Here is a 60,948-nt window from a genome sequence, read left to right as displayed (position 1 = left end):
ACATAGAATTAAAAGACATGCCCTCCTTAAAAGTGGGTAAGGAGGATGGAGCTGACGATTCCTTCCTGGAGAATGGTCATGGCATTAGCTGGAACAGGGATGCAGCAGGAGAAGCAGATCAGGGGCAGGTTGCAGTCAAGCTCCCCTATAAACTATTTGCCTTGTGATATCGGGCAAGTCACTTAACCTCCAGGAGTCACGGCCAAAGAGGTAACAAAATGGGCACTGCGGTGAGATAAAGATGGGAAGTGAAGCCTCGGGGGCTTCCCTGGGCTTGTCAAGGTGACTGGTAAGGTGACTTGCTGAGTGTCTTTTCTGAGGGCTCACTGGGTTACAAAAGCAGAGGGCGAGGTATCGTGAGAGCTGCAGGAACAGGAGCGAGCTAAATTTTATGTGTTAAAGAAACAGCCACTTTCTACCAGGTCTTCTTATCTCCTCCTGATCTGAGATTTAGCTTATGCGCATAGAACAGAAGAGAACTGACTTCAGGGACTGCTAGGAATTCAGTTCTGTTGAACTGTCTTCCTAAGAAAAAGTTACTATTTTTCATTTTTATTTAGAATAAACTCGATACCCTTATCCACAGATGAATTATGACCTCCAAGAGTCACTCCCTGTGTGTGGTCCTGCAAGAGATATACCATCTAGTGTTTCCTCAATGGGCTTCTGCCTTTTTTTAAATAAACCCATTCTATCATCCTTTCTATCATCCCACTCACCCTGATTCCTACTGATGGTTGTGTTCTCCAATCAGTTTTCAACTCACAATGAAATTTTCATCAGCTGAGCCATTGCAGTGGAATGGAGATAGTCGTGGCTCCAGGAAGTGGACCAGATGACCTTCATTTCCATCTCCACTGATAGCATGAATACAATGCAGCAGGCAGAGTGCCCAGCACTATGAAAGAACTGAACTTTTATATCTTCAGAATAATCAGTGCTCATTAGAAGCAGAATAGTGTAAATTAGTGACCCTATCACTGGAAGTTAGAACATGAACATTTTATTCCTAGCTTTATTACTGATTTACCACGAGACCTGAACTGACATGCTGCATTTCCCTTGGTCTTATTTTCTGTAGTTGGAGAGTCTGATACCACTTTCATTCTGAGCTTCTGATTATCGGTGCTATCAGAAATGAATGGGAGTACAGATAATCAAAAGTCATTTTCATTTGTGTTGAGAATTACTAATCTATGTTTGTGAAACTGACTTCTGGGGAAGTCACAGTTCTTGAAATCAGAAAACAAAGCCACACTGTAAAAACTGATTTAAGAAAAATTGGAAAAAAAAAAAAAACACATATATACACACACACACATTTTGTATCTTTTTAAAAAATATTTCATCTCCCTCCCTTCCTTCCTTCACTGTCCAAAGTAAATTTGTCCTTCCTCTTTCTTTCCAAACAAGCATTCTAAATCTCACCTTGTCTAGAGGCTGGAAAACAAAGGAGTTAGTTTTTAAGAAGGGAAGTTGAAATCTCTTGGACTTTAAACATTTATGTCTATAATACCTGTTGCCAAGTAAGACAGCCTGTAAAACAAACTAGAGCAGATTACAAGTAGCAAGGTCCAAGGTCAGAAAACCCATGTACACTGATTTCAGTGGCTTCCTGCTTTGAAGGCCTTCAGGTAAGGAGCCAGAATGGCTTTCCACGACTGCCTGGTCCCAGGCTTTCAACCAGAAATCCCTGAAAAGTCAGAGTGAAAAACACGGCCATATGGCCACATGCTGTGTGCCCTGTGACCTTCCTTGCCTTGAACCTCCCTTGATAGGGTAATCTGTCAAACTGTTAATGGTTTAGCAATTAGGGAAAGCTCTTCACAGTGTCCTTTGGTCATCACTAACCTCAAAGAAAGTTTTTAATGTGATGTTACTGAGGCTATCAGGTATTTTTTTCAGGAGCAGTGTACTTTATGCTGTGTCTTTACTTGCCTATCATAATTAATAAAGATTTGTCAGCATTAATACATATCAGGGAACATCAAAAGCCTTGCCCTTCCTAACTTTAAGAAGTCTTTGCTCTAGCTTTTCCAGAATCCTGCCAAAAATCATTATGTCATCTAAATAGATAAATGCCTCTAGGTAATTTATATCCCTCAATTACCTCCTCCATTAAACACTGAAAACTGGCAGAGGACCTGGAAACACTTTTGGGCACCCTTTCAAATTAATACTCTATTCCCATTCGACACACAGGGCAGATGAAGTAGGTTTTTTTCTTGTTCCTCCTTAGACCAAATCGGTACTTGATCTTTCTGACTTTTCAAGTGCAGGTATGACCTCCAGTATCTCCCCAGCAGACAGTACAAGGCGGCTCAAACTCCAGGAACAGGACGTTAGTTTATTTTAGTCCACAATTCCTCAGAAAGCCACAGTCCATGGAATCACACTTCGTCAGGTTGCTTCACGCCACCACGCTGGACCATACCTAAGGCTCCAGGACTCGGATGTAGTCCTACTGATGAATAACTCCTTGGTATGTTTACATATCCTGGAGAAGGGCATAGCAATCCACTCCAGTGTTCTTACCTAGAGAAGTCCATGGACAGAGGAGCCTGGCAAGCTACAGTCCATGGGGTCACAAAGAGTTGGACGTGACAAACACACACACATGCTCACATATGTGTTTAATTTTAGACCTTGAAATCTATTTGGCATGCTTCAGAAAAGTGAGTGGGTCAGTTTTATTCTATTATTGTTGTCTCTCTGAACATATTTCTCATTCTTAAAAGAAGAAAAAATTGCTGGTGTCTTAAAAAGTTTCCTTCTTGGTCTCTTGCTCCTTCATTAAGAACTGAAATATCTTTAAAATCCCAAAATTTTAACTTTAATTTGGAAAAAGACTACAAGTGCAACTCTAACTAGAAAAGCAAGGGTTTTATGGCATATATCTGTTTGATCAATATGCCTATTCTCTCTCTTTTTGAGGCAGCAGCAAGAAAAATGAGGAGAAAAGCACATCTAAATATGAAGGTCTACCTTGCTGATGCTGCTGAGCTCAGAACACTGGAATTCATTCTTGTAAGTAATGACACACTCCACAAGTCTCCCAAATTGGTGCATATAAAGCTAGATTATCTACCTGCTAAATGATCCCAAAGTCACTGAAATTCTAGCCTAAAATTAAAAATAAACAGAAAAAAGATAAGCACAATTGTCTGAATGTAAAACACGCAGGCTCAAAGCCATCTACCTCTGCATTGTGGGATGGCATCAGTATCCCCATTAGGGCTGGATCCAGGCTTTTAGGGTCTTCAAATTTCAGATCTCTCTTTAACAGAAAGAATACAAAATTATCTATACAAGATTTCATACAAGGATGTTGGCCAGGGAGCACAAAGATGAATATTTTACAACATGTTCTTCCTACCCTTGAGCATCAAACAGGAAGTAACTCATCTTCTCTAAGAATTTTACTCCTTCAGTTATCCCTCCTTGCTTCGACAATCAACTAACCTTTCCTCCCTGCTGGATCATTCCTCTTATGCAAAGATGTGCTGTTATCATCCATCCTTAAAAGTGCCACCATAAAAGTCTATTAACAATTCCCAGGGCCTAAGTATAGAATCTGGAAGATAAAATGAAGTCTAACCTTTTCTTGGTTTTAGTCCAGTTTCACTTGTTCACAGGGTATGCGTGCAGAGGCCTTGCACCCAGCAATTTAGACCAGCGTTTCTGATGCAAAATGGTGCAACTGACACTTCACCTCATCAGGTTGTGTGCAGAGATGGTACGTCTGGCACTTCAACCTGGAGTGTCGGGAGCAGCAGAGCTGTGCCCCGTCTGGAGAACTCCGCCTCCCTCCCCTCCCTGCAGACAGGAACTCTATGAAGCAGCCGTGTTCCCCATGGCCTTTCAGGGAGAACACGTACTCCAGAGTGTGAGCCCACACCACTCGATTCTTTGATCAAAGAATGAAGCTTTCCTTTGCCTCTGAACTGATTTGGCATTGTTCTACTGGTCTGAATGACACCAGGCAGAAGCAGCCTTGCTGGGTGACTGCAGGAGGTTCGTAACAAACTTTGCTGACCACAAAGGGACAGACCATGGCCTTTTGGCTTCACCTACCCACTAGGCTCGCCAACCTGCAGGCTCAGCAGTGGCATTCTCCATAGTAAAGTTTTGGTTTGGTTAAGAAAAGCTGCCAGCCCTGTGAGCCAAGAGGCAAGACCAGGAAACAACCCAGTTTACTAAGGACCGCCAGACAAATCAGAACAAAGATGTTTAATCTGAGTTCGAGAAAAGGCACTGAGGATGCCTGAGTGTCAAGGTAGGTACCAGGCAGTGGCTGAACCTCTTCCGTCGGTGCTAGATTTTCCTAAGTGGGCAGGGGAGCCCTCGCCAAGACCGGGCGCCCGCTTACTGAGAGTCCTGTGAGCTGCTGGGGCTTCCCCGGTGGCTCAGTGACAAACAATACACCTCCCAGTGCAGGAAGTTTGGGTTTGATCCCCGGGTCGGGAAGATCTCCTGGGAGAGGAAATACCCCCAGTATTCTCGCCTGGGACAGAGCAGCCTGGTGGGCTCCAGTCCACGGGGCCACAAAAGAGCTGAACAGCAGGCTGGCAGGGACAGGAGGGAGCCCCGGCCACCTCTCCTCTCCTCTCTGCTGCGCGGGACCGTGGGTTATTCTTTACCAACCGAGGTGCTGCAGGCTCCCCCCAGCATCAGCACAGAATTCCAGCTACGTCTGCAGTCTGGGGACTATCCTGTGGGAACCCCACGTACTCTTGGCTCTCATCCAGCAAGAGGTCTGCAAACCCCTCCTTTTCTGCAGAAAGGAAGAAGGAAAAGGCCGTCACCTCAGACAACCGCGCCAGTCCCTAACGGACCAGTCTTTCGGAAACTAGCATGGCTAAGCTGCTGTTGCCAGAGGCAGTCCCGTCTAAACTCCGGCGGGACATTCTGACCGAGGAGGGGCTAACTACAGATTCAAGGGGACCACCAGCTATATCAGGGTCCACACCATTTGGATGCCTTCTATTTCGGTCTTTTGAGGAATCCATTAACAGTTTGGGGCTGGTTCCAAATTTCCTGAACTGGAAATCTTATTTGGGTCAAATCTTGCAGTATTTGCACGACTAATTATCAGCCAGGGTCTAAGCAACACAGGAGAAGTACTCCTTTTGAAGCAGATCCCAATGGAGACGAAGGGCACAGCCAGGGTACACATTCCATTTACCACTTCTGATCTGTATAACTGGAAATGTCAGAGTGAAGGGTTGAGGGAAAACCCAGAGGGGCTCCGGAATACAATTAGGGGGACCTTTCAGACACATGACCCCATGACACTAAGAACCTCCTCAAAGTACTCCCAATGAGGGAATAAGACCAGACAAAGAGGACAGAAGCAGGGTAAATCATGCCATTTTCACACTAGGAAAAAAGTGGTCTCAGATACCAAACCCACCAGGTCCATCAAGTCAGTGGAGAAGGGGATGGAATACGGAGGCTGGTCCATTAAAAAAGTACAATCCTAAAGGGAATCCAAGGAGTCAGACAGAAGCAACTGGTATATGATAAAGGAAATCGATCAGGAGCCTACAGAAAACCCTCCAAGATTCCTAGAGCACCTCAGGGAATGCCTTCAAATCTACTTCCACTGACCCTGAGTCACTGGAAGGGAATGCAATCCTGAGGTCATATTTTATTTCCCAAAGTGCACCTGACACTGGGCATAAACTTCAGAAAATGGAAACAGACAAAATGCCACTACCTGTTGCCTGGTCAAAGTTGCCTACTGAAGGTTGAGGGTGTTTAGTAATTGAGATATAGAGGGGGAAAAAACAGAGGATAGATAGGCCCAGAGGCAAGTTGTTGGCCTCCAATGTCAACTGATGGGAAGGGAATCTGAACTAACTGCCTTGGAGACACCCAACTCCAGTGAGTGGCACCCACCCCACCGAGGGATAGCAAGCCAAAACCTGGGACCTGATCAATGCACCATATTCGCAAACAAGAAAAGCACCGAAAAGGCCGATGCTCTCATCAACCACAAAGAGGAATGCAAGTGCCAGATTCTGGCCACGACCCTCCAAGGCAGATGGTCCAAACAGGTGAAGAACGGTGGGACCAGAGGACTAAGCCAGCACTCCAACTGATCCCCAAGGAGCCCCAGTTGACACTGGACATACAGATTAGACTGTCAAATTCTTAGTTGACACCAGTGCCACTTACTCAGTTCTGAATGGCAGGTCAAGTAAACTCAGTCGTAAGAGGTGCAAAATGATGGGGGTACAAGGGAAGGCCAAGAACAGGCGTTTATAGAGCCATTAGAACATAAATTGGAGGAACACTTGCTCATCCACTCCTTTCTATATGTCCCTGAATACTCTGTATTTCTGTTAGGAAGAGATATCTTACATAAAGTGGAGGCTACTATCCACCTAATGGGAGAAAAACTGAAGACAGGTGTCCCCTGAGACAAGGGCACAAGATGATAATGTGAATGGCTGAGGAAAAAACCTTCCTAGGCAGAGCAAGCCGATCTCCCTGGAGTAAACACCGAGCGTATCAGAACAGGTGGACTGCAGGTGCCATCCTGTGATAGTTTATCTAAAGTTTGGACATCCATGACCCAAGAGAAGACAGCATCCTCTCCACAGGAGGCCTTTTTGGGCGTGGCTGCCATTTTACAGAGCCTGATTGACAGGCCCTACTGGACGTTGCCAGTCAGCCTGCAGTACCCGTTCTCCCTGTAAAGAGGAGAATTCCCAGTGAGGAATGCCAGATGCAGGTCCTCAGGATACTCAGTGAGGCCATCCAGGGTGTACATCCCGTCGTCCCTAATCTTCCACCCTGTTGGTCACTCTACCAGCCACCAGACTCGGCATTGTGTGTTAGATTTAATAATGCCTTATTCTATATTCCATCAGCCCCAGAGTCTCAAGAAATGTTTGCTTTTGAATGACAGGACCCAAACATGCAACAAAACAAAGCAAAACACTGCTGAATTCTCCTTCCCCAAGGGGTCAGAAATTTCCCCATCATCTTTGGGGAAACTTTGACCCAAAAGATCTGCATCTGGAGGAGGGAGCAAGATGGAATCAGAATATAAATGACATTATGATTACCAGCCCAACTATGGAAGCCTCTACAAAAATACTGTAACCACTCTGAAATACCTAGTCCATAAAGGATATAAGCTGTTCAAGAAAAAGGCTCAAATATTATAAACTAGGGTGACTTACGTAGGCTTCTTTCTTCTGGAAGGCCAGAGAAGCCTATTCTAGGACAGGAGAAAAGCCACTTGCTGCCTCATCCCTTCTAAAACCTGAGGGTGGCCAGGTTTTGCTCACCTGGATCCTTAACTATAGTCTAATAGCTAGACTTCTATACAAAAAGCTGAAAAGAAGGGATAATGATCCTTTTGAGTGGAATTTAGAATATGAAAAGGTGTCTTCTTGAAGACAAAGCTACTGGGGGAGAATGGATGCATGCTGAAGATTAGCTGTATGGCTGAGTCCCTTTGCTCTTCATCTGAAACTGTCACATTTTTCATCGGCTATATGTGCATGCTAAATCGCTTCAGTCGTGTCCGACTCTTTGTGACCCCATGGACTATAGTCCACCAGGCTCCTCTCTGTCCATGGAATTCTCCAGGCAAGAATACTGGAGTGGGTTGCCATTTCCTTCTCCAGGAGATCTTCCTGACCCAGGGATTGAACCCAGGTCTCCTGAATTGTAGGCAGAGGCTTGGACTCAGATCGTAAAGCATCTGCCTACAATTCGGGAGACCTGGGTTCAATCCCTGGGTTGGGAAGATCCCCTGGAGAAGGAAATGGCAACCCACTCCAGTACTCTTGCTTGGAAAATCCCATGGACGGAGGAACCTGATAGGTTAAAGTCCACAGGGTTGCAAAGGGTCAGACATGACTGAGCGACTTCGCTTCACTTACCATCTGAGCCACCAGGGAAGTCTAGCCACCCCAGTGTTCTTGCCTGGAGAATTCCATAGACAGAGGAGCCAGGCGGGCTACAGTCTTTGGGGTTGCAAAGTGTCAGACAAGACTGAGCAACCAACACTTTTCACTTTGACCTTTATGTTCATGAGAGAAAGGGAACTACCCTTGGGATAATAGCTCAAAAACTAGGAGCCCTTATTCCAGTGGTTGCTCATTTCTCTAACCAATTAGATCAAACTGCTAAGGAATGGTCCTCCTGCCTACAGGTAATAACAGCTACTCCAACCCCACTAAAGGAGGCTGAAAGTTAACGTTTGGTCAGCCAGTCACTGTATGGACTCCACACCACATTCAGGCTTTAGTCAGTTCTAAGGGAACAGAATGGATGTTCCCAGGAAGGTCAATTCAAGTCCAACCTATGCTTCCATGCAACACAGGGGCTACCATAAAAGCCCACCACACTCTAGGCCCTGCCACCTTGCTTCCCACAGGAACAGGCCCCTGGAGCATGACTCTATAGACACTGTATGAACGTGGTGAGCCACTCAGTTGTGATCGACTCTTTGTAATCCCGTGACTGTAGCTTGTCTGGCTCCTCTGCCCACGGGGATTCTCCAGGCAAGAATACTGGAGTGGGTTGCCATGCCCTCCTCCAGGGGATCTTCCCAACTCAGGGACTGAACCCAGGTCTCCCGCATTGCAGGAGGATTCTTTACTGTCTGAGCCAACAGGGAAGCCCAAGAATACTGGAGTGGGTTGCCATGCCCTTCTCCAGGGGATCTTCCCGACCCAGGGATCGAACCGGGGTCTCCTGCATTGCAGGAGGATTCTTCACCAGCTGAGCTACCAGGCAAGCTCACAGAGACCACAGACACAATCGACTCCAGTTGCCCCAACCTATTTAAATGATCCTTTCCCAAATGTCAATGAGGAATGAATCACAGATGGGAACAGGTTTATGACAGATGGGAAAAGGCTAGCGGGGTATTCAATGACCTCCTAGACCCAAGTCAAAGAAGCACAAAGCCTATCTCTATGGACTTCTGTCCCAAAGATAAAACTGACAGTCCTCACCTGAGCCTTATAGCTCGGGACAGAGAGGATCTTAAATGTTTATACAAGTTCCTGGTATGAATATGCCATCTTACCTGTACGTGGGATATCTGGAAGGAAAGGGGCATGCTTGCTGCAGACAATAAACAAGCGAAACATGGCTTAAGCACATTGAAGCTCCTAGAAGCAGTACAGCTTCCAAAAGAGGTGTCAGGGATTCCTTGTAGGTGTCACCAAAAGGAGACTGCAGAGGTAACAAAGGAAAACAAGGCCGATGCAACTGCCAAAGCGGTGGCCCTAGAACCAGGTAATTGGCAACTGCTCCTCACACCTCGGAGCCCAGAACCAGACAATTATCTCCCAATCTACAAAAAGGAAAAATTAGACAAAGCCCCCAAACAGGGCTTCAGTAGAGATCTAGGAGGCCATGAGAGGTTCAGTTCAGTTCCGTCACTCAGTCGTGTCCGACTCTTTGCAATCCCATGAACTGCAGCACGCCAGGCCTCCCTGTCCATCACCAATTCCCGGAGTCCACCCAAACCTTAATGGATGAAAATGAGTCACTTTTCATCAACAACACTTCTTTCCCCCAACTGCAGCTTGTCAAGCCATCAGAGAGGCTTATCAAGGACCTACTGTGGGAGAGAAGCCTTGTATAATCAGTTGAGGTCATGGTAACTCCTGGTATGAAAAGTATAATCGGCAGAATATTTGAGACATGTCCCACCTATACCATGAGCAACTCCAGCGCCATATTCCCAGAGGCCCCCAGATAAGGCTCGTTCAGACCAGAGGGACATACCCTGGAGAAGACTGGTGGACTGATTTCACTGTCAGCCCCAGAGTACCAGGCAATTTCAGGTATCTCTTCGTATCAGTAGACATTTTCTGGTCAGATAGAAGCATCCCCCACTAGTCCCAGTTTTGGGGCAAGTCCCCTTCTATCATTCCTCACTTAGTTGAAGTGACTAGGGCATTATTAAAGAAATAATGCTCAGATTTGGCCGCCCAGGATTCCTACAAAGCAATAATGGTCCAGCATTTTGTCACTAGTAAAGAAGGGGATAACGTGAGCCTTGGACATAAAATGTATCTTGTGCTTAGCCCAGAGACATCATTGAGGAAAGTAGAGAAGTTCAATCAGACTTTGACAAGGGCCTTAGCCAATGGATGTCAGGAAACTCAAGAAAATTGGATTAAGTTGCTTCTGATTGCCCTGCTCTGCATGTGCTTAGCTCTAGGGGGTAAGTTAAAGTTAAGTGCATTTGAACTTATATGTGGTAGACTCATTTCCAAACCCAAGAAAAGGGACACTTTAACCCCCTTGAGATAGAACAACTCAAGTGTGCCCTCCAGGTAGGAGAAACCATGACAGCACCCATGGAATGTGGTAACCGGGTGCTGTCTGTACCCACTGATCTAGCCCTGTACCTCTTCCAGCCAGGAGACTGGATGAACCTAAAGTATGGAAAGCTGGAAGACAAGAAAATCAATTCAATCGTAAGTGGAAAGATGCCACTTGGTGATCCTAACCACCCATTCTGCCCTGAAGTTGCGGGGGTCACTCCATGAGTATACCACACTCGAGTGAAGGAGGCTACAGAGACCAAACCTTCCAGAGACAACCTGGGTAATGGACTCCTCTGACTACTAGGGTGACCCACTCTCTGCCTTGAGGCAGCCCCACCCACAGCCTGTTGGGAAGAGCACTAGATCACATCTCTCCGTCCTCTGATTCAAGAACAAAGCTTTTCTTTTGTTTCTGAGAAACTCAGTCTTATCCTATTGACTCAAATGGGCAAAAGGACCCTTGTTGAGGATCTACTCAGAAGGGTTGGTTAAAAAGGCAAAACCAAATAAAACATCCTTGACCTTACAATTTCCTCCAGTTACTGTAACAATTCTTTTTTCTCCCTTACAGTAAAACATTAAAGAAGCTCTCTACACAATCATTTCTGCTTCTTCACCTTCCATTGCCTTCTCAATCTACTTCACTCTCAATAATAACCTAAAAATCCTTCACGCTAAGGTTACCAAAAACACCCAGTCCTCTGATATCATCTTGACCATGCGGAAGCACTGACACCGTCGCATACTGTCTCATTCTTGAACGGCTCTGCTTTCAGCTTCCCTGACATCATCTTTCAGTCTGGCTACTTTACTTCAGTCTCTTCTGCCTGCTCCTCATCTAAATGTTACAAATTCACCTGTATCATGTTTCTCCCTACGCATTTGCTTCGGGTGATCTATTTCCACAGCTTTTAAAACCATCTATGCTGACAACTCCCAAATTTATGTCTCTGTCTCACGCCCTGACCCCCACAGTTGTACATCCATCTACCTACTTCACATCTCTTAGCAATTTTACACGCATTTCAATATGCCAGAATAAAACTCATGATTTTTCCCGGGGCTTGGTAATTGAATGAGAAACTAAACTTGCAAACAAAGCACGAACAAAATATGGGAACTCCCCAATTTTTTAAGGAACAAAATTAATGTTTAATATGTTAAAATAAAACTATACAGGTAGTCATCAGGGTTGAGGCTTGATTAGACAACTTTCATTTATGTAATAACTTAGTGTTATTTTTGTTTTGTATTATGCTTAAAGAAGCAATTCATTATTTTTTAAATATGAGACCTCTAAAGATCCTTACCTGCCCCCATCCATGCCCAGTTTTCCACCTATCAGTAAATGCATCGGCATTGTCATTCATTTGGTTTCAAAGTCAGAAACCTGGATTTCATCCTTGATAACTTCCCTCATTTCCCACACTCAAGCCAGAAACAAGTCCTGGATTGAAGTCCTGGGTTGAGCTCCCCAAATAACTCAACCCTTGCTCTGTTCTTTACCTCTGCCACTATTATCTACCTTAGCCCTGTCAGCCCAACTATTACGAGAAAACGTCTCACTGTGTGTTTCACATGATGCTTACTCCCTTCTAATACATTCTCCACTCAACAGGCAGAATGTCCTTCAAAAAAACAAAATGTTACTCCCTTGATGGTTTCTCACTGCTCTTCAAATACAATTTCAATCCCATTGTCATAGGTTTTTGGGCCCTGCCCGATCCGGTCACTATATATTTTGCAACCACACCTTGACATCGGATCACAATCCAGCCGTGGCTTGATCCTTCCCATCAGCTGGTCTCAGCAGTCTTCAACAACATCCTCTCAAAGAGATCATGTAATTAGCATCTTCTCTCTGGTTTTCTATCACTTTGCCCTGTTTGTTATCACAGTTTGTAATTTTGTAGTTTGTTCGCATCCTTTCTGACTATCTTAGTTAGACTGTAAAGTGAGTGAGAACAGAAGCATGTTTTCTTTACTCTGGATTCTCCTATGTCTGACAGACAGTAGAAGGATCAAAAAATTAGCGGTGAATTACGGGTTCCACCCTTAAGTGGAATGAAAGGTCAGCCTAATTCAGTGACAGTAGACCCAGTGCTTCTTTCACTCTCTCTCCCACTGAAAGAAACAACTCTGAAATTTTGGACACTTCTCTGAGCCACGGCTTACTCTCTTTCGATCATGGGATCTAACAGTCAAGGCTGTAGACCGTTTTGAGTGAATGACAATGGAATGGATGAATGCACAAAGTGAACCTGGTCTTTTGCTTCCCAATAAATAAAATGAGGGCAATAATACTTAAGTTCCTTCAAGTTCTAAATTTCAAGACCCATGAAAGTCTCATCAGACAAACTAGTCACAAGTCTGAACGCTACTTCTGGAAGCATCCTATCAAGTTTAGTACTTAAAGTGCTATTGAGGAAAAAAAAAAAAGTGCTATTGAGGGATTATCAGGCATTCAGTACAATGCCATCTTCCTGTCTTCATTCTGTTTGGAAAAACTGAGTAATATTTCATTGTCTACTTTGTAAGAAAATGGGGGTGCTTGATCTCAATATGAAATTCACCAGTACTTTATATAGACTGATAAGACTGAAAGGTATTTACAGGTCATACTATGATCCACATGAATACTTATTACAAAGTAAGTTTTCAATAAGTGACAGTATATATAAATTTTCTAAACATATTGACACATACACAAAATTCACATGGTCTAAGACACAGGAGAGCTTTCCAACACTAAAATAGGAAAATCTGGTATTTTAAATCTTCTGACCCAATTCTGTCTGAAGAAGAAACATCATGACAGCTTTAAAAAAATAACTTGAAAGCACAGATTTGGCCTTCCTAAGTATGTACACTTTCTGTTTCGCTACTCTGAGAAAGGCATATTAAGGAGGGTAGGCAAGTTGACAAAATTCAGTAAGACATTTAACAGCTTCTGATGCATTCTGACCCACGGTTTCTCCAAATTAATATTCTAGCATCCATGGGATTTTGTATTAGGCTTTAGTAAATATATTTGACATGTTAAAATTGAATCACACACTAAATGCAGTATGGCGCTGAGACTGTTAATTTCAGTGCCTCTTTAAATAGTGGGTATTATTTCAAATAACCTATCATATTGAACAAAATTGTTTTCTAAGACTTTAATTTTTAAAGATTCTCACTAGTGTTTACTGTATTAGTGGTCAAGTGTTAAGCCATAAAAATCATCCATGAGAGGCTAGGAAACATACAACCCAAGGTGGAATAAACTTGGTAATCATTTTGACAAGGGTGAAATTGCAGTGAGAGGCCTTGCTTAATCCACAGCACACAATGTGAGGGAGCAGGACAAAGCCACTGTCCTTCAGCGCGGGCTCCACCAGACACGCGTGTCCGGGCTTGCGGAAGCGGAGCCACCAGCAGCACCCTCACCACACGTGAGATCTGGGGTCCGCTAGGCTTTGAGCAAGCTGGCACCGAGTCCCTACTTGGGCACGGGCACGCAATCTAAAATCTGCTCTGACGCACAGATGCACTGGCACAAAACCCGTCCCTAGGCCCAGAAACGGGGAGCGTTGGCTGTAGTTACATAACGCGCCATTCCAGCAAAGTGACTGAAGCTGCATGGGGTGCGCAGATTTGGTCAAATGGAGCGGGCGGAGCCGGAAGAATTCAGGCATTGTTGGCGACAGATCTAGGGTTTTAGGGAGGAAAAAAATACTTTGTGTGGAAAATTTCTGGAAGAATGTATGCCAAACTAGTAACAGGAGCTATCTCTTAGAGAAAGGATTATTAGAAAAATTTAAAGTGTTTATTTCTATAATTCGGGTGGAGAGGGAGGTGGGATGGGGGACCAGGATGGGGAATACGTGTAACTCTATGGCTGATTCATATCAATGTATGACAAAACCCACTGAAAAATAAAAAAATAAAAAAAAATACAGGGAAATAATACAAATAATTGGAAAATAATAAAAAATGCCACACCCATAATACATTCATCAGCAATCATTTCCCAGATTTTTACTTTCAGATCACTGGAAAGGAAATTTGAGGTTTCTTCCTTTTGACTTTTCACAATGGATAGTCTATCATTTCCTTCACTAATGTTAAAGGATTCCTTTTTTCTCTTATGGAGTAAATGTCCCACAAAGTAGATTTGTCTGGCATTCATTGTGAGGCTGAATCATGCATATAAAATAAAAGACTTTTAGTTCATCTTCAATAAAACAGAACGTTCTTTAAACCAATAGTGCTAAGAGGAAAAATGATTTCATTAACTGAAATGTTTGGCCAAGAAACTGGATGGTGCTTTTCACCTGCCACAGCAATTAAGGCGTCTCTAATAAAATACCATCGAGATAAATTACAGCCCTTTACTCAGAGCTCATCAGAGAAGACCTAATTCATAGCATTGACTATAACATGTTAAAAAGTCTCTATTTGAAAGCTAATTCCATGATAAATTTTAATCATGTGGATAGAACTAGCTTCAAAGCTGTATTAATTATACATTTAAGCTCTACATGCAAACTAGTACATTACGTACAGCCAGAATATGTAAAATATAGTCTGAACCGACTTAAAATACGCCAATTTCCTCTGCAGTTACTTGCTTTTGATATACTGTGGCTCTCTCAGCCCACTCTTTATAAACATTAAATTACTGCTGTGCTTTCTTAGCCATTTTGCTCCCCTAGAAAGAACTCCAGGCTCTGGTTAACTTCAAGGCATGATTTTCTACTTTCGCAGAGTACAAAGGAGATATCCATCTAAGATAAATACCTTAATAAAAGGGGTGAAAGTTGCTAGCAAGTTTTCCTTCCTTATCACAAAGTCTGCCCACCCTGCTCACTGTAATTCCTAGTCTCACCCTTCTATTTCTCTCTCTCTGGGTTTTCATCTCTGGCTCAAAACATAGGTCAAGTCACCAAAGCCCTGTTAAGTACAGGCGTGCATCCCTTTCTTCAAAAAGAGACTAGAGCAGTAGCCAGTCAGCAAACGCAGTCTTTGACAAGAGGCCTGTTCCATATGTAAACTGAACATTTCATTCTCTATCTAGAAAGTCTTAGCACCTAGAAAATATCAAGGGAATTGAAGAATGTGCTTAGCGTTGTCACTATTACATGCATGCAATACCTCACACAGCAAAAATGAAAATTTGTAGATTAAAAACTTACCCTATTTCATCTTTCCTGCCCTTTAGTTTCCTAGCTTCATTCCCCGGAGGTAAACTGGTCACTTCACAGGTATACAATGTGTATGAGAACATAGAAGTATAAAACAACAACAACAAAAATGTGCTATATACTGTGTTCTTCACTTTAATCTTTTAACATATATATATATATATATTATATACTGGAAATTGTCCAAAATAAATACAAATAAATAGCTACATTCTTTAAAAGGTTGCATAGAATCCCATGCCATACAGGCACATAATTTACTTAACCTGTGTCCTAACAGATACTTACGCTGCTTCCAATCTTTTTGTTATTTCAAACAACCCTATGAGGAATATTCTTCTATGTTTGTCACTTAAGATGTGACAAGCATATCTGTGCATAAATTCTGAGTAGTACTGCAGGATCAAAGAATATATGCATTTGCAATCTTGATAAGATATTGTTAAAGAGTTTTTAGAGAGTTTATACCAAATTCCATACCTAATAGTAGTGTATTAAATACCTATTTTCTCACACCCTTTTCAATATAGTATGCTATCAAAATTCTTTTATCTTCGCCAAATTAACAAAGGAAAATGGCATTTCATTGTAGTTTTAATTTTTAAATTAATGTTTAAGTTATGTATTAAATGAATAAATTTTCATATTTTAAGACCCATTTACATTTCCTTTGATACCAACCATATTATCCTTTATCCATTTCTTGTAGGATTATTGGCCTTTTTCTTATATATTTATTTACATATGCTAAGAAACATAGCCTTTGGTCTATGTCATCAGTTGCAGAGAAAATATTTTTCCCTGGTTTGTCATTTGCATTTTTCAATGGATTTTAATGACAAGATAATCTAATTTTAGTTTTATATGGTCAACTTAATCTATCTTTTAACTTAGTATTTCTTAGTTTTGGATCAACCCTAGGAATGTCTTCTGAACCTTGAAACATCTTACACACGCACACACACACACACACACACACACACCTGTGTGTATACACACAAAGTATTTCCATAGTATACTTACATTTTTCTATTTAAATATTTGAAATATTTGGAACCTGGGGATAAGAAATGAGGTCAGAGCCCCAAAATACTTTTATTTTCCAGATTACTATCCAGTTATTCCAATGTTGTTGTTGTTCAGTCACCCAGTCGTGTCCAACTCTTTGCGACTCCATGGACTGCAGCACACCAGACCTCCCTGTCCCTCACCATCTCCCGAAGTTTGCCCAAGTTCATGTCCACTGCATTGGTGATGCCATCCACCATCTCATGCTCTGACACCCTCTTCTTCTGCCCTTAATCTTTCCCAGCATCAGGGACTTTTCCAACGAGTCAGCCGTTCGCATCAGATGACCAAAATACTGGGTACCAGCTTTAGTATCAGTCCTTCCAACAAGTATTCAGGGTTGATTTCCCTTCATTTTGACTGGCTGGATCTCCTTGCTGTCCAAGGGACTCGTAGGAGTCTTCTCCAGCACCACAGTTCACAGGCATCGATTCTTCTGTGCTCTGCCTTCTTTATGGTCCAGCCCCTACAACTTTACGTGACCACTGGGAAGACCGTAGCCTTGAGTATACGGACCTTTGTTGGCAGAGTAATGTCACTGCTTTTTAACACACTGTCTAGGTTTGTCATAGCTTTCCTGCCGAGACGCAAACATCTTCTGATTAGATGGCTGCAGTCACCATCTGCAGTGATTTTAGAACCCAAGAAGCAGAAATCCGTCACTACTTCCACCTTTTCCCCTCTAATTGCCATGAAGTAATGGGGCCAGATGCCATGATCTTAGTTTTTTCAATATTTAGTTTTAAGCTGGCTCTTTCACTCTCCTCCTTCATCCTCATGAAGAGGCTCTTCAGCTCCTCTTCGCTTTCTGCCATTAGGGTGGTATCATCCACATATCTGAGGTTGTTGATGTTTCTCCCATCTATCTTGATTGCAACTTGTAACTCAACCAGCCCAGCATTTCTCATGATGTGCTCAGTGTACAGATTGAACAAACAGTGACAGCAGACAGCCCTTGTTGTAATCCTTTCTCAATCCTGAAACAATCAGTTGTTCCATACACGGTTCTAACTGTTGCTTCTTAAATAATTCATCACTTACCTACTGATTCGTTATGTCACTCTTGTCATACACTAATATCCAACACATATTTGGGTCATGTAACAGACTTTCTAGTCTGTGCTGTTTATCTGCAGGTCTAGTCATACATTGTTATTACATTACTGTAACTCTATTTGCTTGGTCCTCATTGCTGAGTCCAGGCAACTCAATATTTTAAAATATGGGAGAGACTGTAACTTGTTACTCTTCTTAGACCAGAATTTTCTTGAATGTTTTTCCTATTTTCCATGTGAATCAGTCTTTCCAGTTCAAAAAACGAACAAATAAGTAACACTCTACTCTAGTTGTTGATATAGAATTAAGTTTATGGCTTACATTAGGAAGAGCCGACATCTTTATGATATTGAATTTTCATATTAAAGAAAATGTATGTTTTCCTAATTTGTACTGATTTTGCATATTTCTTGTCAAATTTATTTATTTTTCTATTGTAAATATGATTTTTTGTTTCATTATAACTTCCAATTGGTTATTTTCTGTACTTACAAAAGTTGTTTGCTCTTTACTATTATACTCAGCCATCTAAAAATTCTTTTGTGTATTCATGTAAGCATGTATAAAATTTATAAATATTACAATCTTTTTCATATATGTGTGTGTATATATATGTGTGTGTATACATATATATATAAGCCTAATAATCTCTCTAACTGTACTGGCATGTACCTTCAGAACCATTTTAAAAAATCAGTAGTGAGGGCTTGCGTGGGCAACACATCTGCTAAAACTGGAGCAGTACCAAGAGGATTAGCATGGCCTCTGAGTAAGGATGGCACAGAAATCTGTGATACATTCTGTATTTTATCTTCTTGGGCATGGGACACAAAAGCAAAAATAAACAAATGGGACTATATCAACTAAACAGCTTCGCATAGCAAAGGAAACTACCAAGAAAACAAAGGTCAGCCTACTGAATGAGTGAAGATATTTGCAATACCAGATATATGCAATGAGCTTGATATCTAAAATACATAAAGAACTCATGCAACTCAATATCACAAAAACAACCTCAATTAAAAAATGGGCAGAGGCACTGAATAGAAATTTTTGTACAGATGGCCAACTGACCCCTGAAAAAATGCCCAACATCACTTATCATCAGGGAAATGCAAGTCAAAACTATAGTAAGCTATCACATCACACCTATGAGAATGGCAATTATCAAAAAAACAAGAAACAAGTGTTGGCGAGGATGTGGAAAAGAGGGGACCCTTGTTTGTGGGATCATAAATTGGTGGAAAACAGTATGGAGTTCCTCAAAAAATTAAAAATAGAACTGCCATATAATCTATCAACTTCACATCTGGGTATTTACCCAAAGAAAACAAAATCAGTAATTTAAAAATATATGTTCATCCTATTGTTCACTGTAGTATTAAGTAGACAAGACATGGAAACAATCTAAATGTCCATCAATAGCTGAATGAATAAAGAAAACGTGGCATGCATATATATATATATATACACACACACACACACAATGGAATATTATTCTGTCACAAAAAACAATGAAATTTGCCATTTGTGACAACATTAATGGATCTAAAGAATATTATGTTAAGTGAAATAAGTCAGATAGAAAAAGACAGACACTGGATGACTTGACTTACATATGGAAGCTAAAACACAAAACAAAACAAATAAAATAAAAACAGACCCAGAGCAAACTCATGGTTGTTAGGAGGTGGGAGACAAAGTAAGTAAAAGAGATTAATAGGCACAAACCTCCATTTACAAAATAAATAACCCATGAGGATGTAATATACATCATAAAGAATATGGTCAATAATTTCTTAATTATTTTGTATAGGAACAGATGGTTACTAGATCTGTCATGATGATCATTTCATAACGTATGCAAATGTCAGATCACAATGCAGCACACCTGGAACTAAAATATTACTCTCCATCAACTACGTTTCAATTGTTGCTGTTCAGTCGCTCAGTCGTGTCCAACTCTTTGTGGCCCCATGGACTGCAGCACGCCAGGACTCCCTGTCCTTCACCATCTCCCAGAGCTTGCTCACACTCATGTCCGCTGAGTCGGTGATGCCATCCAACCACCTCGTCCTCTGTCACCCCCTTATCCTCCTTTCTTCAATGTTCCCCAGCATCAGGGCCTTTTCCAGTGAGTTGGCTCTTCATATCAGGTGGCCAAAGTACTGGAGTTTCAGCCTCAGCACTACTCCCTCCAATGAATATTCCGGACTGATTTCCTTCAGGATTGACCGGTTTGATCTCCTTGCAGTCCAAGGGACTCTCAAGAGTCTTCTCCAACACCACAGATCAAAAGCATCAATTCTTCAGCACTCAGCTTCCTTTATGGCCCAACTCTCACATCCATACATGACCACTGGAGAAACCATAGCTTTGACTGGATGGACCTATTGACAAAGTGATGTCTCTGCTTTTTAATACGCTGTCTAGGTTTGTCATAGCTTTTCTTCCAAGGAGCAAGTGTCCTTGCTTGAAATGAAAAACTTGGAGCAAGTTTTTCAAGTAAAAAAGTAGTGATGCTCTGGCTTTATTCTTGACATTATGGGGATTTTCTCATTGTGTCTTCATTAACACATCATACTAACTTTTAGATGGTAATTGCTAGTTTAAAACATTACCATATAGTTCCTAGTTTATTGAGTTTTTTCCCCCAACCCTTGATTGGTATGATTATGTTATTTCTTTTATTTGTTTTCCTCTAGGTGAATTACATTAACAGAGTTGCTAATGTTGAATTATTTTTCCATTTCTGGAATAAGCCAGTATTATGATCCCTACCATGCTCAATCAGTGTCTGAGTACAATCAAGGGGAAGGAAGAATGGCTTGGTATGAATACCATGGGGGTTTTATAGGGTTTGGAAGCTGGAGTCTGTCATCAACTAAGGTCCTCACTGCAGATTCTCTTGAAGGAAATTTGAGCAACACATTTCCACAACCATCACGTGAGTCAGTAGAAGACTGGAAGTCAGAAAGCTTGAGCTCCGGAACCATCACTGCCAACCAGTTATCAGTGTTATCCTAGGTAATGTACTCGCTGAGCCTCACCTTTTCCTTGCTTGATAAAGACAGACATAATAACAGCACATGCATTTAAAGTGCTTGAAGGAGATTCTAGCACATAGGGTGCAGTAAATATTAGCTGTGATTATTGTTAGTACCAAAAATCCCTTCAGGGCGGAGCCCCAGAACCTGGATAGTAGCAAGGTGCTCAGTCGCTCAGTCATGTCTGACTCTTTGTGACTCCATGGACGGTAGCCCACCAGGTTTCTCTGTCCCTGGGATTTTCCAGGCAGGAATACTGCGGTGGGTTGTCATTTCCTACTCTCGGGGATCTTCCCAATCCAGGGATCAAAGCCAAGTCTCCTGCATCTCCTGCATTGGCAGGCGGAATCCTCACCACTGCACAATAGCTGCCATTTATTGAGCACTTATTACACGCCAGTCAGTGTTGACAAAGACAGAGGCTCAGAAGGAAATAAAGAAAAGGAAGGAATCGTGGCACTAGTCGATGTTACCACCTTGAACAACCTATACTACAGGAAGAGGCTCTCTGGCATTTAGAATTTTCTAGAACAAAAAGAAAGACATAAGGAAGAAGAAAAGTGAGCCTAAAAATTCCTTTCTGGATGTGCTAAGTTTACTGAGAAGGAAAGATAGAATCAGCAATAGCTTCCCAGGTGGCTCAGTGGTAAAGAATCCGCCTGCCAATGCAGGAGACCTGGGTTCAATTCCTGGGTCAGAAACATCCCCTGGAGTAGGAAATGGCAACTCACTCCAGTATTCTCGTTTGGAAAAAGTTCACGGACAGAGGAGCCTGGTGGGCTGCACCTTGGGGTCTCAAAGAGTTGGACTGACTGAGTAAACACACACGACGTTCAGAATAGAGTAGGCCCTTGGCTGGAGCCTTCATTCGGCTCTCTGTCATCTGGGTCCCCCTGGTGGCAGGACGAGTGAAGGAAAATGAACAATGTCAACAGATACAGAGCAAGAATTCAGCCCATGCAATCGGGCTTCTGATCCTGCATCTCCCACTGACCAAATCTGAACAAAATCTTAACTTTCTGGTCCTCATCCTTAAAAGGGACTGCTCTGAAGAATAAATGAGACAATAATATAGAATTTATGTAAAACCCTTGACATAGAATAGTTGTCTAATAAGTGTGGCTATTATTATTAACGGAGAAGGCGATGGCAGCCCACTCCAGTGCTCTTGCCTGGAAAATCCCATGGACGGAGGAGCCCAGTAGGCTGCAGTCCATGGGGTCGCTAAGAGTCGGACATGACTGAGTGACTTCACTTTCACTTTTCACTTTCATTCATTGGAGAAGGCAATGGCACCCCACTCCAGTGCTCTTGCCTGGAAAATCCCATGGGCGGAGGAGCCAGGTGGGCTGCAGTCCATGGGGTCACTAAGAGTCGGACATGACTGAGCAACTTCACTTTCACTTTTCACTTTCATGCATTGGAGAAGGAAATGGCAGCCCACTCCAGTGTTCTTGCCTGGGGCAACCCAGGGACGGGGGAGCCTGGTGGGCTTCCGTCTATGGGGTTGCACAGAGTTGGACACGACTGAAGCGACTTAGCAGCAGCATTATTATTAAAGCATAACTCATATGTTTTATAATGACCTAAGTTTTACTTATAAAACTACTCTCAAAAATGATGTTAATTTGGGAATTCCTAGGCAATCCAGTGATTAGGACTCCACTCTTTCCCCTGCAGACAGCACAGGTTCAATTCCTGATCAGGGAATAAGAATCCCACATGCCACATGGTGGGCCCAAAAATAAAAATATATGCTAACCTTTAACAAATATTGACTGCCACCAAGAATAATTTTCATGAATTTTAATCTTAGAACTTTCAGGAAAAACCACATCAGCTACAATGATTTTCAATAATGACACTGATGTTCTAATTGCAGTTTTGACCTTGCACTGAAAAAAATTTAAAGGAACTTTTTTTTTTAGTAAAATCATCTCTAATGGACAAACTACCTGAAAGGATCCTTTTAAAATAAATATTATCCAAAAGCTACTCACTATCCAACTCCTAAGTTACATGTATTAATAACAGTTAAAAACATGAGAATCCTGGAATGTGAAGTCAGGTGGGCCTTAGGAAACATCACTATGAACAAAGCTAGTGGAGGTGATGGAATTCCAGTTGAGTTATTTCAAATCCTAAAAGATGATGCTGTGAAAGTGCTGCACTCAATATGCCAGCAAATTTGGAAAACTCAGCAGTGGCCACAGGACTGGAAAAGGTCAGTTTTCATTCCAACCCCAAAGAAAGGCAATACCAGATAAGGTCCAACTACCACAAAACTGCATTCATCTCACATGCTAGTAAAGTAATGCTCAAAATTCTCCAAGCCAGGCTTCAGCAATACGTGAACCATGAACTTCCAGATGTTCAAGCTGGTTTTAGAAAAGGCAGAGGAAACAGAGATCAAATTGTCAACACCCACTGAATCATTGAAAACACAAGAGTTCCAGAAAAACATCTATTTCTGCTTTATTGACTACGCCAAAGCCTTTGACTGTGTGGATCACAATAAATTGTGGAAAATTCTGAAAGAGATGGGAATACAAGACCACCTGACCTGCCTCTTGAGAAATCTATATGCAGGTCAGGAAGCAACAGTTAGAACTGGACATGGAACAACAGACTGGTTCCAAATAGGAAAAGGAGTACGTCAAGGCTGTATATTGTCACCCTGCTTATTTAACTTATATGCAGAGTACATCATGAGAAATGCTGGGCTGGAGGAAGCACAAGCTGGAATCAAGATTGCAGGGAGAAATATTAATAACCTCAGATATGCAGATGACAGCACCCTTATGGCAGAAATTGAAGAACTAAAGAGCCTCTTGATGAAAGTGAAAGAGGAGAGTGAAAAAGTTGGCTTAAAGCTCAACATTCAGAAAACTAAGATCAGATCATGGCATCTGGTCCCATCACTGCATGGGAAATAGATGGGGAGACAGTGGAAACAGTGGCTGACTTTATATTTTTGGACTACAAAATCACTGCAGATGGTGACTGCAGCCATGAAATTAAAAGATGCTTACTCCTTGGAAGGAAAGTTATGACCAACATAGACAGCATATTAAAAAGCAGAGACATTACTTTGCCAACAAAGATCCGTCTAGTCAAAGCTATGGTTTTTCCAGTGGTCATGTATGGATGTGAAAGTTGGGCTATAAAGAAAGCTGAGTGCCGAAGAATTGATGCTTTTGAACTGTGGTGTTGGAGAAGACTCTTGAGAGTCCCTTGGACGGCAAGGAGATCCAGCCAGCCCATCCTAGAGATCAGTCCTGGTGTTCATTGGAAGGATTGATGCTGAAGCTGAAACTCCAATACTTTGGCCACCTGGTGCGGAGAGCTGACTCATTTGAAAAGACCCTGATGCTGGGAGGGATTGGGGGCAGGAGGAGAAGGGGACGACAGTGGGTGAGATGGTTGGATGGCATCACCAACTCGATGGACATGAGTTTGGGTGGACTCTGGGAGTTGGTGATGGACAGGGAGGCCTGGCGTGCTGCGGTTCATGGGGTCGCAAAGAGTCGGACATGACTGAGCGACTGAACTGAACTGAAGCCATAAAAACCCAGTCATCATATTAAGATGGTCTTTTATGTCAACATGAATCAACACATGCCAGACAGACTTTAATAGTCAATTTTGAGATATGGAAGTTCTTGCTTCAATGGATGAAATATGCATGTTTTTGAAAAATTCAAATGTGAACATTTTTTATCTAATAGATTTCTTCTGATCTGAAAGGATAGCAAAAACCGGCTTAAAAGTTTGCATGAAAACTTTAAAATGCAAAAGATCATGTCGAGAGAGAACGCATTTATTGTACGGCCTTGAAATTGTTTCCATTCACATGGAACAACCCCAGCTGTTTTCAAAAGTCAACAGATGATAAGCAGAAGGAAGGTGGGACGAGACCACAGCATTTTTGCTATATCCAACTGATAAACACTGGGCTGCATATATATTATGCTAAGCATAATTAAGCACAGAATTAACATCATTTCACTGCATTTGTAATACAGAGAAATAAGGCAGTTGAGACAAACGGAAAAAAAAGTCTCCAAAACATAGCTTTGAGGATCTAAATTGGCACTATCAAGTTATATATTTACAAAAAATACAAACAAAAAGGTCAAATAATTAATTTTTTCTGGATGTACGTGCATAGGCTATGGCTGTTATTCACGTAGTTTGATAAACCTTAACCTTCCATGAACCACGTCTCTCACAGCGTATCTAATTACCTAGAATGGATCCAAAAGCAGTCCTAATCCTGCATCTTAGTAAAGCATCACAAACAAAAGACAAATCTTTTCCTTGATAAAAAGCGTTGGAGATGCAAATTTACAAGAGAAGTCAAGAACGAAATATTTTAAGCGCCAAGCAAGCCCCTGAAACATGTCGTCCATTCGTTTAACATTTGCTGAGCTCACGCTCTTTGGTGAGTAGGTTCTCTACTTACGTGCTGAAGACATAAAGGTTATGAGGCTATCACCGTCTAGTGGCAAGTGACAGGTACATGTAGATTCAATTTCAATACAAGAAGAAGTGCAATGATAGTAGAGGGTCCTGGTGTAGAGTGGGGGTGGGGAATGCCCGGAGACAAGGTAATTTTACCTTACCTTATGGGAGAAGAGAGGCAAGAAAACTCTTCAGAGGAGGACTGGCACCTCAGAGATGAAGACTGGCTGATTTTCAGAATAATCTCTAATAACCCTCATATGTAGGTAATATAATTATTCCCATTTTATAGACGAGGAAACAGACGTATTCTGACTCAGAGATAATAACTGGTAGGACCAAGTCTACCTGATCCCAGTATCACACATTTTCCATTGCCTTTGAGGGCCAAGAAAAATACTCTGTATGTCTCTCCAAGTCAAAAACTTTTTTCACCATTGCTTATCCCATTTAGGGATTCCAACATAACATTCCCTTCTTGCATTTACATTCTCTCTTTCTCTCTCTTTAGTTTCTAAGTCATGTCCGACTCTTGCGACCACATGGACTGTAGCCTGCCAGGCTCCTCTGTCCATGGGATTCTCCAGGCAAGAATATCGGAGAGGGTTGCCATTTCCTTCTCCAGGGGATCTTCCCAACCCAGGAATCGAACCCTAGTCTCCTGTATTTCAGGCAGATTCTTTACCGACTGAGCTATGAGGGAAGCCCTATGCTTCTTAATTCGCATTGTGCTGAACTAAAAGAATATGTAGTAATTGCAGGCTTGTATTTCTGCCATATACTGTTAGAAATTCTCATGAAAACCCAAAATATTACTGTCATCACAGAGAAGAATAGATATAAAAATCTAAAACTGTCACTGGGGAAAATGGAAGCCCTATTAAAACTTTATAATAAACATCTGGTAACATTTCCTTTAATTGATCAAATAGTCTCAGATTCAATCAGAGGGAGGCAGTAGTCTTAAGATCATCTAGAAAAAGGAGTTGACTCAGCTCTCCTCATGATGGGACACACTAAAATTTTCTTGATCTTTTGCCTACCTTTATAAAAGGGCACAGTTTTATTTTCAGCCTACTGTCATCACCAGTTGAAAGACACTATGTAAGGGCTGTAGGAATTCAAGAGCCTTCCCGAGCCGGGAAAACTCACCCTCCTGGGAGTCTCCCCTCTGCCACTTACACAGAACACGTCCCTTCTAAGGCTGCCGGTCACTAAACGTGTGGGAATTGTTCCCATACCAAGCGGTTCTGTGACACCGGCGGGGTGTCCTCCAACTTAACTCGCCTCTCACACTATGCGCCCTGAGGACTCAGTAGACACATAGCTTCAGCAGTGCTCTGCCCCGCCAGACTGCTCCCCAGCCTAACTTCAACAGCAAGTCCAGTTTGTCAGTGTTTCTGGGCCATTAGCTACAAATCAGAGATTCCCAAAACCCTCACCTTGGGTTCAGTTAATTTGCTAGAGCAGCCCACAGAATTAAGGAAAGCAGAATACTTGCTGATGACTTGTCTACTGTAAAAGGATATGATAAAAGATACAGATGGACATTCAGATGAACGAGACGTGTAGGGAAGTGGCACAGAGCTTCCATGCTCTCCCCCAGAGCACTAGAGTCCTAGCTCCTCTAAGCAACCACCAGCCCAGAAGCCCTTCAGACTCACTTCAGGGGTTTGTATGGAAGCACCATCACCTAGGCATGACGGATCATTAACTTCATTTCCAGCTCCTCTCCTTTCTCTGGAGAATGCGGAGTAGGGTTGAAAATTCCAAGTTTCTAATCATGGCTTCACCTTTCTGGTGAGCAGCAGCCATCCAGGAGCCCGCCAAGAGTTACCTCATTAGAACACACACACACACACACACACACACACACACACACACACACACACACGTATTTTGTTATCTCACACTTTCTAATCACTGATGTACTATGTGCTAGGCAATGTGCTATACACTAAGTAATTACAGTTGAGCCAGCCACACTGCCTGACCTTAGGAGCTTGCCAACCATGGTGGGAGACAGTCAGGCAAGAATATAAAAGCATTTGCTCCAGCCAACTCATTTTACACATGTTGAAAAAAGGATAAGAAAATAAGCAGTTTGTCAAACTCTGATTATGCACTGTTGATGGGAGTGGAAACTGCTACAACCTTTTTTGGAAGACGATTTGGGAATGCCTTTTAAATTTGCAAATGCTCTTATTCTAAAACACAGATATTCTAAACAGAAATTTATCCTTCAGATGTACTTGCAGAAATTCCAAACATAAGTATTTGAGAAAATCTATGCAGTTTCAATCATATTAAAGAAACACTGGAAACAATCTAAATCTCTATCAATAATTGACTGACTGAATGAACTCTAGAACACTGAGTAGTGTAGCAATTTAAAAGATGATATAGATTCAACATAATGTAAACTCAAGAGGTTATTCAAGAGCTATCGATATATGAAAAAACTGCATGGATAATGACATTCTATTTTTGTTTAAAAAGGAAAAAATCACCACGAGTAAATGTTTAGAAAAATAAATATCAGGGAAATGTATACTAAACTATAAACAGTGGTTAATACAATGCCTACAGATAATTTCTATCTTTTATGTTATCATTTTGTAATGCTGGATGATTTTTTCTACATAAAAAGTGTGTTTGACTAAATTGATGTGATTTATAAACACTGTATCTTGCAAAAAAATTGATATTCCTAGGTTTATATTTATTAAAGTTCCTTGAAAACTGTAAAAGCTTAAATAAATTATGGGATTATTTATTTATATACTAAATAATAATAGACATTATTTTGAGGCACTCTAAAAGAGAATGTATTTACACAGAAAAAAAAGATTTTAAAACCATTAAAAATACCATTAAAAATTAGGATAATAGCATAGTTTCCTAGTTTCTCTCAAGCATTCTTGAACTTTAATCCAGGTCTCTGGAGTCTTGGTCTAGTTCTTTTTCTATGCAGTTATCTCTAGCCTATGGGTAATCTCTTAAAAGCTTTTCCTCAAAGGCAAAAATTCTTCTAAGCAACACTAATTCTCATTACAGAAAATGCAAATATTAGAGTGTCTCTATGAATGGAAAAGAAAGCTGCTATTATTGCTAATAAGCATTTGTGATGAGATACTGTGGAAACAGTAAACTCTACAGTACAAGAAAGTAAAACCACCACTGACTTAGCCTGTCAACATGGAGGCCTCACAAATATCTAAAATTCATAGTCACCAACGCATCCATGAGTTACGTTTGTACAAAGTAATCATAACCTTATTCAAATAAAATATTTATATTTGGTTGGAAGAAGACGTAATATGAGGGCCCCCTCTTACCCAAATAGAAAACTATCAAACTGAGATCAGAAACTCAATGTGTAAGGTGTGGAATGACTGAGCAATTGAAGTTCCCATGCCTCTGGGCAAACTGCAGCGAGGCTCTGAGCTCAATTAAAGAAGAAAAGTTTGCCTGATTAGCAAAATCAAGTGTAAAACCATCTAACAGGGACTCTAATGTACGCTGGGTATTTTCTTTCCAGCTCATAAAATTCACACCATAAACTGAAGAAGGTAAAATTTAAGAGAATGTAAAATTTATCAATCTTCAAATTTTGTTATTTCAATGTATAGAACTGAAAAGTGAAGATACAATTTTATTCAACCCAAGCTTTGAATATATAAGGGAATGTTAAGGTAAAATTTTCTGTTGAGACTTTAAGACAAGTGACATGATACACAAAAACAGGTGTGAAACAAGCCAGCGTCTAGAATTTGGAATAAAGTCTGTATATATATACATTCCCAAACCTTCTCACATAAAAGGTAAAAACTGGTACTCAGGTAGGAATACATGAATGGTAAGAGAAACAGCCTTATTGCTGATGCAGAGAAAATGTTAGTGGTCTGCATGGAAGATCAAACCAGCCATAACATTCTCTTGTTCAATCCACATTAAAGAGGGAGACAATTTAGAGGGGAAAAAAAAAAGTAATGATTACAACACCATGTGTCAAGAGCTATAGAAAGAGAGAGTGGTATGGTGAAAAGAACATTTACCACAGAGCAGGCAGTGAAAGTGAAAGCCTTAGTCACGCGGTCATGGCCGACTCTTTGCGACCCCATGGACTATAGCCTACCAGGCTCCTCTGTCCATGAGACTCTCCAGTCAAGAATGCTGGAGTGGGTTGTCATTCCCTTCTCTAGGGCATCTTCCTGACCCAGGAATCAAACTCTGGGTCTCCCGCATTGCAAGCAGATTCTTTACCATCTTAGCCACCAGACTTGGGTTCCAATCTTGGCTCTAATCTTAGGAAAGTGGCCTTGAGTCATTTCACCATCTCTGCCCCCACTTACATCTCCTGTAAGCATAACATTCCTCATTTAGTTTTGACCTATATGGTACTCGCTTGTTCTAGACTGCCTCAGGAATAGTTTTATATTTTTTAAGAGAAGAATGGATTTTTTATTATTCTACTGAGCAGTTAAAATATATATTTTTCTCGTGACCCATCAACCAACACATAGAGTAAGCAATATCATATGCTCCCAGTCAATTTGTTTACTCTGATATGATCTTTTTTCTTTCATTATTTCATGTTTTGTAGATCAGTGTGACCTCTTAATGGTTGATGAATAGCAAACAAATTGATAGTGTTGGAGATGTTGCAAGACGCCGTGGCAGAGTTCACAACAGATGTGGAAATGCATAGTTTATGATAAATGAGCACTGTCAAAAAACTGATGGAAGGAACTAAGGAATGGGAGAGTCCAGAAGTCAGCCAGGGATCGACGGAGGCCCTTTGACACATGAAGGTCAGTTTAAATAGCTTGGGGGAAGTGAGCAACAGTTGTTTGTCTAGTAGTTTGCAGAAAGAATGAGTGAGTATATGTTACAATTTCTGATTTGAAAAGAAGCACATGGTGATTGCCAGCAGATGAGATAAGGAAAAACATTCCTATGGCCCTTTGCTGTACATCCCTCATATAGTCCAGATTCAGTTATCCTTCCATGAAACGGAATAGCTCTCTACTAGATGGAATCTGTCTGCAATAATTCTTACAGCGCAGGTTGTGTGGAGTAAATGAGACTGATCTAAAACCTCAAAGCAAACACGGGAAAACCACTGTTTGCTTAGGACAAGTCTTGCTATGCCTGGAGAGAATAGTTTGTATTTTCCTTTTCTATGCCTACCAAGTAGAGAAACTGGATGACTGCATTCAGTGTGGAGAGAGAGCTGCTTGAGCTAAGGGTAGAATGTGAGAATACTGGATATTCTCACGAATGTGTCAGCACATTCGCGTGGCTAGACAGAGTGATGGAATAGGATACGAGACAAGGAAAACAGACTGAATCAGAACATAAGGAGCAATGGGCCTTATTCAGGAATGATGGGGAAAGATGGTAAGTAGGAAAGATCAGCTCCATGTTATGCACTGGCTATAGCACGCAAACCGTATTGAAGTCATCCCTAACAAAACAGATGTTCTATTGACAGAGGAGGAGGGCAATGGAATTATATCCAAGTAGACATTCCACTGATAGAATTGGGAGTAATGTCTACTTGGGTATAATTCCTGTGCACAGTTCTCTAACTGTCCCAGTCTCTGTGGCAGAAAGGTCATTTGCCCATCTGAAGCCTCTGCCTCCTCCCGTTAACAGAACATCTGTCTTGTTAGGGTTGATGATGCCTCCAGTCACATGTGGTCAGCTGTGACTGATGGAAGGCAATAGTCCTGGTCTCATTGCATTTTTTCATATGCTTTTGCAAGTTCTCATGAAGCAAGCAGTGGCCATGTGACTTTTTCCCAGCAATTAAATGTAAAGCAAAACTCACAAGGAGGCTTTTAAGAAAAATTTTCTTCCTGTAATAGTTTGGGCTGCCATAACAAAACCCACAGACTAGGTGACTTGAACAACAAAAATTTATTTTCTCAGAGTTTTGCTGGCCAATTTGATTTCTGGTGTTAATGTCCAGATGCTTCCTTGCCCGCGGCTTTCTCCTCACTGGAAACTCCCTACCTGCAGACTGCTGATTATGTAAGATTGTAGATTGCTGATTACAAAAGATGGTAGCTGGCTAAGCCACTCTGTGTTCTGATATTTTTAAGTGAAAACACTCTTAAATGATATGGGTGCCTAAATCTTGTCTCCAACCTTGAAGGCAAGAATCATGTGCTTGACCTCATTCAATCTGGGACTTCAACAAACTCATTAACTGACTCCTATTTCCTGCTTCCCATGTACATTTCTCTAAATTTACCTTTAGAGAACTGCGTGGAAAACTCCATTCTAGGATGAGCCCTGAACACATCCTAAGGCAGAAATTGGCACCTTGCTAGAGGGAGCATGGGACTTTATTCAGCTTTGATAACATCAATTCCTTTCTTCCCTGAAGGTCGTTTAAGATTGTGTCTTTCATCCTTTATAGGATTTAATATACCTAAAGCCAGGGGCTAACATCTGACTCAACCTCTTGATCTCCCATAGTGTCTGGTTCATCTTAGGTCCAAGGTAAATATTAGTTGAATGACATTGATCTTCCTATGACTTTAGACTTCCAGTGCCTTTGCTGCAACTTCCTTGAGATTTGGCTTTTTCCTTGGATGAAGTCTTCTAACAGACATCTGTTAAATTGATAAACCTGTTAAGTTGGGAGAGAAGGTTAAGAAAATATAAAGTATTTTTGCAGCAAATATATTTAGAAAAATGTTGCCAATCGATTGACGACACAAACTCTCTCCTGAAGAGAACTGGATTGGGGGGCAACAAGAAGGCAGACCCAGCTGGGTGAGGGCTCTGTGGAAAAGTCGTGTCGGAACAGCTGTGCCTCTTTTTCTTAGACTACTGTAAGAAATTATCACAGACTGGGTGTCTAAAATAACAGATTTTTTTTTCACAGTTCAGGAAGGCTGAAGTCTGAAATCAATGTCTCAGCGGGGCTCATTCCTTCTGGAAGCACTTGGGAGAACCGGGTCGTGACCCTCCTCTAGCTTCCGGCGGTTGCTGGCAATCTCGGCTTCTTGGCTTGCATGTGCATTGATAGCTCCAGTTGCTGCCTCTGTCTTCACATGACCTCCCCTCGGTGTCTCCTCCCCCTCTCTTCTCTTCTAAGGACGCTCATCATTGAACGTAAGGCCCACTCAAACCCAAGATGATCTCGTCTCAAGTTCCTTAACTAAGTTACATCTCCGAAGATGCTTCCCCCCGCCCCCCAAATAAGGTCACATTGACAGGTCCCAAGTGGACATATCTTTCAGAGGTACATGATTCAACCCACCACAACTTCTTTTGTTGCTTTCCCTCCCCACAAGAAAGAACTAATAAGACTGGCTGGGAAGCAAGGGCTTTTCTTAAAAAATGTTTTAACAGAGAACAAACTTACAGCTGTAGGGGCGGAAGGGACACTTAGGGATGGACATGTACACCCTGCCATACTTAAAACAGATAACCAATGAGGGCCTGCTCTATAGCACATGGGAGTCTGCTCAATGCTATGTGGTGACCTGGATGGGAGGGGAGTTTAGCGGTGGGGGAATGGATACGGATGATACATATACAGGTATGGCTGAGCCCCTTTGGTGCTCACCTGAGACTATCACAACATTGCCACTTGCCTATACCCCGACACAAAATTAAAAGTTTAAACTTCTCTTTTAAAAAAATCATGTTTTCAGGCTCTTAAGGGGAAAAGTAGAAGGCTCCTAGGATGTGACAAAGAAATAGAACCGTTTCGGGAAAGGATGCCCTAGTCCCTCTCAGGTTCTTTTCTGCAGAAACTCAACCAGGCAGGATTCTCTACTCCACAGAATAACTTCCAAATTTATTTCACCTCCACAGCTAAGCCCCACAGACATAAATGGGCTATAAGAAAATTATCCTCTGCCCAAGTGCAAACTGTCTGATGTCATTCTTTCATCTTTTAACAGAAAGAATTTTTTACACTAAAGTTCTCAAACCTGAATCTGGGGGCAATTGCTTAAACCTAAGTCTGTGGGCTGATAGTCTTGGATCTGCGTTACTATCATCCTGTGACAACACTTCTGTAATATCACCAGACACAGTCTTCTAGGTATGTTATAACTTTATTTAATAGGTCACCTCTGCTGTGTGACTTTTCTGTTCCTTATTAAAATTAAATTCCGTAACTTAAAAGCTATGAAACTACAGAGTTCTTCAGAGAAAGAATGATTTTCCTCAAAAGGCTTTTTGTAGAACAGAAAACATTTTCCTACAAGCCTGACTATAACCCACAATGCATATTTATTAGGAAGAAGACTGATCAAGAATCTGATCTCTGGGGAATTCCCTGGCAGTCCAGTGGTTAGGACTGGGCGCTTTTATGCCAGGACCAGGTTCAATCCCTGGTCAGGAAACTAAGATCGTACAAGCCATGCTGGGCCACCAAAAACAAAAAAAGAATGTAGTCACTGACTGGTCTCTGAGTTTACCACCATGACACAGCTGCAAATAGCCCTGAAAGCTATAATATTTACCAGCTGCATTTTCTCATGGCCCAGGTAACATATTCTTCAAGTGAGGTCTGCCTACAGTCACATAAACATCCTCTGAGACTACATCAACTGACAGACACTTATTTTTATAAAGATTAATTAAATACAAAACTCTCAAACTTTTCACCAATTCTTTTGAAAGCTTTCCCACATTGAAGCAAGGGTTTTTTGCATCAACACTGAGAAACCGGTGTTGAGGACTAAATTGTTTATTTTACTGACATTGTTTAACCTCTCTTCTGCCTAATTTTTTTTATGTACATTCTGATTCCAAATACTTCTATACGGTTTATTATGAAAATAAGTAATCACTTGACCCCTCCATTATCTTCCATAGAGGCAACCATTCCCAATTATTTAGGCTTTTTCTTTTAGCATTTCTTCTTATCTCTAAATAATACATTTATAATGCCACTTAATAATATTTTCAGTTTCAGCCACTTTTCATGTCTCTCCTATGTAGAACATAAGAATTTAGTTCCCTTTCATATTTATCCCTTCCCAAAGTGCAGACTTTTCCCTCTCTTTAATCCTTCCAGGAGAGTTAACCATAATTTTAATTAAACAAGCTGTATTTGTATTATTATGACTGCGTAAACAACATCTATAGCTGAGACATGAAGCTCTTTTTAAAATAACTTTTAATTTTATCAATATTTAATAACTATCCCTTTTTAATTAACCTGGATTTCTGTGTGCAGGCTTCCCTGGTGTCTCAGACAGTAAAGAATCTGCCTGCAATGAGGAAGATGAGGGTCCAGTTCCTGCATTGGGAAGATCCCCTGGAGAAGGAAATGGCTACCCTCATCAGTATTCTTGCCTGGAGAATTCCAAGGACAGAGGAGCCTGGCGGCCTGCAGTCCACGGAGTCACAAGAGTTGGAGACCACTGAGTGACTGACATTTTCGCTTGCACTTTCTGTGTACCGATCACTCGTTTTCCCTGGTAGAAGTACGTGCCGTCAGATTAACCTCCTTGCGGCGCTCTGCCCTCCTCACCCACCCTGGCCTGCTCACCCCTGGACCCGCTGCCTAGTCATCGTCACAGCATCTCCCTTGTTCATCTTCCAAGAGGCTTCCTCTTGTTCTCACTTGGGTTGGCTCTCCTGGAGCTCACGTTTTTCTCTTCCTTAGCTCAGTTCCTCCTTTTGGAAGGAAACATTTCCCCACAGCTTCCTAAGAAATGGTACACTGTAAGCTAATTTCATAGAAACACTCATTTCTGGAAATGAACACTTTATTTGTTCACTGGATAAGTCTTGACACATCTCTCAACACAGGTCAATTTTCAACTTCTTTAGAAAAAAATTTTCTGACTGACTCCAGTAAAATGAAACTCTCCTACCTATGCATTTCCATAGCACTTCATCTATTAATTTATTCATTTATTATTCCATTCCCTTCTTCATTCACACATCCAGCAAATACTGTTTGAGTGCTCTCATGAGCCAGGTTCTGGGATAGGCCAAAGATGAAGAGAACAGCTTCATTTCATTCATTCATTCATCTCAAACATTCATTTAAGAGAATTTAAATTGAGTTTGTTCACGCAGGAGAGGCCAAGAGGAGAAACTGAGAAAGAAAGACGTGTGAGAAAGGCCAGTCAATCAAGGATGATGTTACACAGAAAGGGAGGTGGAGGTAAGCATACACTGTCACTTTCGTTTGACCTCCATGCAAACACAAATCCATACATGCCTGCACATACACGCTCACACTCACACGCATAGGATGCTCATGTGTGGTATGAACTCTGGTGTGAGAATGCTAGCTTTTCTTCTGTTGAGGTTTTTGTTTTAAAGTATTAAGCCAAATAGGAACTTCCCAGGTGGCTCGGTGGTAAAGAACCTGCCTGCCAATGCAGGAGACACAGGTTCAAGCCCTGGGTAGGAATGATCCCTCAGAGAAGGAAATGGCAACTCACTCCAGTATACCTGCCTGGGAAATCCCATGGACAGAGGAGACTGGCAGGCTACAGTCCATGGGGTCGCAAAAGAGTTGGACATGACTAAGCAACTAAACAACAACAAAAGCTAAATATAATGAAAAATATGTATTAGCTATTTCTATTTTTAGCTACTTCTATTTTTAGAGAAGTCTCTATAAATTTTGCATATGCAGTAAAAAATTAAACTGTGAGTTCATTACTTTCAATCATAGCTGGAGAAAATAACAAAATAGCAAAATAGCAAAAACCAGACTAATCTCACCTGCAGTTGTGGGTCCTTTGCTGACTTTGTAGAAAACCTACTTGTTGTATCTGGGCTCTCTGCCTGCCTGTGTGTGTTTGTTTCAGGATTCCGTCTCAGGCACCAGCCCCATTCAGTGGTTCACGGCAACTTTATCCCCTTGCAAAGCACTTCACTTTTTCACAATAAACAAAAAGATCAATTAAGAAATGCTAATTAACAGTCACAGACAAGTTAATGTTTGCAAAGGTGGGAAAGGAATAGTTTGAACAAAACACAGGATGTAGAATATATCAGACTGATACTTACACTCAAAGAAGTTCAAAGAATGGGGTTTTACAATGTCGCCATAAACCATAAAACTACAGCAAAAGCATGAGCGAAGGGACGGGCACCTGACCTCAAGTCAAACCAGCGTCCCAATAGCTTTGTTTTCCAAACGGCAGTGCCTCACATCAGCATAACAAGCAAACTAAAATACATTTAGTTTCCTTATTTGCAAAAGGTGGTTTTAAATAATGTTTACTATCTCTAGACTATTGTGGAGTCCTTAAACACCCTTTAAGGAAAAGTACAAAAAATGGTTGAGTTCTTCTATACCAATGATGAAAATAACAAAGCCAGTTAGAGTATCAGAATACCAATGATGAAACATTAAATGAATGTAAAAATAATCCCACTCTAATCTCTTAAATTACATGGAGGAAAACTGAGCCTCACGAAGCTGTGGAGGGCCTGAGATGCAGCCCTGCTGAGCCAGCTCACAGGTTCATGGGCGTGGCAGAAGACAGGAGACCCGAGTCAGACAACGGACATTAGTGCCCAGGGCTCAGCAGGCAGCGTGAACTGCATGCTCAAGCCGATTCCCACTGCCCCCCAAGTTCCACGGGGGTATGAAGACATGAGCCCAGGTGGACGCTGGGCATGCAGAGTGTCTGTGTCTCAGCTGAGGAATTTCGAGTTTAGGAAACCCTCAATTTTAGAAGGAGGATGCTAGCAAACCCGCCTAATGTTTTCCAGGAAGGAAAACCTATCTTTATCACTATGATCTGGAAATAAATCTGTCATCTGCCCTGGAGGGAGACATTGTCTATACAAACGTCTGTACAAACATAAAAAAGAAGTTAATGCCTCTTGCTCAGAAGATGCACAAAAATGTGAAAGAAACATAGACAATTGTATCCCAATACTGAGATTTAGTGAGAAGAAAGAGATTATTTAAAATCACCCACTAAAGTGCTGAGTTGTTAATCAGTACAATAAAATATGGTAGAAATACATTATTTAATATTTGACAGTCAGGCGGACACATCCTCAGGTGACACCTAATGAGTTAATCTCCTCTCTTTGCAGGAAGAAACTGTGACTTGGTTTTAACCAAATTAATATGCCAGAGATTATAGGATGTCACACTCATAATTAGGTTACTCTTTCTATATTTTAGGAAACCCATGGCATACATATAGGTTAGATAGACGAATATATCACCTAAAATCATATATACACGACTCTTGGTAGATCATGTCCGAGACCTGCTAATCTGGAAAAAACAACCTGCCACACTGTAACTGTCTGTGGAAAGGTTCCTGTGGTAGGAATTTATGAATGTCCTCTAGGGACAAAAGGCAGCCTCCAGCCAACATCCAGTAAAGAGCTGGGGTCCTCAGTCCTATAGCCAAAGGATCAGAATTCTGCCAATAACCTAAATGAGCCTGGAAGCACATTCCCCCACTTGTGCCTCCAGATGCAGCCTGGTCAACACAGCTTGCCACTTTGGTTGCCGCCTTTCAAAGCTCTAAGCAAAGGCCCCAGCTGAGCTGTGCCCATAGTTTCTCTTGACCCAGAGAAACTGTAAGGTAATACACATGTGCTATCTTAAGCCACTACAGTTTTGGTGACTTGTTACTAGTAACAGACTAACACAACAGCTTAGCACATCCCAGAATTTCATCTATTGAACACCTGTTCTTTTTTATCTCAATGAGATAGAAATCAAGTCTTCCTGAAATTTATCTTGTAACTCTTTTAGTCAATTCCTGGAAGGCTTAAACTGACCCTGCTTAGATCACTGTAAGTCATTTCTTCCAACAAATATGGCTGTTTGGTGGTTTATTTATTTTGCTTTACAGTCATCCCACCCAGAACAGAAACAAGATGAATAAACATCCAGCTGATTCCCCATTTCCTTTGGTAAAACCTTATTAATTATTCAAATCCACAAAAATATTCTCTTTATACAACCTTCTTCTGTATATTACTATAAAATTTAGTAATGTACAAACGTAGGTTCAATACAGAGAGAATTTTTGTTCAATTTTTATTGAACCTACTTTTGTATATTACTATAAAATTCATCAGCTTCCCAGTGTGGCACTAGTAAAGAATCCACTTGCCAATGCAGGAGACGTCAGCAATGCGGGTTTGATCCCTGAGTCAGGAAGATCCCCTGGAGGAGGGCATGTATACAGGCAGTATTCCTGCCTGGAGAATCCCATGGACAGAGAAGCCTGATGGGCTACAGTCTGTGGGGTTACAGGGAATCGGACACAGCTAAGCAACTGAGCACGTAAAATTTGCATTTACTTTTTCTTAACAACTGCATAATTTCTCCAGCATAACTGTAGATCTTCTATTTGTCTTCAGATATTTTCATATTTCCCACAGTATTTATGACCATGTCAGGCAAAAAGGACATGCTCATTAAGTTCTGTTGATTGATAAACATGACCTGATTTTGCAGAAGTTCTTGCCAACAACTGATCTGCCTGGATATTGCAGAATTTACGCAGGATGAAATTGCTCCTTACCTATCCCATTCTGAGTTGTTTTGACTCATCCCCAAAGTCTGGGACTGAAATAACCTTTGGAAAACAATGAGGTCTTATGTCAAAATCACTTTCTGGGTTAGTTCTATTTTCAGGTACTATGTGGCATAATGTATCCCCATATCAGAGGGCACTTCTGTCTGCATACTTAGGAGCAGTCTTTAAACGTAAATTAAACTAGTATTTTAACGTATTTACCCTAAATATGATACTGGAATGGATAATTTTGGATAAATCATAAAACTAGAGAAGAAAGAAATGTCAAAGGTACTTCTAAAAACACAGACTCTCCTATAAATAAATGAATAAACGTGTGTCTATAACTTTTAGATGCTGATAAACCGAGGTTATAATTTCATTAGCCATAATTTTAGGCCGGCTTCTTCTCACCCCTAATATTTTCTGTAATGGCAAGCAGCCAGCTTTCTTGGGATGATGCATTATAAAACTTTTGCCTCGTAAATCTTTGCATTTCACCTCAAACTGGAATATGTATGACAATATAAAAATAACAAATAGTGTCAGCTTTAGCTTTATGCCTAAGAAAGAATTAATTAGGGCAAAAAGACTGATAGCAATTGCTGTAGTTCTTATATGCTTCTTCATTTTCTACAGGGACTGAGAGTGAAAGGGAAAGTCACTCAGCCGTGTCCGACTCTGTGCGACCCCACAGTGCCACAGGCCAGAATACTGGAGTGGGCAGCCCGTGGGCAGCCTTTCCCTTCTCCAGGGGATCTTCCCAACCCAGGGGTCGAACCCGGGTCTCCCGCATTGCAGGTGGGTTCTTTACCAGCTGAGCCACAGGGGAAGTCTACAGTGACTAGGTGGGGACAAAAGCAAGACATCTGCAAAAATCCATTTACTAGAAATAACAGCATGACTTTCTTAACCTAGAAATAAGGGGTTGGGGGACCGGGATGGGGAATACGTGTAACTCTATGGCTGATTCATATCAATGTATGACAAAACCCACTGAAAAATAAAAAATTAAAAAAAAAAAAAAAGAAATAAGGGGCGATAGGAATATTTTCTGACCCACCCATTTTTGAGAAGTCTCTCTTCTCTCTTACACACACAGACACACTTACACATACACACAATTTGAAATTTCAGCTTATCCTTTATTTACATTAACCTATTTTAGAAATTTTTTAAATTGCCACTCTGGCCTTAAACATGTAGCTACTTACTGCTTCCCTTTGTAAATAACTTTGGTAAAACAACTATTACATGGGAAGTCCCTGCTGATCCAGTGGTTAGGACAGGGCGCTTTCACTGCCATGGGCGCAGATTCAGTCCCTGGTCAGGGAACTAAGATTCTGCAAGTCACGAGGAGCAGCCCAAACAAAACAAAAAGAAAACATGAAACAAACGAACAAACAAAAGACTGCCATAAATCCAAATCATAAAGTCTAAGTATAAAGATAGTGATAATGTTAATAACTTAAATAGGCTTCTTCCTGTTACATTTCTTTGAATGAATCACCATTCTTTTCCATGAAATTACTTGAATTTCACTTTCTTACTGGTTTTTAGTTTTAGTTGATCCTGGCTTGTTTTTGCTATCTATTTTTCAGTCTATATCAAAAGCAAAGTATTTGAACAAAGAATCTGAAAATAACATCAAAACAAATGAATTTTCTTATGTAGAATACATTAGACAATTGCTTAGTGCCTTCCTCATATTTGGTGCTCAGTATATTCTTGGAGAATAAATAATAGCAAAAAAAAAAAAAAAACCTAGGAGAATTCTTCATAAGCAGAACTGTTACACCTTAAGTACTGATGAAACTTTTCCAGACAAAAGGGCAATGACGCCAGACAGAAACTCAGTTCTGAAGGAAGAAAATCAAAGAGCACTGGAAATGCTATTTTTTCAAAGATGATGGAGAGTTTAATACAAATATTATAATACTGTATTTGGGGGATTACAACATAAACAGCTTTAAAATATGTGACAATAACACTACAAAGAAGAAGTGAAGTAAGCAGTATTATAGGGTTATATGATTCTGACGTTACACGTAAGTTAGGATAAGTTATGCATTAATTCAAGGTAGACTGGGGCAAGTTATAGATGCATAATGTAAACCCTAATTAACCACTAAAATATAAATAAGTATTTAAAAGCCAGTAGTGAAAAGATGGAACCATAGGGATTTCTGGGCTTCCCAAGTGGCACAGTTGACAAGGAATCCTCCTGCCAAAGCAGGAGACACAGGTTCAATCCTTGGGTCAAGAAGATCCCCTGGGGTAGGAAATAGCACCCCACTTCAGTATTCTTCCCTGGGAAATCCCGTGGACAGAGGAGCCAGGCATGCTACAGTCCATGGGGTCACAAAGAGCCAAGGACAGGAATAGTATGTAAACCAAGAACTTCCAGATGTACAAGCTGGATTTAGAAAAGGCAGAGGAACCAAAGATCAAATTGAAAACATCACTGGATCATACAGAAAGCAAAGGGGTTCCAGGAAAACATCTATTTCGGCTTCACTGATTATGCTAAAGCCTTTGACTGCATGGATCACAACAAACTGTGGAAAATTCTTAAAGAGATGGAAGTAGCAGACCGTCTTACCTGTCTCCTGAGAAACCTGGATGCAAGTCAAGAAGCAACAGTTGGAACCGGACATGGAACAATGGACTGGTCCCAAATCGGGAGAGGGGTGTGACAGGCTGTATGCTGTCACCTTCCTTGGTTCTTGTGTTCAGTTGCTCAGCCAAGTCTGACTCTTTGCAGTTTCATGGACTGCAGCACTCCAGGCTTCCCTGTCCTTCACTATCTCCCAGAGTTTGCTCCACTAAGTCGGAGATGCCATCCAACCGTCTCATCCTCTTTCTCCCCTTCTCCTCCTGCCATCAATCTTTCCCAGCATCAGGGTCTTCTCCAGTGAGTCAGCTCTTTGCATCAGGTGGCCAAAGTATTGGAGCTTCAGCTTCAGCATCAATCTTTTCAATGAATAATATTCAGGGTTGGTTTCCTTAAGGATTCACTGGTTTGATCTCTGTGCTGTCCAAAGGACTCTCAAGAGTCTTTTCCTTAGCTTATATGCAGAGTACACCATGTGAAATCCTGGACTGGATAAATGGCAAGCTGGAAACAAGACTGCCAGGAGAAATATCAACAACCTCTGATATGCAAACAATACCAATCTTATGGCAGAAAGTGAAGAGGAACTAAAAAGCATCTTGATGAGAATGAAAGAAGGGACTGAAAAAGCTGACTTGATATTCAACATCAAAAAAGCAAAGATCATGGCATCTGGTCCCATCACTTCACGGCAAATAGAAGGGGGGAAAGTGGAAACAGTGACAGATTTTATTTTCTTGGGCTTCAAAACCACTGCAGACGGTGACTGCAGCCATGAAATCAAAAGATGCTTGCTCCTTGGAAAGAAACCTATGACAAACCTAGACAGCATATTAAAAAGCAGAGACATCACTTGCCGACAAAAGTCCATACAGTCAAAGGTATGGATGTTAGATGGAGGAGGAAATGGCAACCCACTCCAGTGTTCTTGCCTAGAGAATCCTGTGGACGGAGGAGTCTTGGTAGGCTGCCCTCTGTGGGGTCGCACAGAGTCAGACACAACTGAAGCGACTTAGCAGCAGCAGCAGCAGCGTGGATGTTAGAGTTGGACCACAAAGAAGACGGAGCACGGAAGATTTGATGCTTTTGAATCGTGGTTTTGGAGAAGACTCCTGAGAGTCCCTTGGACAGCAAGGGAGTCAAATCAGTCAATCCTGTAGGAAATCAATCCTGAATATTCAGTGGAAGGACTGATGCTGAAACTGAAGCTACAATACTTTGACCATCTGATGGCAAGAACCAAAGTCCTTTTCTCATTGGAAAAATGAGAAATTGGAATCTTTCTCCTGATGCTGGGAAAGACTGGGGGCAGGAGGAGAAGGAGGCGACAGAGGATGAGATGGTTGGAAGGCATCCCTGATTTAATGGACCTGAGTTTGAGAAAATTCCTAGAGACAGTGCGTGGTGTGCTGCAGTTCATGGGGTCACAAAGAGTCAGACAGGACTTAGTGACTAAACAACAAGAACAATAGGGATTTCTAGCGCTTGTACCCTCCCCAAGATCACACTGAACTACTATATGGTAAGATACATGCTAACATTACACACTGCTCCTGAAAAACAGAGAAAGACAGAATGTGTCCCAAGTCACTTCATGAGACCAGTATAGTGCTCTCACTAACACACATACAAAAATCCTTAATAAAAGAAAAGCAAATCAAGAAAAAAAGCAAATAATAATCAGCGATATATAAAAAGGATTCTATATCATCATCCAATTGGAGTCATTCTAAGAACACAAGGAAGGTTTAACACTTGAAAATCAAAAAAAGAGACAGATAAAAATTATCATCTCAACAAATATAGAAAAAAAACAACAGTTGACCAAATTCAGCAACCATTTATGACTAAAAAGTAAAGACAAAAACTCAAAGCCAAGTGGTGACAGGAGGAAAGACTCTAACTTTGCTATCAGGATTATACCAGCCTTAAAACAAGACGAATTCATTATCTTACAGTTCTGGAAGTCAGAAGCCCAAGATGAGCATCACAGGGCTAAAATCACGGTGCTGTCACCAGACTGAGGTCCTTCCAGGAGAGACTGTATGAGAATCTATTCACTCACCCGTCCCAGGCTCTAGAGGCTGCTCACCTTCCTTGGTGTATGGCTGACTCCCCTCTTCAAGCTAGCAATGACCAGTCAATTCTCCCTCACACTGCATCACTCTGACCCTAACTCTCTCTTCCACATCTAAGAGCTCTTGTGATTACACTCAGTCCAAATGGTTAACCCAGGAGAATCTTAAAGTCAGCTGATTAGCGACCTTAATTCCACCTACTACCTTAACTTCTGGGGATTAGGACGTAGGCGTCTTTGGGAAAGCGCCGTTTTACCTACCACCATCTGAGCCTCCGCAGACTAAAAACTGTCCCTTGCTGTTTAGTCGCCAGATTGCGTTCAACTCTTTGGGACCCCTGGACTGTAACCCGTCAGGCTCCTCTGTCAATAGGATTTCCTGGGCAAGAACATTGGAGTGGGTTGCTATCTCCTTCTCCAGGGGATCTTTCTGATCCATGGGGAATCAAAATCTCCTACTTGGCAGGCTAATTCTTTATCACTGAGCCACCAGGGAAGCCCCATTGTCAACTTACCCCCTGGATTATTTCAGAGAAGATCTCAGATATTATATTGTCTCATTCATAGCTATTTCAGTATGCATTTTTAAAAGATAAGAATCCTTTTTAAAAAGAAACAATCAGGACTTTCCTGGCAGTCCAGTGGTTAAGAATTCGCCTTGCAATGCAGGGGACGTGGGTTTGATCCCTGGTGGGGAACTAAGATCCCACATGCTGAGCGGCAACTGGGCCCAAGCTCCACAAGGAGAGAATCTGCACAGCAATGAGAGAACCTGCATGCTGCAACCGGAGACCTGACGCAGCCGAGTAAGTAAATACTTTTAAAAAAGAAAACAACCACACCTAAAAAATGATAACATGATTTCTTAGGATCACGAAATATCCAGAAATTATTTAAATTGGGCTTCCCTGCTGGCTCAGCCAGTAAAGAATCCACCTGCAATGCAGGAGAGCAGGATTCAGTCCCTGGGTTGGGAAGCTCCCCTGGAGAAGGGCATGGCAACCCACTCCAGTGTTCCAATCTGGAGAATCCCATGGACAGAGGAGCCTGGTGGGTTACAGTTGAATGGAGGTACAAAGAGTCAGATATGATTGAGCAACTAACACTTTCAACACTTCCATAATTTTTAAAATACTTTACAGCTTATTTGAAAGAGAATTAAATAAGATCCATACATGGCATTGAATAATATTTGATTAAAAGAATAACATTTTGGAGGACCCCTAACATTACTTTAAGTCACTTTATTATATTGTCAAATACATACAAACATGAAACTGATTATAAATTACTCATGTGTATCTCTCATGTGTCTACAGAAAAGAAAACATTCTTGAAGCAAAGTTGCGGACCCGGTTTAAGAAATGCTATTCCCGTATCACTGTATACAAAGCTCATTTTAAAATTAGCTGTATCATGTCCGGTGACAGTATCTCATTGTTGCCCAAAACCGTTGTTTAATTTCATCATTTAATTACCATTCTTCAGTGACGCTTCTGTAATCTCTGTTTACCAGTCACTTTTCCTGGACTTCCCCAGTGAGTCCGTTGGTAAAGAACCTGATTACAATCCAGGAGACCCGGGTTTGATCCCTGGTTCGGGGAGAGCCCCTGGAGAAGGAAATGGCTCCCCACTCCAGTATTATTGCCTGGAGAATTCCATGGACAGAGGAGCTGGGCAGGCTACCGTCCATGGGATCCCAAAGAGTTGGACATGACTGTACAACTAACTTTCACTTTTTCCTAGGTAGGGAAACACAGAAGTGAAAAAATAACTTGGTCAATTGCTCACAACAGATTTTTCAAAAAGTTATGCGTATTATCAAAAAAACTGTAATGTAAGCTCTGTGAAGGTGGGAGCCAGGTCTTACTAATCTTCATGTTTCCCAGAGACCCAACAAAGTTGGTACTCAATCAGTATTCAATGATTGATTAGACTTGAAAGCCTATATTCAATTGCTCAGTTAAATTTGGCAGACAGACCTGGAGAGAAAGAACCATGCCACCATATTTCTCTTTTTCATTTCGTATGAAGAAGCAGTGAGTGCGTTTGTTTGCGTGTTGGCAATTACGATGAAGAGAAGGGTGCCTGGTGATAGAGATGGTGCAACAGCCACTGTGGCAATCTGGAGCTGAGCAAGTCACAAAGCTGACCTCGGCGGGTACAGAGCTTCACCAGTCAGCATAATAGATGGAGAGCTATTATGGCTCAACAGTGATAGATGAAATTTGCTCAGAATAGCACAACACATTCAGCTCTGTGGGGATCATGAACATTTATCACTGATGATTAATCCTTTCATGAGTCCATTTCGAGGTTAACAGAGCTCCTTTATTGCATTTTTGTTCCCTGTCTATCAGTCCCACCATACCACTCATTCAGCGAATGTTTACTTTCTGGGACCTTGCTATGTATATAACTGAAATGAAAGTTGCTCAGTCATGTCCGACTCTTTGTGACCCCATGGACTATAGAGTCCATGGAATTCTCCAAGCCAGAATCCTGGAGTGGGTAGCCATTCCCTTCTCCAGGAGATCTTCCCAACCCAGGGATCGAATGCAGGTCTCCCGCACTGCAGGTGGATTCTTTACCAGCTGAGCCACCAGGGAAACCCACAGATCCTGAGTATTTAATCACAGAAATACATGGCAGATTTCTCCCAGCTCCAAGGACTATCTCACGGTCTATTTCCAGCATGTGCATAGTCCTCACACTATCTTCTACCATATAAACTTCTGGCTTATGTCATCAGACAACCTGGTACAAATTCCCATATATATCTGAGAGGGATTAGACATTAATATATGCTAACATATTTTTAAATAATATATTATGCTAATTCTCAAAGGAAAACCTCAGAGAGGGTACATTAAGAGAATGCAGGTGAGTTCTGAACACAGGGCACATGCTGCTGCCCTCCAAGGGGGTCGGCAAAATCAGGTGACTTGGGAACAGGACAAAGAAGACACAAAAAAGCAGAGCTCTATCACAACTACATAAACCTGGGGTGCTCCACTCAGGCCCACACTCATCCCTGGCTACACCGTAAATCCTTTAAAGGTGGAGATGAGACTATGCGCCTCTTGACATTCCAACTGTAGAACTCCGTGTGCTTCACAGACCGACATCACTGCCACCACTCAGGAGCTTATTAGAAATGCAGAACCACAGCCCTCATCCCAGACATACTGAGTCAGAATCAGTACTGAAAACACTCCAGGTGATTTCAACGTACATTAAAGTTTAAGAAACGTTATGGTACTAGCATAGGGCTTCCCAGGTGGCGCTATTGGTAAAGACTCCACCTCTCAAGGGAGGAGTCGTAAGAAGCTCGGGTTCAGTCCCTGGGTTGGGAAGGTCTCCTGGAAGAGCTCATGGAGAGACCCGATGGACAGAGAGAGGAGCCTGGTGGGCAACAGTCCACAGGGTTGCAAAGAGTCAGACAAACTGAAGCAACTTAGCACTACCTTAGTACTAGCCTTCTACACCTTAAGATTTAATACATGTGTTAATTATTCTCATAAAACAAAGGCTTCATAACCTGTTAAAAATACCAGGTGTGAAGGTCTGAGGGAGGAAATATGTGATAACAGTTTGAGATAGAAAGAGAAAAAGCATGCATATACCAGGAGTATTATACTTTGGGGGGGAACCTGCCATAATTATATGCCAGAAGAATAGGGTATTCTAGAGGATCTTTCTTCAAAGGAATATATTTGCCTCTGATGTGTGCAAAACAATCCACTGGGTATAGGCATAAAATTTCAGAATTTTTATTTTTAAAAGGAGCTATCTCTGTGTCCATGCTAAATTGCTTCAGCTATGTCCAGCTTTCTGCGACCCTGTGGAACATAGCCTGCCAGGCTCCTCTGTCTACGGGATTCTCCAGGCAAGAATACTGGAGTGGGTTGCCATTCCCTCCTCCAGGGGATCTTCCCCAGCCAGGAATCGAACCCGAGTCTCCCGTGTCTCCTGCACTGGCAGGCAGATCCTTTACCACTATTGACCACGAGCACCTAAATATTCAGGCTGGCACTGTTGCCTGTGCTCAGGATGCCAGTCAGTCTGTGAGACCAGCAGCAGCGCTCTCAGCCTACTGGAACGCTCTGCAGTTTATGTGTGCCTTTAAGCGACTGTAATTAAATCAACAAACAATTTTAAATGATTCCTTCAGGGGATACACAAGGAAAGCAATGGCAAACAAATAAAAAGTTAAAAAGGCAGAACAGGCATTTATATGGGGCTTCCCTCATAGCTCAGTCAGTAAAGAATCTGCTTGCAATGCAGGAGACTCAGGTTCGATTACTCCAGTATTCTCGCCCGGTGAATCCCATGGAAAGAGGAGCCTGGCAGGCTGCAGTCCATTGGGTAGCAAGAGTTGGACACGACTTAGCAACTAAACCACCACAGGCGTTTATATCCTCATGCAGGCTCGTAGTCAAGTTCAAGGCAAAAGCAGCGACAATAACATCTGACCTGCAGTCAGCCCCAAACTCCTGCACTATTTTTAAAGCTTTATAGAGCTGTTATTGATGGACAAATAACTGCACATATTTATTGTGTTCAATTTGTTCATCCTTTTTTCCACTAAATATATTAAACATTTAAAAACTATTTAAAGGTAGCCATATAAGCCCTAGTCAAAGCTGTGGTTGTTCCAGTGGTCATGTATGGATGTGAGAGTTGGACCATAAAGAAAGAACTGATGTTTTGGAACTGTGGTGCTGGAGAAGACTGTCCAGGAGATCCAACTCGTCCATCCTAAAGGAGATCAGTCCTGGATATTCATTGGAAGCACTGATGCTGAGGTTGAAGCTCCAATACCTTGGCCATCTAATTAGAAGAAAAGACCTTGATGCTTGGAAAGATTGAAGGCAGGAGGAGAAGGGGCCGACAGAGGATGAGATGGTTGGATGGCATCACCGACTTGATGGACACGAGTTTGAGCAAGCTTTTGGAGTTGGTGATGGACAGGGAGGCCTGGCGTGCTGCAGTCCATGGGGTCGCAAAGAGTTGGACAGGGCTGAGCAACTGAACTAACTGATATAACCCCATCATCACTCAGGCCGGAGCTTTCTCTAAGAGTACATTACCATCCTGTATAAGACAGGCTTTCCAGTATGGACTGGAAAGATGATGCTCTGAGATCTGAGGATATATTTAGTGGGAAAAAAAGCACAGAGCAGAATGGTACAGAAAGTGAGTTATACTTTATGGAAAAGAAGAATCCACAGATTTCTTTTAAAATTTAATTATACATCACTGAATTAAAGCAACTATATTCCAGAAAAAAATTTAAAAATTACATGTCACTGTAAAATTTTTGAGAACTGGCGTCAAAGTGAAGAACCTATATTCTAAAAAAGGAGGGGGAGAGTCATACTTAAATATAGGAATTAGAATAGCTTTAGGCCTCTCAACAGCAATACTGGAACAAGAAGACAATGAAAAAACGCCTTCACAAATCTGAAGAGAAATTATTTTTCTTTTAGAATTACATATCCAACGAAACTATTAGCATAAGGATAGAAAATGGACATTTTCTGACATGCAATTTCCTTAAAAAAAATTACTCCCCCAAAACTCTTTCTCAAGAAGCTGTAAGATATGCTTCATTAAAATACAGTCATAGGCCAACAAAGAGGAGGAAACGGAGTTCAGAACACAAGGGACCAAAGCCGAAAGCAGGGAGGTCAGCAGGTGCTGCAGCCGCAGCAGGGCTGAGGCTGCCAGGCAGGGCGCCGGCCGCCTGAGCGGAGAGCGAGCCACGGACATCCTGGGTGAAGCAGGGGGGCCCTTTGATGAGCTAGACAAGCTGCAAGTGTTGGACCCAGAGGTTACCCAGCAGACCAGAGAGCTCAAGGAAGGGCGCAAGGACTTTGTGGACAAAATCGGCCAATTTTAGAAAATAGCTGGTGGTTTAATTGAGCTTGTTGACCAACTTGCAAAAGAAGCAGGAAATGAGAAGACGAAGGCCCCTGGTGCTCAGAGCTTGCTGAGATCTACAGCAAGATAGAAGACCAATAGCAGCAACTCCAGGCACTAGCAGCGGAAAAGAATGCAGCCTGAGGGGTATCAGATTGAATATGAAGCTTTGTGGAAAGGAGAAGCAGAACAAAATGAATTTATTGACCAATTTATTTCTTAGAAATGAACTGAAAATTTCATTTTCTAGCAGGAGGGCAAAAAAAAAGAAAAGAAAAAGAAAAAATCCACAGTGCCCAAACCCAAAAAACCTCTGTATCATTGTGGTGACCTATGACCCAAGAGTGTGGTGTGAGATGGCATGGGAAGAACTGCAGCGTCTCTGGAGGCAGGAATACAAAGCCGGGGGAGCGTCTTTCAGGTGTTTACCTGCCCGTGAACCCGGGGCCACTGCGGTCCAGGCGCCCACCTTTCGCGCTCTCAGTCTGAACTGAGCAGCGTGTAAACTTTGATTTTTTTTTTTTTTCATAGTTTTGGGATGAAAAGAAATTATTATTTCCAAGTTAAAAAAAAAACAAAAAACAAGATGAAGGTAAAAGATGGTGATAAAAAACTAACCAGCTGGTTTAAGAAGGAAACAGAAAATCTAATTCTCTTCAAACTGAGGGTTATAACCTGGGAGCAACCTCCCAGAAACCTCTGAGAACTCTTCGGCTCATTAGAAGTCAGAGCACAGTTACCTACATTTCTGAGACAGAGCGCTGTACGTAAGCACAGTTTATACAGTCCAGATCTACAGGTAGAGAGTGAGGAGTGGCTCAGGGTCACTCGGGGCCCCTTCCAAGATTAAGAAGAGAGGTTTATCTCCCCAGGAGGTGGGGCCCTTAATGAGATTAAAAAGGAAGTTTACGGAAGTTGTCTCCTAAGGAGGTCTGCTTAATGCAGATAACACAATACACACTAAAGGGAAGAGGCCCGAACAAAGAAAAACTCTATGTTAAATCTGTCTTGCCTTGCAATAAAATGTGCATTTCATTTTATCAGAGGAAATCCTGAATAAGAATTTGCAGTGTCCTAGGTTGGCTTTTACTTTCATGCATTGGAGAAGGAAATGGCAACCCACTCCAGTGTTCTTGCCTGGAGAATCCCAGGGACGGGGGAACCTAGTGGGCTGCCGTCTATGGGGTCGCACAGAGTCGGACACGACTGAAGCGACTTAGCAGCAGCAGGTTGGGTGAATACTCCTTTGTGGGCAGGTTGGAAGAATCTGGGAGACATTTCCCCAAAGATGAAACTGACAGACTCACTGCCGTGAGCCTGTACATTAAGAAACATACAAATCCAGAGTGCCGAGGTTGAATCAGCAATTAGTAACAGAGAACATTTACGGAACGCTCTCTGCGGGCAGACACTCTTCCGAGCACACTGTATCTGAGCCTTATGCAACGGGTGGAGGCACTGCCCCTCTTTCACAGACAAGAAAAACAAGGCAAAGCCAATTTGCTAGGCAGGTCAACACAGCCAGTAAGGAGGAGCACTGGGGCTGAATCCCACGCAACCTGACTCCAGGGACTACTGTGTAATTCTTATTCCATACCAGTTTTCCAAGGGTACAGAAATGCCACCAGTTAAAAAAAAAACACACATGAAAAATCTGTGGAAAACAGTGTGGAGATTCCTTAAAAAACTGGAAATAGAACTGCCATATGACCCAGCAATACCACTCCTGGGCATACACACCGAGGAAACCAGATCTGAAAGAGACACGTGCACCCCAATGTTCATCGCAGCACTGTTTATAATAGCCAGGACATGGAAGCAACCCAGATGCCCATCAGCAGACGAATGGATAAGGAAGCTGTGGTACATATACACCATGGAATATTACTCAGCCGTTAAAAAGAATTCATTTGAATCAGTTCTAATGAGATGGATGAAACTGGAGCCCATTATACAGAGTGAAGTAAGCCAGAAAAATAAAGAACATTACAGCATACTAACACATATATATGGGATTTAGAGAGATGGTAACGATAACCCTATATGCAAAACAGAAAAAGAGACACAGATGTACAGACAGAATTTTGAACTCTGTGGGAGAAGGTGAGGGTGGGATGTTTCAAAAGAAAAGCATGTATATTATCTATGGTGAAACAGATCACTAGCCCGGGTGAGATGCATGAGACGCGTGCTCGGGCCTGGTGCACTGGGAGGACCCAGAGGAGTCGGGTGGAGGGGGGCGGTGGGAGGGGTGATCGGGATGGGGAATATGTATTACTCTATGGCTGATTTGTGTTAATGTATGACAAAACCCACTGAAATGTTGTGAAGTGATTGGCCTCCAACTAATAAAATAAAATTAATAAATAAATAAAAAAAAAAAAAGAAAAATCAACTTCAGAAAAAAACAGAAAATGGCATAAAGAAAGTTAATTATAATTTTCTATATGGTTGTGCTGTGAATGGCATTTTTATATTCATAATAATGTGAATATTAACTATTGATCTGATATTGTGATAACAGTGTTTTTAAAAACACTGGAGGATGTGGAAGGTGCTTATGCACAGTGGAAATAGGAAGAAAGAGGAGAGCTAAATCTAGATGAGGAAAAAATGGAAAGAGTGACAGACTTTATTTTCTCAGGCTCCAAAATCACTGTGGATGGTGACTGCAGCCTTGAAATTAAAAGATGCTTGCTCCTTGGAAGGCAAGCTATGACAAATCTAGACAGTGTATTAAAAAGCAGAGGCATTACTTTGTCAAAGTAACTTTAGTCAAAGTTACGGTTTTTCCAGCAGTCATATATGGATGTGAGAGCTGGACAATAAAAAAGGCTGAGCACTGAAGAACTGATGCCTTCGAACTATGGTACTGAAGTAGACTCTTGAGAGCCCCTTGGACAGCAAGGAGATCAAACTAGTCCATCCTAAAGGAAATCAACCCTGGGTGTTCACTGGAAGGACTGATGCTGAAGCTCCAATATTTTAGCCACCTGATGTGAAGAGCCAACTCACTGGAAAAGACCCTGATGCTGGGAAAGATTGGGGGCAGGAGGAGAAGGCAGTGACAGAGGATGAGATGGTTGGATGGCATCACCAACTCTGTGGACATGAGTTTGAGCAAGCTCCAGGAGATAGTGAAGGACAGGGAAGCCTGGTGTGCTGCAGTCTATGGGGTCACAAAGAGTCAGACCCAACTGAGCAACTGAACAACAACAAAATATTTCTTAAAAAACAACAATTTGCACCCATAGTGAATATAAGCTACTTGCTGTTTTTCTACTTACTTATGTTCAATTTTTACTTTCATATTATTTTAATATTAATGAAGCTATCATTACATTAAAATTAATGTTCAATTCAATGAGTATGTTAATTTCAAACCAATAAAAAGGGATTCAGTGGATACTAAATCTCTAGGTCAGACTCTAGTTGCTCTGACTCCCTTTCCAGAGGAACCACAATGATCAGTTTTCTGCATATCCTTTCAGAGATAGATTAAATGAGTTCACATACATGATGAACTTAGAACATTGCCTAAAATAAAAAGTGAAGTCGCTCAGTCATGTACAACTCTTTGCGACCCCATGGACTGTAGCCTACCAGGCTCCTCCGTCCATGGAATTTTCCAGGCAAGAGTACTAGAGTGGGTTGCTATTTCCTTCTCCAGGGGATCTTTCTGACACAGGGACTGAACCCACCAGGTGTCCCACATTGCAGGCAGACACTTTACTGTCTGAGCCTCCAGGGGGGCCAGAATGCTGCCTAAGTCACACCGAATGCCAAGCAAATGTTTGCTACTAGTAACAATCACGGTGGAGGCGCAGAGGGTAGTGCTGGTGGCAGGTAGCGTGTACAGTTCTATCGTTTTTACTGGCTGCGTGATATTACGAAACAATAGGGAAATACAATTTTTGAACTATTCTCTTTACCCAAGACATGAATGACAAAATGTTACTATAGTTCCCATAATCTCCCAAAATAAAGAAATGTGGAAACTGGGTGTTTTAAAAAGCAAGTTATCTATACAACTCTGCATGTCCTAAGATCTGAGTTACAGCATTAGAGTGAGCAGTAGGAAGACCTGTGCTAACGTGACACCGAGTGTGGAAGAGTCGCACAACAGCTCAACCTCACTTCTAGTTAAGTGTGTATAACAGGTCAGCTAGCATATCCAGGTGTGTTTATCTGCAGAGATTTTATAACCAAGCCCATGAACAAAAGAGATTTTTAATTAAATTAATTTCATCAGAGGAATAACTGCTTATGGTCTCTGCTTAAAAGATAAGGTGACCAGCAGCCTGCCTATTAACTTTGTATAATATGTTTGAAACTGTAGAGGTATCTTAATTTCAGTAACTTATCACACAAACAGATATGCTCTCTTCTAGAACAGTTTTTAACAGAAATAACTGGTTTCACAGCCTCCCGGGGTTTGAACTGTGATTCTACCATTTACGGTTGGGTGACCTAGGATAAATTATTATACTTAACTTTTCTGAGCTTCAGCTTCTTATCAGTAAATGGGGGGGAGGAGGGCTGTGGTGTGAAGGACCATATGAGTATTTGCTGCTATTAGCAGTGGTATATGATTTAATCTGATTTTCCAATTTAATCTGATTCTAGTCACTGAACATTTTTATGCTCAGTTATGATTAAAGTAATTTCATTTAGAAGAGAACCATATCCAGAGTGGGTCTTAAGTAATTTATGAAGCCATGAAAGTATACCTAAAACCCAAAGTCATTATTCCACCAACAGCTAAGTTTTAGCCTTGGCATATTTGACAACAAAGCTGAAGTATATGGCCCCATCCCTGTAGGAGAGCTGACATAAGATACACTCTAATGCAGTACACAGCATTTCCCAGAGGATATAAGAACTTGGTATGTTAAAAATGATTAATGTTAATGAGTATTTAGAATTCTTGGAAGGATAGCTTAATTGACTATATAATCCTAGGGGGCTAAAAGTGCAATGTAAAAATGGAACCCGGATTTACTTGAGTAAACTTTTGAGGCCAAGACAATTAAACAAGGATAGGAATCCATGTGCTTCAAAGACATTATTTTAATACTGTTCCATTTAAAAAGTCATCAAGAGCCAAGGGACAGTGGGATTAGGAAGGAAAAAAACACTTCTAATTTACACTGGAGTTGTGTCATTGCTTCAGGCATCCTGTCTTTGCTTGTAGACTGAAACTTCGGTACAGAGAAATTAGACTCCCCAAATTTCAGGTTAACAGATGTCATCCAAAAGCCATTTTCCCAGTAGGGGGCGCTCCTGAAATACTGCTAGAATATGACAGTGGCACAGTCACTTGGCGAAAACACTCCTTAAGGCAGAAATAGGCGAGGGAACCTCAGACCCATGTGGTTTTTGGATTTAAAAAGTCCTAATTCCCTAGATGCATTATCAAAATTATCAGTAAAGGGGTAAATTGGACCTGCAGACTTCTTTTGCAGAATTCTCTAAGAAACATAAATTACAGATATTAGCATCTCAGTCGGACACCAAGAAATAGGACAATCACTACCTTGAGAAAACACTCTTATTGAAAAGACAAGTGATACTGCTAATGCAAGGTTAAATTACAGAAAAGAACATCAGAAAACATGAAAAGCAGCTCTCAGCTCTCACGAGGGAGGGCCCTGCTGTTCGATGGGGGGCGGGGGGAGGACTGGGAAACAGGAGTGGAGATGACAGGACAAGGTGGGCCTGCAGCCGAGATGTGCAAAGAAAAGACCATCCGAAGGGCCCGGCGGCAGCAGTAGCGGCTTCACCCCGGGAAATTTGGGGAAAAAAATAACAGATTATGAACAGACATGAACTTATTAGGACACTAGCAGAGGGAGATGAAGAGATTTCAAGCTGGAGAGTGAAATAAGGGGAAAAGCTTAAAATTATTTATTTGACAGTCAGGACATTGTGGAGAAAACGGCAATTGGAGGTAACAAAGTGCTACCTCGGTTCCTGCTACAAATTCTTCATCCTTTTCCAAGGTTCCTGCCTGATATTGGTGTCTGCTCTCCTTCCTTTTCCACACCTTCTCTCCTGTCTAAGAATAACAATAATAGCTAACATTTACTATTAAGGATCTGTTTTCTGCCAGCTATTTTTTTACAGACATTCTCTCACAAAGCAAAACCCAGCCTGGTGAGAAACATCAGTGTTCTACTTGTGACTGATTCACATTTTGCGGTATGGCAGAAGCCAATGCAATACTGTATAGTAATTACCCTACAATTAAAGAAAAAAAAAGGAAACACCAGTGTCCTTTTGCTGATGAGGAAGGTAAGAACCATGCCGTCTCTTCCCAGCTGTTAAGTGGTGAAACCAGAATCTGATCACTGCACTGTCTAACTTCAATATCAATATTCTTTTCTTTTCTTGTTGTTCAGTCACTAAGTCCTGTCTGATTCTTTGCAACCTAATGGACTGCAGCAAGTCAGGCTCCTCTATCCTCCACTATCTCTTGGAACTCGCTCAAATTCAAGTCCATTAAGTTGGTGATGCTATCTAACCATCTCATCCTCTGCCACCCTCTTCTCCTTTTGCCTTCAATCTTTACCAGCATCAGGGTCTTTTCTAATGACTGGCTCTTCACATCAGGTGGCCAAAGTATTGAAGCTCCAGCTTCAGCATCAGTCCTTCCAATGATATTTAGGGTTTATTTCCTTCAAGTTTAACTGGTTTGATCTCCTTGCTGCCAAGGGACTCTCAGAGTCTTCTTCACACCACAATTTGAATGCATCAATTCTTCCCCACTCAGCCTTCTTTACAGTCCGACTCTCACATCTGAACACTGGAAAAACCATAGCTTTGACTATGCAGACCTTTGTTGGCAAGGTGATGTCTCTGCTTTCTAATACACTGCCTAGGTTTATCATAGCTTTCCTTCCAAGGAGCAAGCATCTTTTAATTTCATGGCTGCAGTCACCATCCACAGTGATTTTGGAGCCCAAGAAAAAAATCGGTCATTGTTTCCACTTTCTCCCCTTCTATTTGCTATGAAGAGATGGGACCAGATGCCAGAGTCTTCATTTTTTGAATGTTGAATTTCAAACCAGCTTTTTCACTCTACCTTTTCACCTTCATCAAGAGGCTCTTTAGTTCCTCTGTACTTTCTGCTATTAGAGTGCTATCATCTGCATATCTGAGGTTCTTGATATTTCTTCCAGCAACCTTGATTCCAGCTTGTGATTCATCCAGCCCCATATTTCCCATAATGTATAGAAGTTAAATAACCAGGGTGACAATATACAGCCTTATCACACTCCTTTCCCAATCTGGAGCCAGTCCGTTGTTCCATGTCCAATTCTAACTGTTGTTTCTTCACCTGCATGCAGGTTTCTCAGGAGACTGGAAAAGTGATCTGGTATTCCTAACTCTTTAAGAATTTTCCACAGTTTGTAGTGATCCACACAGTCAAAGGCTTTAACGTAATCAATGGAGCAGAAGTAGAAGCTTTTCTGGAACTCCCTTGCTTTCTTCTTGATCCAGTGACTGTTGGCCATCTGATCTCTGGTTCCTCTGCCTTTTTTAAACCCACCTTGTACATCTGGAAGTTCTTGTTTCATATACTGCTGAAGCCTAGCTTGAAGGGTTTTGAGCAATACCTTGCTAGCATGTGAAATGAGGGCAGTTGTATGGTGGTTTGAACATTATTTGGCATTGCCCTTCTTTGGTATGGAATGAGAACTGACCTCTTCCAGTCCTGTGGCCACTGCTGAGTTTTCCAAATTTACTGACATATTGAGTGCGGCACTTTAACAGCATCATCTTTTAGGATCTGAAATAGCCCAGCTGGTATTCTGTCATTTCCACTAGGTTTTTTTGTTGTGATGCTTCCCAAAGGACACTTGACTTCACACTCCAGGAGTTCTGACTTTTTACTCTGCCTTTAAAATTAAGCGAAGCTGAAGAAGACTACAGATAAGTGCTTTGTCTTTCTGAAATTAGCAAAGTGTGGGAATTCTATGAATGACTACATTTCATGGTTAAACATCTTCATGATACCTCCCTCATTTGCTGTTAGTCATATCTAGTGGGGAAAAACTGAAGATTGAGAAAACTAGCCCCCTGAAATGTCACTTGATTTTTTAATGTATAAGCTACTCCTTCACACATTAAAGACATAATTATTTAATATCTGTTATCTACTAGGCATGGGGAATCATAACCTAATAGCAAAGGTGGAAAAGCTGTCTCAGTAACACACATTTATTTGCAACAAACAGACAACTGAGCATTTCACTATCTCATACACCACCATCTAACTTGAAGGACAAGATCACTTTTAAAAAATAGGAATAAACTTTAACTCTATGGAACAATTACTGCATACACCTAGAGTTTCAGAAGGTACATTTTGCTAACATGAAAGTGTGGGCTTTTTAGAAAGCCTCCTCTTTCTTTAAATTTAAGGTCACTTTAATGTTAGAACATTTCTAACCTTGGTCATATATTCACCAATATACCTTCATACAGTAGATGATATATAGCAGAATGTCAGGTACATTTGCACCAAGTTGCTAATCTCTTTCCCTAACTAGCGAATGCTTAGTATTATAGATTAATAACGGACTTCCCTGGTGGCTCAGTGGTAAAGAATCCTCAAGGCAACACAGGAGATGAGGGTTCAATTCCTAAGTCGGGAAGATTCCTTGGAGAAGGAAACTGCAACGGATTCCAGTATTCTTGCCTTGGAGAACACATTGGCAGAGGAATTTGGCAGGCTACCGTCCATGTGGTCACAAAAGAGTCAGACACAGCTTAGTGACTAAGCAATAGATTAATACCATTGAAACTCTGATGCCACCTTCATTGTCAATTGCTTGTTAATGCACTTTGTAACACTTTACAAAAGACGGAACACATGGCCCCTTGCCTTCTTTCTCCTGGTTTCCTGAGAGTCTGACTGGGAGCTAGACTAAGGGTTCTAAATCACATTTAAAAGGGAATATATACAAATGTTTCCATACATATACACAAGGCATCTCTAGAAGGTCATTTAAGAGACTCGAACATTGATTCTCTCTGGGAAAAGAACCCAGTGGATAGAAGACAGGCTTTTCACTCTCTGGTATCCTGAATGTTGAACTATGTGAATGAATTTTCTATTCAAGAAATTTAAATGCAGGTTAAAGAATCACATCTGTTGTACCTACTCTCACTTCCAGACTGAACTTCTGCTCAAATGGACTGTGACCTGGGACCACCGTGGCTCTAAGTTCCCTTTGCCGAGATTCAAAGGGTCTAATTTTAATTACACAGAAGAACTGTAGTGCACAACACAGTTTCTCAAAAAAGTTTTTTCTTTCTCAAACTTTAACCAATGGAAGCAAAAACTGGGGCATTTTCAAGTTGGTGTTAATGCACATGAGCTCCTCGTGGCAGGGTTAGTGAGACTCGCCCTGACCAGCGTATCTCTCTCCACACTCCTCCTTTGGGAAGATCCCTCCCTCTCTCATATAGCGCTTCAATGTGACTAGCTTCGGCCAGCTGGAAAACGGAAAATGTGACTTAGGCGAAGGCTTAAAAAGAGCTCATGTATTGAGACTTCCTACAGGGAGCCCTCTAGCTATCATGGGAAGGAGCTTGTGCCAGTCTGAGGTGGTGAGATGTCTGTGGTCACCGGCCAGCTGCCACGGAACTGACTTCCACATTTACAGGTAGGAGCCTCCCTAAACCAAGCAGCCTATACTCTCCAGAGCACAAGTGAGGTGTCCTGAACCTATAAAGCCCAGACCAAAAAACTACCCAGGGACTGTTTTCAATGTCTATGTTTTGGGGGATGGTCTATTTAAGTCCAAAAGCTAACTGATAAAGTCTACAATATACATTAAGATTCAATTAGAAAACAGAGTGAAGTAAAGCTTGGAGCTATTTTAGAAGTTTCTCTTTTACTTAATATGTGTCAGATAGCTTTCATATCAGTAAAATTACATCATTATTTCCCCCCCTCCTCACATCATTATTTTTAACAGCCCCATTATATTCCATGGTAACATGATTTAACATTCACTACTTGATATATATTGTATAAAATTCACCTTAACTGACAACAAGCCAAATTAAATTCTTTCCAGGATAATAATGGGGTGGTAACAATGATTAACTCACTGCAAATTCTACAGTACGATCAATTATGTCTGAATTTTTGGATCACATTCACAAGCAATGTATTCCTCACATCCCTCAGGAAAGCTTCTATCTCTTAGGTTGACATATTAAAATTTGTTTCTTCTTAAATCTCAAAATTACGCTTTTCATTATACATTTCACCCCAAAGTTATTCTCCATCTTTCCTGAAATAGACATACATTCAAGATGACTTGAAGACTCAGAATTCCAGGACTTAAACCCAGTGGTCTAGTGGCTAAGATTTGACTCTCCAAGTTCTGGGGGACCAGGTTCGATCCCTGGTTAGAGAATTAGATTCCACATGCCTCAACTAAAGATTCCACATGCTTCAACTAAGACCCAGCACACCCAGATAAATAAATAAAAATTCTTAAAAAGACTCAGGATTCCATTAAATAGCCAAGTTCTAGCCACTGTGTCTTATGATAGCTACAGTAGTTAAAACAGGTATTATTCCCTGAGAAATTCACCCACACCAATGTTATCAATTTGTTTCCCTGTTTGTTAAGCAAGAAAGACAATATCTGACGATTCATCTGCATGTCACAACTTCTTCAACTGAAGATGTGAAGTTTATTAGTTTTGAGACAGAATTTATAGGTTGATCACCTATGTTGAAAAGAAATTTTATTTTTTTAATCTCACTCTTGCTTTATATTAAAAAGATCCATAACATATTTATTTGTATGAAATTTAAATAACATATATTGAAGAGAATTAGGTGCTTCACTTCTATACTTTATATTTAATTAAAATAAAGCCAAATATTTATAAATGCATTTTATTTTGTTTAGATTAGTTTTTCCAAACCAGTAAGTAGCAGAGATTCTCTTCAAACAGAGTCATATATGAAATCCACCTAAATAAAGTATAGTTGCCTGATTTTAAGGAGCCCATTTTGGGCAGAAGGCTTGAATAGACAGTTTTTCAAGAAGATATACAGATGACCAACAAACACATGAAAAAACCCTCGACACTGCTAATCATCAGAGAAATGCAAATCAAAACCGCAATGACAGATCACCTCACACTTGTCGAAATGGCTACCATCAAAAAGTCTGAAAATAACAAAATGTTGGCAAGGATGTTGAGAAAAGAGAACCCTTACACACTGTGGTGGGAATGTAATTTGTTGTAGCCACTACAGAAACCAGTACAGAGGTTCTTCAAAAACCTAAAAATAGAACTACCATATCATCTAGCAATTCTGCCACTGCATATATATCTGAAGGAAACAAAAACATCGTTTTGAAAAGATATATGCACCCCAATGTTCATTTACAATAGCCAAGCTATGGAAGCAACCTAAGTGTTCATCAACAAATAAATAAAGAAGATGTTATATACATATCTACTTAGAAGTTGAAATTTCATACAACAGTGTGTATTTGCATTTTTCTGACAAGAAGGTGTATGTATTTTACAAGATTATCAGGAGCTGAGGTCACAGAGATAATTTAAAAATTGGCCCACTGGAAAAAAAAACTTATGGTACTCTTTAAATCACATTCCTCTGACATTCCTGCTTGCATGCACTGTTCCCTGTATCA

The 60,948-nt window shown here is 41.4% G+C and overlaps 2 pseudogenes; both read left to right on the top strand.

Annotated features, from left to right (window-relative positions):
• Positions 1-10,328: 10,328 nt before the first annotated feature.
• Positions 10,329-49,475, top strand: LOC136152536 (intraflagellar transport protein 20 homolog pseudogene; annotated as a pseudogene).
• LOC136152573 (U6 spliceosomal RNA) lies at positions 18,335-18,433 on the top strand (annotated as a pseudogene).
• Positions 49,476-60,948: the final 11,473 nt, after the last annotated feature.

This window comes from Muntiacus reevesi, chromosome 21 (assembly GCF_963930625.1).
Source record: "Muntiacus reevesi chromosome 21, mMunRee1.1, whole genome shotgun sequence".
NCBI classification, from domain to species: Eukaryota; Metazoa; Chordata; class Mammalia; order Artiodactyla; family Cervidae; genus Muntiacus; species Muntiacus reevesi.
This window is presented reverse-complemented; position numbering and strand designations above follow the sequence as displayed.